At 43.4% G+C, this 60,019-nt stretch overlaps 1 protein-coding gene and 1 long non-coding RNA gene across 5 annotated transcripts; one reads left to right on the top strand and one right to left on the bottom strand.

The window, feature by feature from the left end:
• Nucleotides 1–2,829: 2,829 nt before the first annotated feature.
• LOC126085970 (uncharacterized) lies at nt 2,830–18,416 on the bottom strand. Its single transcript, XR_007519374.1, has 3 exons — nt 18,003–18,416; nt 14,714–14,775; nt 2,830–3,170 (listed from the first exon to the last, which is right to left on the bottom strand). It is a non-coding gene; the product is annotated as an uncharacterized LOC126085970 (long non-coding RNA).
• On the top strand, nt 9,027–53,610 carry CIDEA (cell death inducing DFFA like effector a). 4 transcript variants are annotated; one of them, XM_049901883.1, is made up of 5 exons: nt 9,027–9,186; nt 36,041–36,185; nt 36,986–37,132; nt 49,141–49,322; nt 51,521–53,610. In XM_049901883.1, exons 2-5 carry the CDS (start codon nt 36,054–36,056, stop codon nt 51,666–51,668), a joined length of 609 nt encoding a protein of 202 aa, XP_049757840.1. In that variant the 5' UTR covers nt 9,027–9,186; nt 36,041–36,053; the 3' UTR covers nt 51,669–53,610. The 4 variants fall into 4 exon arrangements, with proteins under 4 accessions (XP_049757840.1, XP_049757841.1, XP_049757842.1 ...); XM_049901884.1 differs by lacking the exon at nt 9,027–9,186 and adding an exon at nt 17,553–17,633; XM_049901885.1 differs by lacking the exon at nt 9,027–9,186 and adding an exon at nt 17,782–17,802.
• Nucleotides 53,611–60,019: the final 6,409 nt, after the last annotated feature.

The raw sequence follows: 60,019 nt of genomic DNA, 5'->3' as shown, positions 1-60,019 counted from the left end.
TGAATGAATGGAACTGGGGAACCCAGGATGGAGAGGGGGAGAGTACTGACACTTCGCAGAGATTGCAACCAATGTCATGAAACAATTTGTGTATAAATTTTGAATGAGAAGCTGATTTTCTCTGTAAACTTTCACCTAAAGCACAATAAAAAAAAAAAAAGTTTAAAAAAAGAATATAAGTCATCCTAGGAATGAAGTAGTCCAAACTTAGTTGATAGCTAGGAGTAATGAGTAAAGGAAAAAACTTTTTTTTTTTTTTTTTTGTAGATTACAATATTCAAGATACTTGGCTGGTTTTTTAATCAATGAAGATATAAGGAAAAAGTAGGGAAACAGCGATTATTGTTTTTCTTGACTCCATTATGGCCCACTGAACTAGCAAGCTTAAACAAAACAAGTGTAAAGGATCTAAACGTGGTTTCTGATGCCCTAGGTGGTGGAGAGAAGGAAAGAAGGAAGACTAATCCTTGGGCTGTGACAGAAAGGAGTCACCCTGAGGGCCACGGGTGAAGGCGATGTGCAGTCGCATTTCTGTCGTATGAATATGGGTGAATTACATGTTTCTGAGCAGAGGCCAAGTTTATAGTCGGTACTATAAACTATGGGTACATGTGGAGCTCATCTTTGCACTCTCCAATTGACTTGTAAGGCATGTTCAGGGACACAAAGCTGTACATGTGTTGAGGCATGTGTATGGGCATGAAGAAGTAACATAATTGCTAATACGGGCCCAGAAAAGACCTAAGCTATTGAACTAGTACATCCGCTACAATTTGATCTTCTCCAGAGTTTTATAGAATATTATCTTAGTCATCTAGTGCTGCTATAACGGAAAGACCACAAGTGGATGGCTTTAACAAAGAGAAACTTATTCTTCACAGTAAAATAGCCTAAAAGTCAAAATTCAGGATGTCAACTCCAGGGGAAAGCTTTCTCTGTTGGCCTTCTCATCAATCTTCCCCCAGACTAGAAGCTTCCTCGCACAGGGACCCCAGTTCCAAAGGATGCACTCTGCTCCTGGCACTGCTTTCTTGGTGGTATGAGTTCCCCCTGTCTCTCTGCTTGCTCCTTTCTTTTATACCTCAAGAGATTGCCTCAAGACACAATCCAATCTTGTAGAATGAGTCTTGCCTCACTAACATCATAGAGGCAGGATTTAGAAGATGTAGGAAAATCACACAATACAGCCCAGGGAAATTGATACACACATTTTGGGGGGACATAACTCAATCCATGACAAATATGCAAGCTTGCAATCACCCGAGTATTTATGAACCTCAGTGCTTCCCCACTGATATTACCAATTTGGCTGTTGACGACTACGGCTGGGGAATCTTTAGGCAAAGCATAGAACATGAGAAGAGGGGAGGAAGGAAAAACCAGCTGGCAATAGATAAATACTTCTCTTCCTACAGGCTTCCAGCCACCTTCTGGTCAGGGCAATGAGGAGCCATTTGGAGCCAAAAGGGAGCAGGAGTCATTGTGTTGTGTAAGAAAATCCCAGGGCACTGGAGTCACCACTCGAGACAGTCCATAGCATCTTGTCCCTGGGCACATACAAAGGATGACCCTTGCTGTCCCTTGGCTTGGAATAACCTCCACTGTATTTCTACATTGCCTCCAAATTGCAGTCTTTGAGAAAAGCGTCAGGGTGGCAGGGCTACTGAATGGCATGGCAGGTCACGCTTTGTTCATTGACATGGTGTATCCTGGCCCCTGAGCAATTTCAGGCCTTCAGGAAGGTCAGTCTGGAGTATTCTGGTTTTTACTTTTTTACATAATTTGCATAAATAAATTACGTCGTTTTATGTGTTCAGATCCATTTCCACTATTCAAAACAAGGTGTAAACTTTTCTATCATCCCAGAAATGTCCCTCGTGCCCTTTGCTGTCAGCCCTCCTCCAGTCAATCACTTTCTGACTTGTTGCTATGTATTATTTTTTTTTAATTGAGGCTATAATTACATATAGTAAAATGCATAGTGCTTAGGTATACATACAGTTTGTGAGTTTTGACAAATACCTATACATACCCATGCCACCAACACCCTAATCAAGATCTAGATCTTTACAGAAGAGGCAAGTGGGTAGAGAAAGGTTCATTAGTGGTTGCCGGGGGCAGGGGAGGGGGAAATGGGGAGTTATTACTTAAGGGGTACCAAGTTTCTGTTTGGGGTGACGAAAAACTTTTGGAAATAGTGGGATGGTTGTACGGCATGGTGAATGTCACGAATTTTACATTTAAAAATGACTAAAATGGCAAATTTTTTGTTACATGTATTTTACCAGGATAAAATTTTTTTTTTTAATCTAGATCTTTTCCATAACTCTAGAAGTTCCCTTGTATCCCTTTCCAGTCTATACCACCCTTACTTCAGGGTAGCTACTATTCTGATCTCCCTAGTAGATCATTTTGTCTGCTCTTGAGCTTCACATAAATGGAATCATGCAAGGTGTGCTCTTCGATGTCTGGCTTCTTTCACTGAGCTGTATTATCAATTTGCATTTGATGACTCTGGCTGGGGAATCTTTATGCAAAGCATAGAACAGGAGAAGAGGGACTGTTGGAGTTGGGGGGAGGAAAAATCAGCTGGCCATCTGGGTATCTTGGCTGCATACCTTTTCTAGGTTTGTTGGTCCCCTGGGGCATTTTGTATCTACTGTCACCTGGTGGCTGGCAATAGATAAATATCTCGTCTCTTCCTACAGGCTTCATTCAGGGTAATATTTTTAAGATCCATCCATGTTGCTGTGTACAGCAATAGTTTTTTCCTTTTTTTTTGTACAAATACACCAAAATTTGTTTATCCGTTCTGTTAATGGAGTTAGAGTTATTTCCAGTTTTTGGTTATTATTAGTAAAGACGCTATAAACATTCTTTTTGTGAACAAATGTTTCATTTCTCTCGGGTAAAATACCCAGGAGTAGAATTGCTAAAGGGTAAATGTAGAAGCCCTGGTGGCGCAGTGGTTAAGCACTCGGCTGCTAACCAAAAGGTCTGTGGCTTGAACTCACCAGCCACTCTGCAGGAGAAAGATGTGGCAGTCTGCTTCCATGGAAGTTACAACCTTGGAAACCCTGTGGGGCAGGTCTAGTCTTTCCTATAGGGTTACTACAGTCCGACTTGTTGGCAGCAGGTTTGGTTTTTTTGGGATAAATGTATGCTTCACTCTAAAAAAAAAAAAAAAAAAACTGCCAGAGTCATCCAAAGTGGTTATAACATTTCACACTCATACTAATTATTTTTAATGAAAGTATCTTTTACATATGGTAAAGTTCATTAAATATACACTTCTGCACATTTTGACAAGCTCATCAAGTTGTGTAACCATCCCTCCACCACCACGATCAGGACATACAAGTCCATCAACCCCCAGATTCCCCAGTCCCTCGGTAGTCACCCTCCTCCTCCCCACCACCAGTTCCTGGTTACCACTGATGTTTTCTGTTCTCATATTTTTGCCTTTTCTGGAATGTCCTGTAAATGGAATTATATAGTATATAGTCTTTTGAATGAGGCTTCTTTTGCTTAGCATGATGAATTTGCGGTTCATAAAATTAATGTTTTACGTAGTTCATTCCTTCTTGTTGCTGCAGAGTATTCCAGTTGAGGCACATTTGAGATGTTTCCAGTTTAGGGCTGTTATGAATACAGCTGCTGTAAACACTCATGTACAAGTTTTTGTGTGAACACAGTCTTATTGCACTTGGGTAAATACCCAGAAGCAGGATGGCTGGGTTGTATGATTGTGTGTGTAATTTTATAAGAAACTGCCAAACTCGTCCAATTTGCATTCCCAGCAACACTGCATGAGAGTTCCAGTTGCTCTGCATCCTTGGTAGCACTTATTGTCATTAGTTTTTGTTTTTTTTAATTTTACATATCCTAATAGGTTTTAAGGAAACCCTTGTGGAGTAGTGGTTAAGTGCTACGGCTGCTAACCAAAGGGTCGGCAGTTCGAATCCGCCAGGCGCTTCTTGGAAACTCTATGGGGTAGTTCTACTCTGTCCTATAGGGTCGCCATGAGTCAGAATCAACTCGATGGCACTGGGTTTGGTTTTGGGGTTAATAGGTTTTAATGGTGCACTGGTAGTGCAATGGTTAAGAGCTCAGCTGCTAACCAAAAGGTCGGCAGTTCAAATCCACTAGCCACTCCTTGGAAACGCTATGGGGCAGCTCTACTCTGTCCTACAGGGTCACTGTGAGTCAGAAGCAACTTGACAACAATGGATTTGGTTTGGTTTTTTAAGAAGGTTTTAATTGGTACTTCTCTAATAATAAGGTTGCCCATCTTTTTAACATGCTTATTTGCATCCAGTTATCTCCTTTATTGAAGTATCTCTTCAAATCTTTTGTCCATTTTTAATTGAGTTGTTTTCTTATCATTGAGTTTTGAGAGTTCTTTATATACTCTGCATACAAGTCTGTTTATCAGATATTCAATTTACAAATATTTTCTCCAAATCTACAGCTTGTCTTTTCATTCTAACAATGACTTTCAAAGAGCAAATGTTCTTAATTTTGGTTAAGTTCAACTTACCAATTTTTTCTTTTATGGGTTGTGATTTTGATGTAACTAAGAGATCTTTGCCTAATCCAAGATCAAAAATATTTTTCTCTTATTTTTTGTTCTAGAATATTTAGTTTTAGATTTTATATATTGAGTACATTACTTTCATCAATGTTTAGTAGTTTTCAGAGCCCAAATTTTGCACATATTTTGTTAATTTCTACCCAAGTATTTCATGTTTTTTAGTACTACTGTAAATGATACTGTGTTTTTTGTTTCAATTTTGAATTATTCCCACCACCCATCCAACAGTTTTTTTGTACTGTGGTGGCTTGCGTGTTGCTATGATGCTAGAAGCTAGAAGCTATACCACTGGCATTTCAAACAACAGCAGTGTCACCCACAGTGGACAGGTTACAACAGAGCTTCCAGACTAGGAAGAAGGCTTGACAATCTACTTTGGAAAATTGGCCAATGAAAACCCTACAGATCACAACAGAACAGTGTCCGATATAGCGCTGGAAGATAGCATCGATAGGCAACTGCCAGAAGTTCAAGCCAGATTCAGAAGAAGACGTGGAACAAGGAATATAATTGCTGATGTGGTACGGATCCTGGCCAAAAGCAGAGAGCACCAGAAAGATGTTTACCTGTGTTTTATCAACTACGTGAAGGCATTCAATTGTTTGGATCATAACAAATGGTGGATAACATTAATAAGAATAGGAATTCCAGAACACTTAATTGTGCCCATGAGAACGTGTATATGGATCAAGAGGCAGTCGTTCAAACAGATAAAGGGGATACTCCATGGTTTAAAATTCGACGGGGCTGTATCATTTTACCTTACTTATTCAATCTGTATTAAAAAAAAAAAAAAAAAAAACAGTGTCGTCGAGTCGATTCTGACTCATAGTGACCCTATATGACAGAGTAGAATAATTCCAGGAGCTGAACTATGTGAAGAAGAATGCACCAGGATCGGGGGAAGATGCATTAACAACCTGCAATATGCAGATGGCCACAGCTTTGCCTGATGAAAATGAAGATGACTTGAAGCACTTAATGATGAAGGACAAAGGTTCAGTATGGATTACACCTGCACGTGAAAGAAAAGGAAAATCCTCACAACTGGACCAATAAACAACATTATGATACATGAAGAAAAACTTGAAATTGTCAACAAATTCATTCTACTTGGATCTACAAACAATGTCTGTGGAAGGAGCAAACACCCAAACAATGTATTGCATGAGGCACATCTACTGCAAAAGACCTCTTTAAAGTTTTAAAAAGCAAAGATGTTACTTTGATGACTAAGGTGCTCCCCACCCAAGTCATGGTCTTTTCAATCACCACATAAGCGTGTGGAAGCTGGACAATGAAAAAGGAAGACAGAAGAAGAATTGATGCTTTGAGTTGTGATGTGGTCAAAAGGTATTGAATATAATGTGGGCTGTCAGAAGAACGAACAAGTCAGTCTTAGAAAAAATACAACCAGAATGTTCCTTAGGTGAAAGGATGGTGAGATTTCGGCTCCCTGACTTTGGATACATTGTTAGGAAAGACCAACAACTAGAAAAGGACATCATAGTTGTTCAGTGAAAATGAGGGAAGCCCTTGATGAGATGGATTGACACAACAGCAACAACAATGGGCTCAAACACCAACGATCGTTAAGATGGCACGGGACCAGGCAACATTTCCTTTTGTTATACACAAGGTAACCATGAGACGGATCCGACTCAGTAACAGCTAACAGCAACAGTATGTAGAAATACCATTGATTTTTGTATATTGGCCTTGCATTTTGGGACCTGGCCGTACTCACTTAATTCTTTCTAGTAGTTTTTTTTGTAGATTCTTTAAGTATTGTCATCGCAAATAGTGAAGTTTGATTTCTCCTCTTCCAATCTATACACCTCTTTTTTTTCTTTTTTTTGTTGTTTGTTTTTTGCACTGCCTGGCACCTCCAGTTTAATAGGAGTGGTGAGAGTGAACATCCTTGCTTCGTTTCCAGTCTTGCGAGGAAAGCATTCACTCTTTCACTGTAAGTATAATGTCAGCTTAGGTTTTTTTATTGCGATATAATTCAGGTACTATCGAAGTTACCGTTTTAGTTTATAATTCAGTGGTTTTAGTATATTTACAAGGCTGTGCAGCCATCGTTTGGGTTGTTTCCACTTTGTAGCTATTATAAATAATTCTGCTGTGAATGTTTGAGTACAGGTTTTTGTATGCATGTATGTTTTTACTTCTTCAAGAGTGAAATGAGTAAACTGAAGATTGAATGTCACTTGGGAGTCGAATTGCTGAATCACATGTTCTATGTTTAACTTTTTAAAGAACTGCCACACTGTTTTCCCCAGTGGCTGCACGATTTTATAGTCCCACCAGCAATGGATGAGGGTTCCACTTTCTCCACATACTTGCCAACACTTGTTATTTTCCTTTATTTTTATTTTATGAGAGCCACTCTAGTGGGTGTGAAGTAGTGTATCATTGTGGTTTTTATTTATATTTCCCTAATGACAAATGATGTTGAGCATCTTATGCATATTGGTCATTTGTGTATTTTCTTTGGAGAAATGTCTATTCAAGCCTTTTGCCCGTCGCCTAATTGGGTTGTTTGTCTTTTTGTTGTTGAGTTGTAAGAGTTCTTTATATATTCTGGATAGGAAACCTTATCAGATATATAGTTCCCAAATATTTTCCCTCATTCTGTAGGTTGTCTCTTCACTTTGTTGATAAACTCCTTTGAAGAACAAAGTGATTAATTTTGATGAGGTCCAATTTATCTAGTTTTGTCTTTTGTTGCTTATGCTTTGGTGTCATATATAACAATCTATTGTCAAAAACAAGATCATGGAGTTTTACCCCTACGTTTTCTTCTAAGAGTTTTGTTGTTTTAGTTCTTATATTAGGTCATTGATCCATTCTGAGTTAGTTTTCATACGTGGTATGAGGTAGGCATCCAACTTTATTCTTTTGCATGTGGAGATCCAGTTGTCCCAGCATCTGTTGTTTAAGATACTATTCTTTCCCCCATTGAATGGACTTGGCACCCTTGTTGAAAATTGACATAGATGTGTGGGTTTATTTTTGGACTCTCAATTCTATCCCATTGGCCTATATGTCTATCACTACACCAGTAACCTGGTGGTACAGTGGTTAAGCATTTGGCTGCTAACCAAAAGGTCAGCAGTTTGAGTCCACCAGCCACTCCTTGGAAACCCTATGGGGCGGTTCTACTCTGTCCTATAGGGCTGCAATGAGTCAGAATCAACTCAGTGGTAAAGGGTTTGGTTTCTTGGTTTCTTTATACCAGTACAGACTGTTTTGATTACTGTCACTTTCCAGGGCCCCTTGCAATTGCATACAAATTTGAGGTTTGGCTTTCCCATTTTTGCAAAAAATGCTGTTAGAATTTTGATAGGGGTTGAGCTGAATCTGTAGTTTACTTTAGGTAGTATTGACATCTTAACAGTATTAGGTCTTCCAGCCCATGAACATGGGATGTCTTTCCCTTTATTTAGGTCTTCTTTAATTTCTCTCAGCAATGTTTTATAGTTTTCAGTGTACAAGTCTTTCACCTCCCTGTTTTAATTTATTCCTAGGTATTTTTAAAATTCTCTTATAAATGTAATTGTTTTCTTAATTTCCTTTCCAGATTGCCCATTGCTGGTGTATATAAACACAAATGCTTTTTGTGTGTTGATCTTATACCCTGTAACTTTGCTGAATTCATTTATTAGCTCTAATGGCTTCCTTGTGGATTCTTTGGGATTTTCTATGTATAGGATTATGTCATCTGCAAAAAGGGATAGTTTTTCTTCCTCCTCGATTTAGATGACTTCATTTTTCTTGCTTAATTGCTTTAGTTAGAACTTCCAATACTATGTTGAGTAGCAGTGGTATACATCTTTTAAGTGTATATAATGGTGTTTTAAGTTCACACACAAGGAGAAGTGGGTAAACTTCTTTTTTCTTTTCTCTTTTTGGGAATATTAATCGACCTATCCATCAGATTCTTTATACCAAACAAGAGTCAGAAACTGCAAATTAAATAGGAAAGATGTGGAGGGCTCAGGAAGACAATAATTATTACCATGTAGTTTTAAAGCAAAAAATACATTGCTTTTAGCATGTTAAGAGTGAATATCATCTGTAGACAACTTTTATTAGTGAGTTTCTGAGTTGTTGTTTTTCTCTCTCTCTTTCCTTTACAAATTGGCTGTAATTATAAGCTGGAAAGGTTGGAAATGCCTGTCTCTGGCCAGTCCTGGATGTCACATAACAATAGAGAGGTTTCAGACAATGTTAGAAAATTTCGTTTTTATGAAAGCTTCTCCTTTTCTGAATTCCTGGCTGTAGAATCCCAGTACATCATTTAATGAATGTGCTTATGAATTCACAGAGTGAACAAGCTTGAAACACATGCTCCATTTATTGCTCTAATATGATCCCTCCTGAAATGCCAAAAGGATGCCCTTTCAAACAAGTTCTTTTTGTTCTGGCCCCAGTCTACAGTCAGAGCTCGGTCTGTCCCACCTAAAAAGGATGGTCAGCTCCAAGAGCCACTACCCGTCACAGAAACCCACTGCAGTTGCACACCCTGAGCACTCACCTCCAGGCCAAGGAGGCTGACGTCCCCAGGGGCCTTGTCCCTTCAGAAGGTGAGTTCTCATCAGGCCTCAGGCCTCAGGGGTGGGCCAGCCCAGGGTTACTAACCCCTACTCAGCCTAGGACTGTGAGCCGTGCCAAGGGACAGGGCTGAGCAACCATTTGTGGGTTTCAATTGGAGACACCCAACCTGACAGGGTAAAACACAGGGACGTTCCCAAAGAGTAAAAGTGGAGGCCCCAGGGAGCGCAGAGGAAAGCTTTCCAGCGGGAAGGCAGAAGAGGCAAAGGTGCAGAGATACAGGAAGGAAGGTGCATCTCTACTTCCAGAAAGAGCCAGAGTGTGAACCAAGTCCATAATAGAGCCAGCTGTGACCCATCACCTCTCCCGTAGCCTCCTCTTCGTCAATTTTGTATCAGACTCAGAGCTATAAACCGACTGAGAAGATAAAACACATAAAAGTAGTGTTGATGTTTGCCAGAATCGATTTTCTGAACTGAAATAAACGGATCAAAAGTAATGATACAGATTACCAGATGGCTATCCAAAGAGGAAATAACTTATACTCCACCAGCAGTAAGAGAATAAGTTCCCATTTCATTGCACCCTCACCAGTACCGAGTGGTTTCTTGTTAGAAGTCTTTACTGAAGTACAGGAGAAAGGTGCTATCAAGCTTGTTTTAATTTGTATTTATATTCCTTTGGTCACTTGTAAGCTTGGACATTTTCCCACAAGCCACTTGTTTTCCCATTTTTGAAAACTATTTCTTTACGTACTTTGAAGAGGTAAGCTTCGAACTAAGCTTTTCTTATTGTTGTTAAAAGTACACACAACAAAACATACACCAATTCAACTATTTCTACATACACAATTCAATGGCATTGATTATATTCTTAAAGTTGTGCAAACTTTCTAGCCTGCATTGTCCAAATTGCCCCTCCCTCATGAACTCACTGACCCCTAAGCTTTCTGTCTAACCTTTCAGTTGCTGTTGTCAATTTGATCCTACAGAGATAGCTCTTCAAAAGGCAGACATTTAACTAACCTATTGTTTGGTTTTAAGAAGACTTCAGGGGATATTTCTGGTTTAAGGTTTGAAGGTTATCTGGGGGGGAGGGGTGGTTCATTCAGCCTCAGTGGCTCCAAAAAGTCTGGATTCCATGAGAATTTGGAGTTCCGTTTCATATCTTTCCCTCTTTTGATCAGAATTCTTCTATAGAATCTTTGATCGAAGCATTCGGTAATGGTAGATTGGTACCTTCCAGTTCTGGTCTCATGCATGGCGAGTGAGGCATTTGTTCATGGAATCAGTTAGGCATGCATTCCATTTCCTCCTCCTGTTCCTGGCTCTCCCTCTTCCTTTGCTGCTCCAGGTTAATAGAGACCAATTATTGTACCTTGGATGGCCCCTGGCAAGCTTTCAAGACCTTGAAATAAATTTAGAAGGAGGATATTAAAAAAAAAAAAAAAAGCCACATTGGAGTCAATTCAGTTCATTGCAGCTCCATGTATGTCAGAGTAGAACTGTGCTCCAAAGAATTTTTAATGGCTGATTTTTCAGAAATAGATTGCCAGGCCTTTCTTCCTAGTTTGTCTTAGCCTGGAAGCTCCACTGAAACCTGTTCAGCATCGTAGCAACACACAATCTACTACTGACAGGCAGGTGGTAGCTGCACATGAAATGCAGTGGCTGGGAATGGTCTCTTGCATGGAAGGCGAGAATTCTACCACTGAACCACTACTGCCCCAGATGTATTACACATGTAGTTAAAATCTTATTAAAACATTTTTTGAAGATCAGGACACTTTTTAGGGAAAGTTCCTTGTGTTGACACGGGCACAGCTCACTGCCTAGGATAGGGTTCTGCTTCACCCTCTGCCCAGAAGGAGGGCCATGGCGGCCTTCACCCTGCAATAAGCATGGAGTAAGGCTGCTTTGAGCACTTTCTTTAGAGAGAAAATTCTAGATTGAAGTCAGCAGAAAAGAACATCACCTTTGTTCCTATATTTGAAAAGAAAACAAACATCCAACCCAGCAACAGCAACAGCCAGTAAACACAGCTGCCGGGCAGCTGCCCAGAGGTTTCCCAAGTGGAAGGACAGAGGTGCCTTTATGACCTGATCCTCTCACCCAAACAGGGTTTCTCAGCCTGGGGCTCACGGAAGCCCCTGAAGTGTTTGCACAACATCGGCAGGTTACAGGAGTCTTTCTGGAGAGAGGGTCTATAGCTTTCCTCAGATTTTTTAGGGACCTTGAACCTCAAAAGGTTAAGAACCTGTTAAAGATTAATGAGGCATTGGGGCCTCATAAATATCTTTAAAAAAAAAATAGGCATGATAAATATCATAGGCATGATATTTTTCGTTCCAGAATTAAAACGCTCTTTTTCTTTTAATGTAGTTGGAGAAATAATCGTCTAGACTGAGGACTCCTTGTGCAACAACATTTTATGATTAACAACGTCCTCCTCTGAATGTATCACAGCTACGTCTCAGACAGACTGGGTGACTGTCAGGCTCTCATGCCCTTTCAGGTGCTCATCAAACAGCGGAACTGCACAGTGTTAAATGGCAATGCCCCATCTGCTGCCCTACCCCTTCTGACTATAAACACTTTCATTAGAATCTCCCAATTTCTCTCTCCTAATTGCAATACCTGGTCTCACTAATTGCAATACCTGGTCTCACTAATCAACTAAAAAAAAAGACATCTTACTTGACCACTAGAAATGTTCCTCAATTTTGTGGAAATTCACCTCAAATTTTGGTTATTGCCCAAAAGCTGACTTTTGTTGTTCTTATTAGGTGGCATTGAGTTAGTTCCAACTCATAGCAACCCTATATACAACAGAAGAAAACATTGCCAGTCCTGCACCATCCTCACAATTGTTGTTATGCTTCAGCCCATCGTTGGAGCCAGTGTCGATCCATCTCATTGAGGGTCTTCCTCTTTTTTGCTGAACCTCCACTTTACCAAGCATGATGTCCTTCTCCAGGGACTGGTCCCTCTGATAACATGTCCAAAGTATGTGAGATGAAGTCTTTCCATCCTCACTTCTAAAGGAGCATTCTGGCTGTACTTCTTCTGAGACAAGATTTGTTCATTCTTCTGGCAATCCATGGTATATTCAATATTCTTCGCCAACACCATAATTCAAAAGCGTCAGTTCTTCTTTGGTCTTCCTCATCCATTGCCCAGCTTTCAAATGCATATGAGGTGATTGAAAACGCCATGGCTTGGGTTATGCACACCTTAGACAAAGTGACATCTTTACTTTTTAATACTTTAAAGAGATCTTGCACAATGCAATGTGTCATTTGATTTCTTGACTGCTGTTTCCATGGGCGTTGATAAGGAACCAAGCAAAATGAAATCTTGCATGTAAGCTGGCCTTACACAGGCATAATTGTCTACATGTGTGACTTTGTTTCAAAGACACTAGAACCCAAAGCTGGCACTTGTGGAAATGCAGATGACCAGGCCATGCCTCTTGTCTGTGCCCCAACAATGCCTTTACCAGGTACTCCTGGGAGATGAAGCTTCTCATCAGAGTGGCATCCCTTTGATTTGCCTCTATTCACGTGTGTACACTTCAATTTTGAATGTCCCCCATTTAATTAATAGTGTGAGTCTGCTGACACACACCTCCATATCTATATACACGCTATTCCTGCTGCCTGGGATACTCTTGACTTTTTTCTAGAAAATTTCTTCATAGTGTCAAGACTCAGCTCCCCTCGGTAATCCTCCCAGGCCCTCTAGAGGGGAAAACAGGTGCTTTTGCCCCCCTTCTCCCATAGCGTCCTGCATTGTAATTACTCTCCTTTTTTTTTTTTTTTGATCCTGTACTCACATCTGAAGACAAGCTCCTAAGGCGAGGCACCGCAGCTTACTCACCTTTGCAGCCCTGTTCCATCACAGAGCTGAGCCTAGCAGGCATAGGAAAGCCAGGTGAAGTGCAGGGAACCATTGTCAACCAAAAGGGTTAGCTGGGAAGGGTTTAATGAAGGGGCTGTTCATAGGGGTGTGGCCAGAGATAGCGGGATCACAAGGTGTGATGAGGCACCCAGGCCCTAGCAGCAGCAGGAGGTCTGAGAGGTGGGGTGGGGTTATCCTCACTCAAGCCTGTTGACAGCTGGGGCAGGAGCTGGAGCCAGAACTATAGAAAGTAGGGGGTGGGGGAGTGCCCCATTTCCTCTTTCTTCTTGCCTTCTGATCTCCAATCTTCACTTTCCTGCCAAATATATCTACAAAGCTAAACATACACCTACTCATGAGCCAGCAATCCCATTCCTAGGCATTAACCAAGAGAAAGCAGCACATACGTGCACCAGAAGACAGGTACAAAAATGTTCTTCCAGCCTCGCCTATTCCTAACAGCCAAATATCCATCAACAGCAGAATGGATGCATAAATGTCATGTGCCGCACAATGGAACGCAGCTAGGTAATAAAAGTGAGCAATCACTAATACATGCAGCTCCATGGGTGAATGCCACTGACACGGAGAGGGGAAATGAAGCCAGGCCCACAGGAGCACCACCTGCACAACTCCATTTATGTGGGGCTTTTGGTTACCTCGGTGTGAGGCATCAGAAGAGTGGCTTTCTCTGGCAGGCAGTGGAGGGGCCAGAGGGAGCCTATGGGTGGAAGGGGGAATTGCAAATATCTTGATCTGGGCAGCCTATGAACGAAAAATTCTGTGAATTTTACACTTAATACCTGTGCACTTCACCATGTGCATATTATTCTGCAATGCAATTGTTTTTAATTTAAAAAATCATATAGGCACACACATGTATTATATATATACATATACATTATGTGTATGTGTATATATATATATATCTGGCAGCGCCTCCCAGTAGTGGACTAATTGGATGCCAAATGGCAAGGAGCCTCTGATGCAGTTGTGGGGCTGGCCTCCTGGAGCACATGGCTTGGCAGAGAACAGATCCAGGAGGAAAGTAACTAACATGATGCTTTATAAATTTTTGCTGAATTGGTAATACCCTGGTATGAATGAATATATGGAATTTTTTCCTAACCACAGGCATTGTTGGAAAAAAAAAAAAAAAAACCAAACCCAGTGCCATCGAGTTGATTCCGACTCGTAGTGACCCTGTAGGACAGAGTAGAACTGCCCCATAGAGTTTCCAAGGAGCACCTGGCAGATTTAAACTGCCAACCCTTTGGTTAGCAGCCGTAACACTTAAGCACTATGCCACCAGGGTTTCCCATTGTTGGAAAGCAGTATGGAAATAGGAGCACACTGGGAACATTGGCTACGGCAGATAGTGGAGAAAGTGGAAGGAAACTCTGGCAGTTCTGCCGAAGATACCCTGGTTATGGGGTCAACAGTATTCACACTGGTGCCTTTCCAGGGCTCGGTTTCCTTATCAATACTATAATACAACCTATTGTTTAATAGTGACTGACAGCTTAAAGTGTATTTCAAATGCATGATCTCACTTTACCCTCATTGCATCTCATCAGGAATACATATCATCAGGATTGTTAGAGAAAAATCGAAACTCATTAAAAGAGAGAAAAGAAAGGAAACGAAAAAACCTACCCACCATCACAGAATTTGAAAGTAGCAAGGTCAGGGCTCAGACTTGGAGTCCTTTGGTTCATCCACCTGTTGCAAAAATGACAGCAATTGGATTAGACGGTTGCTGAAAATGAGTCAGAATCAACTTGACAGCAACTGGCAAAGTTCCATTGTGCTGTAAGCACCCTGTTCTCCATACAGGAGAAGGAATTTCTGTATTGGGGCTCACTCCTGGCTGGGCATTGACCTCGAGATGCCCCTCACCTTCATCATGTCCTCCTCACCTCACCCACATGGAGCACTGCGTGCAAGCGCTGGGCCCCATCATCTCTATCCTCACCTGATTTCACTCTCACACACCCTATGAAGAGGCAGTCTTCTTGTGCCCTTTTCAGGTGAGGCGCGAGGCTAGGGAGACATCAAATAACTCGTGTGAGGTCACCCAGCTAGAATGAGGTGAGGCACTCAAGGCTGTACTGTGATTGTAAGGCTCTGCCAATCACGGGCCAGGCCTCTGGGAGGAAGGGTGTGTTACCAGCTGTGGAGAGGAGGCAGCTGCTCCATCGGCAGCCATCCACACTCTGAGTGTTCAGGGCACCAGGCAGAAGACACGACACAGACATATAGGAACCATGTCACCAAAAGTCTATTGATGAAGTACAAAAACACTGGACTTCTAACCTTGGTTGTACTGGAACATAGTAGTTGCTGAATGAAGATTTATTGTATGACATTGAATGAGAATAAGGTTCATTTGTGTGAGAGAGAGAAGAAGGAACCTCTGGCACCTCTCCCAGCACAAGCCAGAGGCCTCTCCACCCAGATTGGGCGTGCCCGAGTTCTAGTCCATTTTCCTCTTGGCCACATGCTGTGCTTTGCAGCCAAGCCCTTTGGAGCACAGTGGGCCCCCCACCCCCACCCCCAGCAATGACACTCGCTCCCACTGTGCTGGTTCCCACTGACCGGCTCCCAAGCTCTAGCCCATTCTTCCAACAACCCACTCTCCCAACGGCCCACTCCACGTCATTTCGTTGCCTTGGTCCACAAGCCATCAGTTTCAGCATAATCTCAACTCCCACCGTGGACTTGCTCCCTCCTGGGTTTCTCGTCTCAGCTAGGGGCACCACTGTCTCTCCAGGCACCTTCTCTCACTTCTTATCCATCACCAAGTCCCCTGAAACGTCCCCTCACTCACCTCCGCTCAATCCCACTGCCAGGGCCCCAGTTCATGGCTGCCATCTCTTCTTGGGGTCACGTACAGTCTCCCCCCAGCCCAGTGCAGCCTCCCTACCACCCAGTGGTGTTGCACTATAGGTCTGCAGGGGGTGCAGACCACACAGGGCAGCCCTGTCAGAGGGGGTGACACCAAATGACTGTCTATAAAAATATCCCTGTAGTTATAACAAAAACATTTTTCATAAGCCCAGCTTAAACATATCAATATACCTATGAGGCTAAAACATCTATGCTGATTTACTTTGAACCTTCTAACATGCTCTGGTCAGAGCTGTCATTATCACCAATTACAATGGTGCTTCAAGTCACGTGGTTTTGTCTGCACACGCTACAAGTATGTGCTGTTGTTTCCATTGCTACAGCTGTTTTTATAGTCCTTGATTTTGTCGAGCTTTCCAGTGTTTTAGCTACAATATTGTGGTAATTAGTATTTGTGAACCTAAATCAATAACTTCTTTGAGAATGAAGTAGTAATTAAAGGAAATTAAGGAGTGATACATGGAAATTGCGATTTACAAGTAACATTAGTACAAAAAACATTACTAAGGATTCTGTATGGTCTTGTACAGGAGGAGGTCCATGGGAGGCATTGACATCATGAGTTATCACACTGGGTGACGCCAACCCTCGCGACACCACTGCCGCCACTCCCAGAGTCTGTATCTGAATAAGCGCCCCCCGCCCCCCGTCTTTGCCGGCCCCACACTGGCACTAGGAGCTTCCACTGGGCTCAGGGTCTGTGTGACTCCCTGTGGCCTGGCTGCTCACGTTCCCACTGCCTGCCTCCTCCAGAACCCCATGTCCCTGTCCCAGACTGCCCCGTGTGCCATCATCACCCTTCCTGCCTTTGCTCTCCTAAAAGCAACCCTGCTTCACACACTCACCCTGCAGGGCTCAGTCCCACTGCAGCTTCCTCCTGGACCTGCTGACACTCCAGGGACAGAGCTCACACCTTGTTCATTCACTTTGTGATCTGCATTCATCTAGTGAGCCAACATAGCACCCACGGTGCTCCAGGTCTTAGAAGTAAGTACCTGAATTGCACCTGTTGATTGGTTCTTGGAGTCTGAGAATCCCCTGTGATTCTGACCTTCACTGCTCCAGAACAGGTCTAGTGTGCTCCTGGCCCAGGCATTTGTGTAGAGCTGTATACATAAGATCTCAATAACTCTGGATTATTAGAGAGCTTGAATATAGATGGATAGTAGGACATAATTTTTATTTTCTTAGCATTGACAATGTTACTATGGTTATGTATGAGAATGTCCTTATTTTTTCAGAGATGCAAAGTTGAAGTACTTATTGTGGGGGGGGCATATCATTAATTTACTTTTAAATGGTTCAAATAAAAATACCGATAAATAACCAAAGCAAATATGTCAAAAATGTTAGCAGGTGCTGGGTGTAAGGACACTCATTGTACTCTTCTTTCTGTGTCTCTATGTTTGAAATTTTTCACAGTAAAAAGGTTTTTTAAAAGGTGTGTTGAATTGATTGGACCCATTTTTTCATCTATCAGATTGGAGGTGTCAGTGGGAGGGGCAGCTAATGGCCCCCTAAGGCTCCTCCCCAGCCCCAGTAGCTCTGGGCCCAGGAACACTCCCTCTTTGCAGCATAGTTCCCAGCAGGGTGAGTCTGGAAGGAAACCGCTTTTGGCTTCCAACACGTCTGCAAGTCAGATGAGGCCCTTTACGCCAGAGACTGTGAAGGTGAGGGAGGAAGTGTTTGTTTGTTCTGTGAGCTAAATTCAGGAAGAGGGCAGGCAAAAAAGGGCCAAATTTTAAATGATCCAGTAAATGTTCTACAACCAAGTTCAGCAAGGAGAAGCAAAGCAGAAAAAAGATCCCGGCACAGCAGTGCAGGTTATCAGTGATTTAGGTAACAAACCACTTGGCTGTGGGCAAGAGAGCATGCACTAGCGAATCTTTCTAACCCAGAGAGTTTATACTTTTTTAAAGACTTCAGCTATGTGACTGTCCCACCCCTTCATTAGCTCAGGAGCCCTCTGCTTCAGTTCTGTGATTGAGCGCCCTCCTGAATTCCTTGCCTCCCCCTGCTCCTGAGAGGTTAACACGTACCTAGCCGCATCTTCACTGACGCGCCTGCAAGCAGGTTGGAGATAGAAGTCCCCCTCAGCCATGGGTCGGTTTTTCTCCTCACTTTCTTTCTCGGAGAAGGCGCCTAAAAGACCGTTAATGCAATCCCAGTGGCTCCTTCTCACCTCCAGTTCTGAAATCCCTGCCGCCGGCTCGCACACGCCCATGGTAGGGCCAGGAGGCAGGTGAGCCGAAAGGAAGCGGCCCTTCTGCGAACCTGCTGGGCCGCTGAGTCACCTCCTCCGCTCTGCGAGGAACCCCGCGGGCTCCCTGCGACGAACAGGGCCTCCCGGAGCGCCGGCCACGGTGGGTCCCTGGGGCGCACGCCCTGGGCCTCACTCTCCGCACCTGGGGCACGCGTTTCAAGAGAAGACGCCCGCCTTCCCACAGCCCCAGTGATGCGGGACTGAGGAGCTCCCCGATCGCCCGGAGCCCAGCCTGACGTGTGCAAGTGGCCCGCGGAGCACGCTGGGTGGGGGGTCCTCAGTACGTTCTCTGCAGGAACGACCCGGAGGGCGCGGATCCGGAGGGCCCAGGTCCGGGGCAGCCTGCCAGGCCACCCGCCGCGGGCCGCCTTCACCCTCCCTGGTCACACGGCGGCCGGGGCGGGGCGGGACTGGGCCGGCGGTGCTTCTTAAGAAGCGGCGCCAGAGGCTGGGGTGACTTGCCCGGCCTGCGAAGTGGCATCGAGCGATGGAGACCGCCCGGGACTGCGCCGGAGTCCTGCTCAGGCAAGTGCCGCGCCCGCCGGCTCGGGGCCACAGCCGGGCCCCTCGCGCCGAGTCCCGGCTCCCACTCACCCAGCGCTCCTCACGCGCCGCGGTTCCCGCTGTCCCCCGCGGCCCCAGGTTCTCCGCCTCCGCCCCACCTGCCCAGTCCAAGCCCGCCGCATGTCCCCCGCCTCTTTGACCTGGCCGCAGGTGCCAGAAGCGGGACTGCCCAGGTGTGCGGGAGTCCGGGTAAGAGGTGACAGTGCGGGAGTGGCGGCATCTCTGGCCGAAGCCCTGGGGCGACACCTCCCGGTTCTCCAGCCGGCGCCTGGGGCTGGGCCGCTTCGCCCGCGTCGATAGGGGACGTTGAGGGGAGCGCTCCCCCGTGCCCAGGGCAAGCTGGGGCTCCGCGCCGCCTGGCTTTTGTTCCTGCGCGGGGTCGTCTCCGCAGCCTCACCGCCCCAAGCCATTCCTCGGTGGTAAAGTCCTAAAGCTCGGCTGTGGCAGCAGCTTTAAAGTGTGGGTTTAAGAGGGATACGGTGTTTCTCTGAAGGTCTTCAAGAAGTGCCTCCGAAGGAAGGGAGAGGCCGTTGAGTCCTTGGAAATGCAGGGGTCCGGGGAGACCGGTCCGTTTACGTAGTGCGGAGCGGAGGCGCGCCCTAGACAGCAGGGATAGAGAACAGAGTTACAGAACTGGCCCCATGTGTACACTTCTATGGTTGGGTTTTTCCAGGGAAGCTGTGTGTGAATGTTCAAGGCGAAGAAAACAGCTGCCAGAAAATAACGGTGACCTTTCTGAGTGGCTTGCTTTTTAAAAACAAATGAAAACAAAAACCTGAAGTCAGGGGGAAGGTGGGAAACAGAGTTTTTCAATGTATCTGCACTAACATTTCTAAGCACAAAGTTAAGGTCTTGCTCTCTGCCTCCTTGCTCTTCCACCCACCCACCGCACAGCCCACTCCCAGTAGGAGACAGCTGTTGACAGTTGGCGTGAACCATTCCATGCCTTTTTCCTATGCATGTAGGACACCCTGCTGTCCGTGTTCCCATGAGCACTGAGTGTTAAAGAGGGGTGAGAGCTGCACTAATCCCTGGCCTTGCCTCTGGTCAGGAGGAAGAGGCAGAACCGGCAGAGTCAAGGTTGAGACTGTCCTTGCAGCTGAGCACTTAGGACTATGTCTCAAGCTCCACAGGGTATCCGTGTGAGCCTCTGCTGGGCCAGGTGTGTTGGGAGTTGACCCCTTGATGAAGCCTTGGCAATTCAAAGCATAATGAAATGTCTTATCTCCTAAAACACATTTCTTTTGAGCTCTAAGCTCTAGGAGCACGTGAATATTTGTTATAGCCAAACTTGTTGCAATTCTTTGTGGTCTGCCTGCTTCCAAACAAGACGAGAAGACAACCTGTAATACTTCTTGTAAGGAAAACACTTTTTCTGTCTGCTGTCTTGAAAACCACGGCCAGGTTAAAGGCCCCATGAAGCCAAAGGTAAGGTGGGAACACCTTCGCGAATTGTGGTCTTGTGGGGCTCCTGCCTCCTCCCGGTGTCTCTTAGTTTAAACCACCAGGTGCAGTGGGTTTCAACCATGTCTTTTCTTAGTAGTAGGATTGCATTTTGCCAAGAAAATAACTTAATCGACACAAAACCAAAAAACCAAACCCACCGCCATGGAGTCAATTCCAACTGATAGCGACCCTATAGGACAGAGTAGAACTGCCCCATAGAGTTTCCAAGGAGTGCCTGGTGGATTGGAACTGCTGACCTCCTAGTTAGCAGCATTAGAACTTAACCACTACTCCACCAGGGTTTCAATATATAAATCTTTAAAATAAACAAATGAGATTCTTGTAAGCACCTTAAACCAGTCACACATTTGTTAATAGTTTGCAATCATAGGTGCCTAGTCATAATCCCAACAGCCTCTTAGCAAAGCGCTGGAAATCAAGGGTGGACTGCAGTGCTATGTTTGTCATAAACAAAGTCTTCTTTGTTTTGTATCCTGTCAGGGATAACGTTCATGCCAAGCCCTGAGTTTGTTACAAATCTGACATAGATTACTTTGTGCAAAATGGCTGCTTGTGTGGTACATCTTTTCTCGCCTTGAACAAGGAACTCTAGGTTTTGTGTAACTGCTATTTCAGTACAAATATTATCATGGTCTTATTAGTGATATAAGTAAGGAATTAAGTTTTCTACAAGGAAACCTCCCAGATTACAGACGTTTACTCATTCATGAGTCTACACTCAGACTTTAACGATGTTCCAAAGTGCCTCAAGACTTCCACATTCACATCTTGAGCAGTTTTACTACACAAGTATCCTGACAGGCTGATAAAGACACAAAGGTGAGTGTGGGACACAGCCCTTGTCAGAAGGAGCCCATTCTTCCCCTGGGCAGAGTCTGGGAGGGGGAACTAGAAAGGAGGAACTCACAGAGGCCAGCCGCTTTTGCCCTTTGGATTAGGCCCACTCCTGACCCTACCCCCTACACGTCAGGGACACCTCTCCAAGTGAGTGGACACTGCCCAAGCCCTGTCTGACCACTGGGCGTCACCGCATTTGACCTCACCACTTCCCTTCTGAACTTGCTCTTTCCCTTTTGGCTCCTTAACAGTATTCTGTGGGCTTATATCCTACCCTGCCTGCTCTTTGTTACTCTCCTGTAGGCTCCTCCTTCCCCACCTAACAACGAAATGTGGGGCTCCCTCCGCCATCACTCCACTCCCAGTTCCCTGGGCACTCTCTAAGTCACCACCATTTCTAACCATCCATGACATCAGAACATTTACCTCCTACCTTGGAAACCCTGGTGGCACAGTGGTTAAGAACTACGGCTGCTAACCAAAAGGTCGGCAGTTCAAATCCACCAGGCACTCCTTGGAAACTGTGGAGCAGTTCTACTCTGTCCTATAAGGTCGCTATGAATGGGAATAGACTCAACGGCAGTGGGTTTGGTTTTTGGTTTTGAGACCTTATTCCTGGCCCGCCTCTCGGCCAACATCAATTTGTGTAAAGTGGCATCAGTGGCACATGAAGAGTGCTTTTTATCATGGCAGGGCAGGTTAGCTTTACTGGCGTGAAGTTCACAGCCACTGTAGTCTGTGGCTTCCTACCGTATTTCACACATTTCTATAAGCTGGTGACTCCCTGCTTCCCCCAGCCAAAAATACAAAGACGTGACTGTTTGCACTCATTTCTGAGAGGTCTGCCACCTCACAATTTTCAAGAGTATTCTGAGAAATCTGACTTCTGTTATCGTCTTGATTTCCCTGAAACAGCCTATTTCCCTAAACAACCTGTTCCCTTGTTGGCTTTTTCTTTTTCCTTTTAGTGAGTTATTTCCCCCCTGCAGCCACTTTCTCAGGAACTGAGGGAGTGACTGCTCTCACATGTGGTGTGTCTCAAAAAAGACTCCTAAGAATTCACAGGGGCCCTGTTTTAACTTTGATATATTAAAATATTGAGGTGAGAATAGCAACATTTTGGCATTGTGTTAATGGCCATTGACATAAAATATTCTGCCTATTCAGCGGGCCAGGAATGAGCTAGCTATGTAACCCCATTGCTCTTCTAGCTGGCTATTTAGCTGGAGCAGAATAAGTCCCTATTTAGCATTTTTAAAATAGCTTTATGTACATAAAATTTTATTTAATCCATTTTTATGTAATATATAGGATAGTCTTGATTTCATATAATTTGGCACCTCAAATCACTCATCCTGTTCATTGAAAAAAATGATCAAATTTCATTTCTATAGCTTCAAAAGAATTTTTATGAGTAGTCCATAAATCTGTTGTCCAACTCTGCCCCAGTTCTTGGTTAGGAAAACACAGTCACTGGATCTGTAAGGAGTAAGAAGAACAATAGCTGGTGTGTCCTTTCTTATCAAGGACGGCAATCTTGAGGGCAGTGGAGGACCAGAAATGATTGCCATCTTGTCTTGTCAGAAGTGAGAAGACAGTATGTACTCTGAATTTGTCACTTGTGCCGGGTCACCAAGGTGTGAGGAAATAATGTACCACAACTAACTAGGTCAAAGGTATTCCTACCCAACAGACATGCCATTGACCATTGGGGCCGGACTGAAGGCTCGATGGCATTAGCTTTGTTCTCCCCTTTCTCCAATTCTGTCGAAGCGTATCTTCTACCCAGTGAGAAGGTCAGGGGGCTTTGTGCTGAGGAGAGGTAAAATATACTGACAGCCCCTGGCCTCAGTGAGCACAGGTTCTAGAAGGCCTTGGACAATGGCAATGACTTCCTGTTTTCAGGGAGAAGAGAGGCTCTTGCTTCTTAGGGCCCAGAGTCCCCTCTACTCTGGGGGTTTCATCTGGTAGATCTGGCACCAGGATGTAGAAATCGGAGCTGGATTCAGACTCTTGCTCTGTCACTTGCTAACTCTGACCTTACTCATTTCTTAACTGCCCTGAGCGTCAATTTTACTCATCTGTAATATTTACCTTATAGATAAATAATAAACATACTGTGGGTAATCTCTGCTGCCCTATCCACCCAGGTCACCAGGGACAAGAACACGAGTGAATTCTCTGTAATGCTGGCTCAGTCGTATGTGAACGTCTTGTTCATCTTGTGTAACTGAGAAACCTGGTGTAACTCCTTTTAATCAAGGCAAAAGTTCAGCACTGCATGCCAGTCCTGGCACTGCATCAGTCCACTGTCACTTAGGCTCCAGGCTCTGATTCCTTCCATGGGTCTCTAGTGAAGGCTCCCAGTCATTGTGGTGAGTGGCCAGGGCGAGGGACCACGGGCCTAGCACAATCTCCTCAACAGCCACTGCACCAGAACCAAATCGTGTAGTGCCTTTGTTGACCTAAAAGGCAAAAGGAATTGAAAGTGTGAACTCAAAACATTGCTGTACATTTACCTCTTCCTCACAATGCTTAATTTATTGCTTGAGATTTGAAGTTCAGAAGGCATAATAATAAGCCAACCTTCTCCCCTACCCTCCTTCCCCCTCAAAAAAAAAAAAACCCTGGCCCCACCTCTTTCTCTTATTACCTGGGTGACCTTGAGAAACCACCCTCGGCCTCAGTTTTCTTATCTGCAAGATGGGGTAGTGTTTCCTTGCAGGGTTGTGATAATTAGTTAATATACTTGAAGAGCTAGCATGCAGCTGGCCACAGTAAGAACTAAGGTAGTGCTGGCTGAATGCACTTGGGACCCTGCTTCTAGACAGCGCTGCTATAGGCGGGCTCCTGGGAAAGAAGAGAAGCTAATTTTCATTGAGCACTTGCAATGTCAGGCACTGTCTTTTTTTCTTTAAAAGAAAAAGTCCTCTAAGATTTTTACTGAACTGGGTGACTTTTCAAGGTTCCAGCACCTAGGTCAGTCCAGCTCTAAAGCTCATTTTCTTTCTACTATAACACATTGTCTACCTCAGACCACGTGGTGGTGTTGCTGCTGCTGTTAATCACTGTCAGATGGGCTCCGACTCATGGCAACCTTAAATATAACAGAATGAAATGAAGGAATATTAAATACCAAGCTATAGGAAAAACAAACCAACTTTTTGATTAAAATGTAAAGTGGTTTATGGGTAATCTATCGTGGTCTGTTGAATTAGTATTAAAGTGGTATTAACCCAAAACCCAGTGCCGTATTAAGCCAGCTAAATTGAGTATAGACATCTTCAGTCAGCACATTTAGTAGGTATCTAATATAATATAAGGAGTCCTGGTTAGCACAGTGGCTGAGCATTCAGCTGCTAACTGAAAGGTCAGTGGTTCAAACCCACCAGCTGCTCAATGGGAGAACGATGTGACAGTCTGGTTCTGTAAAGATTTACAGCATTTGAAACACTATGGGCAGCTCTACTTTGTCCTATGTAGTTGCTATGAGTCAGAATTGATGACAATGGGTGATTTTGTCGTGGTTGTTTTTGGACTATGATATAAAGCAATGGGGGCCAAAGGCAGAGGAAATGAAGCCAGATGATAGCACCTACTCTCAGAAAGCTAACACTCAGCTTGACTTAATTTAGATTTAAGAATTTCTCCTTTTTATACTTTTTCTGAAATGATGAAATAAAAGAGCTGAACAGATTTCAAAAGGCAACTCGAGAAGACAAAGTAAAGTATTATAGTGAAATGAGCAAAGATCTGGAATTAGAAAACCAAAAGGGAAGAACACGCTTAGCATTTCTCAAGCTGAAAGAACTGAAGAAAAATTTCAGGCCTCGAGTTGCAATATTGAAGGATTTTATGGGGGAAAATATTAAACAACGCAGGAAGCATCAAAAGAAAATGGAGGGAATACACAGAATCACTGCACCAAAAAGAATTGGTCAGTGTTCAACCATTTCAGGAGGTAGCATATGATCAAGAACTGATGGTACTGAAGGAAGAGGTCCAAGCTGCACTGAAGACAATGGCAAAAAACAAGGTTCCCAGAATTGGCAGAATACCAGTTAAGATGTTTCATCAAATGGATGCAGCACTGGAAGTGCTCACTCATATGTGCCAAGATATTTGGAAGACAGCTACCTAGCCAACCAACTGGAAGAGGTCCATAGTTGTGCCCATTCCAAAGAAAGGGGATTCAGCAGAATGCAGAATTTATCAAACAATACCATTACTATCACACACGAGTAAAATTTTGCTGAAGATCACTCAAAAGTTGTTGCAGCAGTACATTGACAAGGAACTGCCAGAAATTCAAGCCAGACTTCAGGAGAGGACATCATTGCTGTTGTCAGATGGATCCTGGCTGAAACCAGAAAATACCAGAAAGATGTTTACCTGTGTTTTATTGACTACACAAAGGAATTCAATTGTGTGGATCATAACAAATTATGGATACCACTTTGAAGGATCAGAATTAAGGAACACTTAATTGTACTCATGTGGAACCTGTTACACAGACCAAGGGGCAATACCTCAAACAGAACAAGAGAACACTGCATGGTTTAAAATCAGGAAAGGTGTGTAGGGTTGAATCCTTTCACCATACTTATTCAATCGGCATGCTGAGCAAATAATCTGCGAAGCTGGCCTACATGAAGAAGAACGGAGCATCAGGATTGGAGGAAAACTCATTAACAACCTGCATTATGCAGATGACACAACCTTGCTTGCTAAAAGTGAAGAGGACTTGAAGCACCTACTTATGAAGACCAAAGACCACAGCATTCAGTATAGATCACACCTCAACATAAAGAAAACAAAAATCCTCACAACTAGACCAATAAACAACATCATGAGGAATAGAGAAAATATTGAAGTAGGATTTCATTCTACTTGGATCCACAATCAACATCCATGGAAGCAGCAGTCAAGGAATCAAAAGACGCATTACATTGGACAATCTGCTGCAAAAGACCTCTTTAAAGTATTAAAGAGCAATGATGTCACCTTGAGGGCTAAGGTGTGCCTCACCAAAGCCATGGTGTTTTCAGTCCCCTCATATGCATGCAAAAGCTGGACAATGAATAAGGAAGACCAAAGAAGAATTGATGCCTTTGAATTATGGTGTTGGCAAAGAATATTGAATATACCAGGGACTGCAAGAAAAATGAACAAATCTGTCTTGGAAGAAGTACAGCTAGAATGCTCCTTAGAAGTGAGACTTCATCTCAAATGCTTTGGACATGTTATCAGGAAGGACCAGTCCCTGGAGAAGGACATCATACTTGGTAAAGTGATGGGTCAGCGAAAAAGAGGAAGACCCTTAACGAGATGAATTGGCACAGTGGCTGCAACAATGAGCTCAAACATAGCAATGATTGTGAGGATGGTGCAGGACCGGACAGTGTTTCACTCTGTCGTACATAAGCTTGCTATAAGTCAAAGCCAATTCAATAGTACCTAACAACAACAGCATACTTTTTTTCAATACCAGGCAACATTAAATCCTAAAATGTCTGATTTCTAAACTATGTGGAAATAAGAATGTTTTACCTTGGCAGATGCTAGACCATTTACTCGGGGTTTAGGTGAAAGGGGTCAGTCAGCGTCTAGGCAATGCCCGCCCAGTCAGACCTGATTTTCTTGCTGCCACCATTTCTGGTTTCCTGACTTCAATTTAGAGACTAAAGCATCTCGTTTATTGCTGATATAAATTAGATTAGAATCTGCTGGAAAGCTATTTTCACTTGGAAATGTTCAATCAGCCTTGCAATAACTCGATATTAGAGTAAAACCTAGTGCTTAAAACCTGGTATTATAATTATCTCTTTGATCTTTAATAGTGGACCATGAGCCAATTAATGATTGTTTGCCTAACTAGCTGTGAGTCCTCCCAAGCTGGTTTCTTCTATCAATATTTCTGTAATTTGGGTATCTAGACTTATTGGGGAAACCCTGGTAGCATAGTGGTTAAGAGCTACCCCTGTTAACCACAAGGTCAGCAGTTCGAATCTATCAAGCGCTCCTTGGAAATCCTATGGGGCAGCTCTACTCTGTCCTATAGGGCCACTATGAGTCGGAATTGACTCGATGGCAACGGGTTTGGTTTGGTTTAGACTTATTGGTGTTCTAGCCGCTTCCTTCTTGTGGGTTTTTGTTCATGTTATTCAACTACCTCACTGAAATTCTGCCCCACTGGAGAACCGTGGTCTGTCTGAGTATTCTATTAATCCCATTTCCATAATATCTTCTCTCCTTCCTTGTACTTTGATCACACACCACCAGCAAATTCTGCACTGTTTCCACCTGTCCCTTTTCTTTTTAAAGTTCTTTAGCCTTACTCTTGCACTCAGGTTAAAGTAGTTCCCCACCGATTCATGAGAATCACTTGAATATGTTCATCTATTAAAAGCTGAACTATTTAAAGCGTAGTTTGTAATGACCAGAACATTTTTTTTTAAATTCCTGCTCACAATTTAGCTTGTTGGCTTGGCACCGGGAAAAGGCATGCGCCCTCACTTCTGTGGTGACCCATCCTGAAACTGGCTCATCACGCTGGGTGCATGAACTCGGCCTGACAGTTTTTGGAAGCTGGTTGCTTGCTATACTACCCAGTTTTCCATACAGCAAATTACTTGGCAAGTCAGTCAATTTTCATTTGTGTCCAATTGAAGAGCTTCTAGTTAGACATGATACTATTTTAAACACATGTGCCTAGCACTAAGCTAGGCATTATGGGAAATATAAGAATGAAGTCTTTGTCCATAATGAAATTTCAATCTAGTTGGGAAAATAAACCATATATATACATATACATATATCAGAGTCTTTGTACAGTTAACCCATTCTACTGCTAACGGAAAGGGCTGGAAGTTTGAGTCCACCCAGAGGCATCTCAGAAGAAAGCCTTGGCTATCTAATTCCAAAAAATCAGCCATTGAAGACCCAAGAGAGCACAGTTCTATTGTGACACACCTGGGGTTACTATGATTCAGAACTAACTCAATGGCACTTGGTTTGTGTGAGTGCATATGCAGTGTGATGGATCACTTTTATATGGCCTTTCTAGCCATGGTCCTGTAACTCCCACCAAGTGATTGGGTGGGACTATGCAAATAAGGTGCTTATGGCCCACCAAAGGGATTTGACACCTTGTTAATAATGCAAACAATGTGCATGGCAACTTTGTGGTGGTGGGCTCATGTGAATAGGATTCGTGGAACCCTAACAAAGGGATTGGCCAGTTTTGCTATCCTGGTAGGCTTAAAATGAGCCGTCCCAGAGGCGGAGAAAGAAGAATAGGAGTGGAGTCCATCCTTTGAACCTGGGATCCCTGTGCTGAGAGCCTCCTACACCCAGAAGACAGAGAAAGAGAGAGAGGGTTGTAACACCAGAGATGGTGAGAAGCAGCTGCAGAGAAACGGCAGCAGCAGAAGCAGCAAAAACAAGAGACTGGAAGGAGATGGCACAGTGAGCCTCTTGGCCCATGGATCAAGAAAGCTAGAGTGCCTTTGGACAGGAGCTTGCTAGCAGGGTAGGGTGCCTCCCGGCAGTTGGTGAAGCTAGGCTTACCAACCCAGGGAGCTACAGAGCTGAGCCCCTTAGGGCAGGAGACTTGCTGGAGAAGTGGGGTGCCTCTGAGCACTTATGGTAGAGCAAAAGAGCTTTGTAACACTTGCCCGAGCAGGGCAGAGGCCAGGCTAGCCCAAAGGGCCCAAAGGGCTTAGGGGCGGAAGGCTGAGAGGCCAAGGGCCAAGAAGAGGCCTACCTACGGGCACAACCAAGAAGCACTCCTGACAGGAGAACTGTATCCTGAGTTTTTGCAGATCCTGAATTGTAACCTATTACTTTCCTAATAAACCCCATAATCATGAGTATTGTCTGTGAGTTCTATGTGGCCACTGCAATGAGTTATCAAAGCCAGCAAAGAAGTAGAGAGTGCCATGGCAGGGATGGCTGGTGTCAGAATTGGTAAATAAATAAATAAATAAAAGGTTGGAGAGAGGTATGTCTGACCTCCGCTTCATAGGAATCAGCTTTGAGCTGATGCTGATGGTGGTTCCCTCTCCCCCTCAGGAAGTTAGAGGACCTCTGATGCCATCATGCCATTTTTAATATGTATTTTTTTATATACATATAGTAATAAAGTATAGTAATAAATAATAAAGTGTAGGTAGTAGACATTTTTTTTTTTTTTTTAGTAGACATTAGCCATGAGTACAGTTATTCCTTAGAATTTTATTAGGGATGACTTCGTTGCAAATAGCTTTTCTCAACAACATAAACAGCAACTATACACATGGGCCACGCCACGTGGAATAAACAGGAATCAAATCAACTACAGCTGTGGAAAGAGATGATGGAAAAACTCAATATCATCAGTCAGAACAGGGCCAGAGACCGACTGTGGAACAGACCATCAACTGCTTATATGCAAGTTCAAGTAGACATTGATGAAAATTAGAACAAGTCCACGAGAGGCAAAGTACAACCTTGAGTATATCCCACCTGAATTTAGAGACCATCTCAAGAAGAGATTTGACACATTGAACACTAGTGACCAAAGACCAGATGAGTTGTGGAATGACATCAAGGACATCATATGTGAAGAGAGCAAAAGGTCATTAAAAAGCCAGGAAAGAAAGAAAAGACAAAAATGGATGTCAGAAGAGACTATGAAAGTTGCTCTTGAACATAGAGCAGCTAATGCGAAAGGAAGAAATGAGGAAGTAAAAGAGCTGAACAGAAGATTTCCAAGGGCAGCTCAAGAACACAAAGAAAAGTATTATAATGAAATGTGCAAAGACTTGGAAATGGAAAACCAAAAGGGAAGAACACACTCAGCATATATCAAGCTGAAAGAACTAAAGAAAAAAAAAAATTCAAGCCTCAAGTCGCAATATTGAAGGATTCTCCAGGAAAAATATTAAACAGTGCAGGAAGCATGAAAAGAAGATGGAAGGAATACACAGAGTCACTGTACCAAAAAGAATTGGTCAACTTTCACCCATTTCAGGAGATAGCATATGATCGAGAACTGATGGTACTGAAGGAAGAAGACCAAGCTGCACTGATGGTATTGGCAAGAAACAAGGCTCCAGGAATTGATAGAATACCAAGTGAGATGTTTCAACAAACAGATGCAGCGCTGGAAGTGCTTACTCATCTATGCCAAGGTATTTGGAAGAGAGCTACCTGGCCAACCAAATGGAAGAGATCCATATTTGCACACATTGCAAAGAAAAGTGAACCAATAGAATGCAGAAATTATCAAACAATATCCTTAATATCACTGTCTTAGTCATCTAGTGCTGCTATAACAGAAACACCACAAGCAGATGGCTTTAACAAAGACAAATTTATTTTCTCACAGTCTAGTAGGTTAGAAGTCCAAACTCAGGGCATCAGCTCCAGGGGAAGCCTTCCTCTCTCTGTCAGCTCTGGAGCAAGGTCCTTGTCCTCAGTCTTCCCCTGGTCGAGGAGTTTCTCAGGCGCAGCTCTTGGTGCTGCTTTCTTGGTGGTATGAGGTCCCTAACTCTCTGCTTGCTTCACTTTCCTTTTATCTCTCGAAAGATAAAAGCTGGTGCGGGGCACACCCCAGGGAAACTCCCATTACATTGGATCAGGGAGGTGACCTGAACAGGACTGTTACATCCCACCCTAATCCTTTTAACCACAGGCAGAGATTATGATTCATAACACACAGGAAAATCACAAAATGGAGGAAAACCATACGTGGCCTAGCCAAGTTAATACATTTTTGGGGAGACATAATTCAATCCATGACAATCACATACAAGTAAAATTTTGTTGAAGATCATTCAAAAGCAGTTGCAGCAGTACATTGACAGGGAACTGCCAGAATTTCAAGCCGGATTGAGAAAAGGACATGGAACAAAGGATATCATTCCTGATGTCAGAGGAGTGGATCATGGCTGAAAACAGAGAATACCAGAAAGATGTTTGCCTGTGTTTTATTGACTATGCAAAGGCATTTGACTGCGTGGATCAACAAATTATAGATAACACTGCAAACAATGAGAATTTCAGAAAACTTAATTGTGCTCATGAAGAACCTGTACTTAGACCAAGAGGCAGTCATTTGAACGGAATAAGGAGATACTTCATGGTTCAAAGTCAAGAAAGGTGTGCATCAGGGTCGTATCCTTTCACCATACTTATTCAATCTGTATGCTAAGCAGATAATCCGAGAAGCTGGACTATATGAAGAACGGGGCATCAGGATTGGAGGAAGACTAACAACCTGCTTTATGCAGATGATACAACTTTGCTTGCTGAAAGTGAAGAGTACTTGAAGCACTTACTGATGAAGATCAAATAACACCGCCTTCAGTATGGGTTACACTTCAACATAAAGTAAACAACAATTCTTACAACCAGACCAATAAGGAATGTCATGATAAAAGGAGAAAAGATTGAAGTTGTCAAGGATTTCATTTTACTGGGATCCACAATCAACACCCAACGGGTGCAGCAGTCAAGAAACCAAAAGATGCATTGCTGTGGGCAAACCTGCTGCAAAAAATCTCTTTAAAATGTTGAAAAGCAAAGATGTCACTTTAAGGACTAAGGTGCTCTTGACTAAGCCATGGTGTTTTTAATCGCCTCATATGCATGTGAAAGCTGGACAATGAACAAGGAGGACAAGAATTTATGCCTTTGAATTGTGGTGCTGGAGAAGAATATTGAATATACCATGGACTTCCAGAAGAACTAACAAATCTGTCTTGGAAGAAGTACAGCCAGAATGCTCATTGGAAGCAAGGATGGCAAGACTTCGTCTCATGTGTTTTGGACTTGTTATCAGGAGAGACCCTGGAGAAGGACATCATGCTTGGTAAAGTGGAAGGTCAGCGAAAAAAAAAGGAAGACCTTCAATGAGATGGATTGACACAGTGGCTGCAACAATGGGCCCAAGCATAGCGATGATTGTGAGGATGGCGCAGGACCAGGCAGTGTTTCTTTCTGTTGTACAGAGGATCTCTATGAGTCAGAACTGACTTGACAGCCCCTAACAACAAAAGTAGTTATTCCCTAGAATTTTAGCCTTCATAGTTAATCTCGACAAACTGTTATGTCAGAAAACAGAGATCTCTTCATTTTTTACCTTCTACACGTTATCCTAAAAATAAAGCCCTTTGTTTCATTCTCCTAAATGTTACTGTACAAATATTTATCCAAATATCAGCAAATATCTGAGCAGCTAACATTGATGGGCACTGTCCTAGATGTTGGAGACACTGCAGTGTGCAAGTAATAGCACTTCACAGGGTTGTTAGGATTAAAAGACGCTACCAGTAACACTCTTGTCGCAGTGCCCTGGCACAAAACAAGAACTAAGCATTGCTATTTTCTATTTATATAATTTTGAATAATTTCTTTGTGAATACATTTCTAAATATAAAAAATTTCACAATCCTGTGTAAAAACACATTACGCGTTGCTAGACTAGTCTCCAAAGAGATCAAACACCTTTATACTGCCGCCAGCAAGGTACATCTGCTTTCTCACATTGAAATGTAAAAAAATAACTTCTTGCTTGTTGATTTAAAAAAAGCATGTGGTAGTGTGTCAAAGGTGGTCTCACTTTTCTTTAATTGCAATCAAAATCTTTATATACTGACTAATAGGCAATTCTTTTCTTATTCTTTAATTACTTAGCATGTGGCATCTGGATAACTTTCTAAGGTAAACAAGTGCTGGAACTGAGTCCAGCTGCATGTCAGCTCACTGGGCCATGTCCCTCAGTCCATAAATTGTGTCTCAGGGTTCTTTGAGGATGAAGTGAGTAATGTGAGTAGATTAATGTTTATGAAGTTAAATGTGTGTTTATTAAATAATGAGGAAGTATTAAGCTTCTGATCATCTACTTTTCATTTACCCTCCATTTTAGTACTTTTTTTTGTAGTTCCTAAGTAGCCAAAACATAATATTGAAGTGCTGGGGTTTTTTTCCTCTGAAAATTAGGTCATGTTTTGGTTTTGCTATGATTTTTTTTCATGTTAGTGCTTTTCTATAGTAGATTTTTAAAGTAATTCTTTGGTAAATACAGGACTATTAAGTTCCTTTCCATCTTGTTATTCCAACAATAGTTGAAACAGTGGTTCTGTTGTTCCCATTTTTTCCTAATCAAAAGAATTTGTTGCTATAGTAACCAAGATCTGGCTTTTGAACTCATTACTGGCTCAGCCTTATTGTACAATTATGTAACCCTCTGTGTGTGGGGTCCAGTTTTCTTACTCTGCTTTACCTATTTCATGGCTTCCATAAATCATTTTCTTCGAATTTTTAGATATAAAACTGATGTTTGAAATGATACAAGACCCATACCTCACACCATGCACAAAAATGAACTGAAAATGGATCAAAGACCTAAATATAAAATCTAAAACAATAAAGATCATGGAAGAAAAAATAGGGACAATATTAGGAGCCCTAATACATGGCATAAAAACAGTATACAAAACATTACTAACAATGCAGAAGAGAAACTAGATAACTGGGAGCTCCTAAAAATCAAACACATATGCTCATCCAAAGACTTAACCAAAAGAGTAAAAAGATTACCTACAGACTGGAAAAATTTTTAGCTGTGACATTTCCAATCAGTGCCTGATCTCTAAAATCTACATGACACTGCAAAAACTCAACTACAAAAAGACGAATAACCCAATTAAAAAATGGGCAAAAGATATAAACAGACACTTCACTAAAGAAGACATTCAGGTAGCTAACAGGTACATGAGGAAGTGCTCATGATCATTAGCCATTAGAGAAATGCAAATCAAAACTACAACGAGATTCCATCTCACTCCAACAAGGCTGGCATTAATCCAAAAAACACAAAATAATAAATGCTGGAGAGGTTGTGGAGAGACTGGAACACTTATACGCTGCCGGTGGGAATATAAAATGGTACAACCACTTTGGAAATCGATTTGGCGCTTCCTTAAAACAAGAAATAGAAGTACCATACGATCCAGCAATCCCACTCCTTGGAATATACGCACTTCCATGTTTATTGCAGCACTGTTTACAATAGCAAAAAGATGGAAGCAACCAAGGTGCCCATTAATGGGTGAATGGATAAATAAATTGTGGTATATTCACACAATGGAATACTACGCATCGATAAAGAACAGTGATGAATCTGTGAAACATTTCATAACATGGAGGAACCTGGAAGGCATTATGCCGAGTGAAATTAGTCAGTTGCAAAAGGACAAATACTGTATAAGACCACTATTATAAGAACTCAAGAAATAGTTTATACAGATAAGAAAATATTCTTTGATAGTTACGATTATATAGTATATAATTAGATAGCAGATAAGAAGTAATTAGATAGTAGATAAGAACCACTTTAGGTGAAGAGAAAAACAACACACAATACAGGCGAGGTCAGCACAACTGGGCTAAACCAAGAGCAAAGAAGTATCCTGAATAAACTGAATGCTTTGAAGACCAGCATAGCAGGGGCGGGGGTTTGGGGTCCGTGGTTTCAGGGACATCTAAGTCAACTGGCGTAATAAAATCTATTAAGAAAACATTCTGCATCCCACTGTGAAGAGTGGCGTCTGGGGTCTTAAGCGCTAGCAAGCTGCCATCTAAGATGCATCAATTGGTCTCAACCCACCTGGACCAAAGGAGAATGAAGAACACCAAGGACGCAAGATAATTACAAGTCCAAGAGACAGAAAAGGCCACATAAACCAGAGACTACATCAGCCTGAGACCAAAACAACTAGATGGTGCCGGGCTACAATCAATGACTGTCCTGACAGGGAACACAACAGAGAACCCCTGAGGGAGCAGGAGAGCAGTGGGATGCAGACCCCAAATTCCTGTAAAAAGACTAGACTTAATGGTCAAACTGAGACTAGAAAGGCCCCAGAGGTCATGGTCCCCAGACTTTCTGTTAGCCCAGGACAGGAACCATTCCCAAAGCCACCTCTTCAGATGGGGATTGGACTGGACAATGGGATAGAAAAAGATGTGGGTGAAGAATGAGCTTCTTGGATCAAGTAGACACTTGACACTATGTTGGCATCTCCTCTCTGGAGTGGAGATGAGGGAGAAGAGGGGGTTAGAAGCTGGCGGAATGGACACGGAAAGTATAGAGTAGAGGGAAGAAACAGGCTGTCTCATTAGGGAGAGAGCAATTAGGAGTATATAGCAAGGTGTATATAAATTTTTGTATAAGAAACTGACTTGATTTGTAAACTTTCACTTAGAGCACAATAAAAAAATTTTTTAAAAAAACTGATGTTTGCAGAATATAATTCTTATTTCTTTTTTGAGTTTTATGCCTTTACCGTTCCTTCTTAAATAGTTACTGCAAGGACTTTGAATTCTGGAGTAAAATAGGAGTAATGGTGGTTGTGCACTTTAACTTGATGTATTACTTGTTTGTTCCTTGCATAGAAACCAAAACCAAATCCATTGCCATCGAGTCAATTCAGACTCATAGCAACCCTATACGACAGAGTAGAACAGCCCCATAGGGTTTCTAAGAAGCAGCTGGATTCAAACCGCTGACCTTTTCTTTAACAGCTGAGCCCTAAGCCACTGTGTCACCAGGGCTCCTTGCATATAAACCAAAAACCAAACCTGTTGCCATTGAGTCAGTTCTGACTCATAGCGACCCTATAGGATAGAGTGGAACTGCCCCACCAGGTTTCCAAGGAGCAGCAGGTGGATTCAAACTGCCAACCTTTTGGTTAGCAGCCAAACACTTAACCGCTGAGTCACCAGAGCTCCTCTTTGCATATAGGGCCATATATATAAAATGTCCAATAGCCCGCAACCACAGAATTCCTTTCTTTTGGATGCAAATATTAAAATTGCATTATTCCTGCATACTTCAAACTTCTCTTTAAATACTCTTTCTAAAAACACTAAGATGGTTTTTACTCTTCTCCATTTCAGGCCCCTGACATTTATGGGATCACAGACAAAGAGGGTTCTGCTTACTCCCCTCACACATTCGGCTCGTCCTTTCCGTGTCTCAAACCATGACAGGAGCAGCCGGCGAGGGGTGATGGCCAGCAGCCTAAAGGAACTCATCAGCAAGGTGCGTGTTCCACCAGTCCTCAGAAGGTCCCAAAACTCAGAGGGCTGTTGCCACGAGTGCTGAGCCAATGCAAAGACAGAAATGTTTAGGAAAAAAAGCATGTCCAACTTGTTAGACTATCTTCTTGCCTCTGAGAGTCAGGGCAGCCATTTCTCAGTGGTCCAAGGAGACATCGTTGCCTCTCTATACTGTAAAAGACAGGCACAAGGGCAAAACCCTTAAACATAGCCACCAATGGATCATGTTGCTTGATTTCTTTGATAATAGAGAATACAGGGAAAGAGCAAACTTTGGAAATCTGTTTTTGGTTATAAAGCCCAGGGAAGAATAATCCTTAATCCAAAACTGTGTCCCAGATCACCAGATAAAGACGTATCACAGCCTCTCAGAGAAGCATAACTTAGGTAAAGATAGCTACGGAAACAAGAAGCGAGCCTGCAAATGCGGTCTCTGCAGCAAGAGAGCATTCAGGTACACCTCAGGAGACAAGGCTCTTCAGGAATCACACCTACAGGGTGACTCTTAGTATTTGTGAAGTTAGCAATTTTTGAAATCATAAATGTTACTCAGTGTAATCACTTATGTCATTAAAATTCCTTAAGAAGGTAGGTCCTTCAAAAATCTTAACTTCTAGTTTCCTAAGCATGAGACTGAACCATAGGTACCAACTAAGGTATATCTTTAGCATTTACATTTTATCAAAATCAGCCAACACTTTTGAAAACTCTAACCTAATAAATGTCATCAAATGGACACATGGAAATGTCTTGCTTCATCTTGTTTCTCTGATGCACATCTAGACCCTGGATGCCCTCATTATCACTGCTGGGCTGGTCACTTTGGTGCTGGAGGAAGATGGCACCGTGGTGGATACAGAAGAGTTCTTTCAGACCTTAGCAGACAACACACATTTCATGATCTTGGAAAAAGAACAGAAGTGGACCCCGGTAAGCAAAAACACAGTTATCCAAACAAACATCTGACCTGCCAAAGTGTACTCGCTACTGTGGTGCTGACTTGCCCACTCTCTAAATATAAACTTTGCATCAGTCTAATAATTGGACTACTGGTTCTTGTATTTCTAGGAAGCTTAGAACCTCTGTAAACTTGGCCTATATGATTTAAAGCAAGCAATTTTGAGGGACAAGCTCTGGCCAGTGAGTAAGCCAGATCCTTTTAAAGTATGAAAATGCGGCCTGGTGACTAATCACTGTACCTGTTTCCTTAGGAGGCCAGAGAAGCTAACATAACCAATGAAGTCAGGTAGGGTGTGTGTGTGTGTGTGTGTAAATACAGTGGTTTAGAAAAGCAAAGACATAGGATGAAGTCTTCTATATTTGGGAAAACTATAGATTATACACCTTGAAAAACTCTCCCACAAAAAAAAAACACCTAAAAGTGTAAAGCAAAATATTAAAACATCTAGCTAGAATTTCTGGAAATGAAAAATATAGCAATTGAAATAAAGTAAATGGAGACTCAGGTTAGACAGAATTGAAGAAATAATAACAGGCCTACAGGATATGTCTGTGGAAAGTGCCCACGACATAACAGGCAAGACAGAGATGGAAAACACAACAGAAGTCAGAGCCATGACTGAGAAGATCTTGGCATCCTCAGGATAGAGAAGGGTTTTTGATTTACTTTATTTTTAAGAAACAAGACACAATGCACAAACCATTAAATAAAAATTATAAATTCAACTCCATTAAGAATTTTGCTCAGCTCACACTTCCTGATCTCAGAACCTACTATACAACCACAGTAGTCAAAACAGCCTGGTACTGGTACAATGACAGACACATAGACCCATGGAACAGAATTGAGAACCCAGAAGTAAATTCATTCACCTATGGACAGCTGACCTTCCAAAAAGGGCCAAAGCCCATCAAATGGAGAAAAGACTATCTCTTTGACAAATGGGGCTGGCAAAACTGGATATCTATCTGTAGAAAAATGAAAAATAAGACCTATACCTCACCCCATATACAAAAGGCAGCTCAAAATGGATCAAAGATCTAAACATAAAACCTAAAACTATGAAGATCACAGAAGAAAAAACAGGGACAACTCTAGGAATACATGGCATAAATAACATACCAAACATAATTAAAAATGCACAAACAGCAGAAGATAAACTACATAAATGGGACCTCCTAAAAATTAAACACCTATGCTCAACAAAAGGCTTCTCCAAAAGAGTGAAAAGAGAAACACAGACTGGCAAAAAAATTTTGGCTATGACATATCCAACAAGGCGCTAATCTCTAAAATTTATAGAAAACATCAACACCTCAACAATAAAAACAAACAATCGAATTAAAAAATGGGCAAAAGATATGAATGGGCACTTCAACAAAGAAGACATTCAGGTGACAAACAAACACGTGAAGAAATGCTCACAGTCGTTAGCCGTCAGAGAGATGCCAATCAAAACTACAGTTGAGATACCATCTCATCCTGACAATAATGGCACTAACCAAAAAACAAAACAACAAATGCTAGCAAGGTTATGGGAAGATTGGAACTCTTATACTCCATTGGTGAGAATGTAAAATGGTACAACCACTATGGAAAATTGTGTGGTGCTTCCTTAAAAATCTAGAAATAAAAATACTGTATGATTCAGCAATCCCACACCTAGGTATATACCCCAGGGAAATAAGAGCCGTGACATAAATAGACACGTGCACTTCAATGTTCATTGCAGCACTATTCACAATAGCAAAAAGTTGGAAACAACCTAAGTGCACATCAACAGGAAAATGGATAAAGAAACTGTGGTATATACACACAACGGGATACTACCCAATGAAAAAGAACAACGATGAATCCTAGAAACATCTCACAACGTGGATGAACTTGGAGGACAAATAAGTCAATTGAAAAAAGTCAAATACTGTGTGAGACCACTACTATAAAGAATCAGTAAAAGAGTTATACACACACAAATTCTTTGATGGTTACCAGGGGTGGGAGGGTGAAGGAGGAAAAATCACCAACTAGAAAGAAGAACCATGTTAATGCTGGTGAAAGGAAATACATTACACAACAGAGACTATGGCCCTAAGACACTCTTCTAACATGGAACTGAAGCCATTCCTGGAGACCACCTTTCAGCCAAACAGTAGACAGACAGGCCTACAAAATAAATGATAACACCCTAGTGGAGCAAGCTCCTTAGAACAGTTAATTATATGAGACCAAAAGGGCAAAATCTGACCAAAATCAGAGAAGAGAAAGCAGTAAGGGGTAGGAAAGCCGGACAAAAGGTAATGGGGAACACAAGGCGGAAACGGGGAGAGTGCTGACACATTGAGGGAACTGTGACCAATGTCTTAGAACATTCTGTGTACAAATTGTTGAATGGGAAAACTATCTTGTTGTGTAAACCTCCACCTAAAGCACAATAAAATATTTTTTTTAAAAAGAAGAATTTTGTTCATGAAAAGACACCATCAAGGAAGTAAAACAATAAGCCACAAGATGGGAGAAGATGTTTACACCATAATCTGGCAAAGGATTAGTATTCAGAAAATTTAAATGTTCCACACAAGTTGGTTATGGAAACAACAGACAATCCAACACACACACACACACACACAAATGAGCAAAAGAAAGAGACGATAAAACAAGAGGAAGATGGACAACTTATTGGTGATTAGGGAAGCCCACAATACTCAGATGAATGGATAAACAAAATCTGGTACATACACACAATGGAATACTACTCAGTCGGTAAGAGAAATGAAGTCTTGATACATGTTACAGGATGGATAGAGCTTGAAGACACTTTGCTGAGTGAAATAAGTCAATCACAAAAGGACAAATATTGCATGACCTCACTTATATAAAAAGACAAGAAAAGGCACCTATATAGAGACTGAAGTTTATTCGTGGTTACCAGGGGTGGGAGGGAGGGGGAACACTAAGTTTCAGTTTACCGTGATGGGGAAAAGTGAAACTGATTAAGGGTAGGGTTGCATGGTTGATTTTTGTAAGTGCTGTGAATAAGCTGACTACCTGTAAAAAGTTGAATTGGCAAAAGTTTTGTGATAGACGTATTTACAACAACAAAAAAGAGTAGCAGCTGCTGAGGCTACCTATGTACAGCCTCAGGGGACTTGGTTCCTTGGTTTGGAGGTTTATGGTCATGATTTCATTGGACATCCCAGTTAATTGGCCTAATAACATGTTTACTGCTTCTGTTCTACCGCCTACTTCCTTGTGTAGTGCCTGGGGTCTTAAAAGCTTGCAAGCAGCCATCCAAGGCAAAACAACTGGTCTCTGTTTACTTGGAGCAACAGAGGAAGAAGGAGAGTCAGGAATAGGATAGGAAATGGAATGTGTGGTTAATTGCCTCCATAAACAACTGCTTGCTTTGCCATGAGACCAGAAGAACTGGGATGGTACCCAGCTACCGTTACTGAAAAAAAAATTTTTTTTTTATTGTATTCTAGAGGAAGGTTTACAGAACAAACTAGTTTCTCATTAAACACTTAGTACCCATATTGTTTTATGACATTGGTTAACACTCTCCCTTCTCAACCTTGGGTTCCCTATTACCAGCTTTCTTGTCCCCTCCTACCTTCTAATCCTTGCCCGTGGGCTAGTATGGCCCTTTGGTCTCATTTTGTTTTATGGTCCTGTCTAATCCTTGGCTGAAGGGTGAACCTCAGGAGTGACTTCATTACTGAGCTAAAAAGATGTCTGGGGGCCATACTCTCAGGTGTTTCTCCAGTCTCTGTCAAGCCAGTAAGTCTGGTCTTTTTTCGTGAGTTAGAATTTTGTTCTATATTTTTCTCCAGCTCTGACTGGGACTCTCTATTGTGATCCCTGTCAGAGCAGTCAGTGGTGGTAGCTGGGCACTATTTAGCTGCACTGAACTCAGACTGGTGGAGGCCATGGTAGTTGTGGTCTGTTAGTCCTTTGGACTATCTTTCCCTTGTGTCTTTAGTTTTCTTCATTCTCCCTTGCCCCCGATGGATGAAACCAGTGCAGTATCTTAGATGGCCACTCCAAGTTTTTAAGACCCCAGATGCTACTCACCAAAGTAGAATGTAGAACATTTTCTTTATAAACTGTGTTATGCCAATTGAGCTACATGTTCCCTGAGACCATCGTCCCCACAGCCCCATCCCAGTAATTCAGTCCCTCAGGGGGTTTGGACGTATCTATGAAGCTTCCATGACCTTGCCTAGGACAAGTTGTGCTGGCTTCCCCAGTATGTCACCGCTTATCTATTGTCTATTTAGTGTTTGTCCATCCCCACCCCTCACCTCCCTTGTAGCCATCAAAGATTATTTCTTTTTGTGTGTAAACCTCTTCATGAGTTTTTATAGCAGTGGTCTCACACAATATTTGTCCTTTTGTGATTGACTTATTTCACTCAGCATAATGCTCTCCATATTCATCCATGTTATGAGATGCTTCATAAATTCATCATTGTTCTTTATCATTGCGTAATACTCCATTGTGTGTATGTATGCACCATAGTTTGTTTATCCATTCATCTGTTTATGGGCATCTAGGTTGTTTCCATCTTTTTGCTGTTGTGAACAATGGTGCAGTGAACATGGGTGTGCATATGTCTGTTCATGCGATGACTCTCATTTCTCTAGGATGTATTCCTAAGAGTGGGATTGCGGATCACATGGTATTAAGGAAGCACCGTATCATTTTCCAAAGTGGTTGTACCATTTTGCATTCCCACCAGCAGTACATAAGAGTTTCACTCTCCCCGCAATCTCTCCAACATTTGTTATTTTCTTTTTTTTTTGATTCGTGCCGGTGATGCTGAGGTGAGATTGTATCTCGTTGTTGTCTTGATTGGCATTTCTCTAATGGCTTGTGGTCTCGAGCGTTTCCTCACGTGTCTGTCTGTTGGCTGCATAAGTGTCTTCCTTGGTGAAGTGTCTGTTCATTTCCTTTGCCCATTTTTTAATTGGGTTTTTTGTCTTTTTGTTGTAGAGACATTGGATTTTCCTGTGGATTTTAGAGATTAGACCTTTGCCGGATTTGTAATAGCCAAATTTTTTTTCCCAGTCTGTAGGTTCTCTTTTCACTCTTTCAGTGAAGTCTCTTGATGAGAATAAGTGTTTAATTTTTAGAAATCCCAGTCATCTAGCTTATCTTCTGGAATTCGTGTGCTGTTAGTTATGGTTTGTATCCTGTTATTGCCATGTATTAGGTCCTCTCGTGTTGATCCTATTTTTTCTTTATGATCTTTATAGTTTTTGGTTTTATATTTAGGTCTTTGATCCATTTTGAGTTAGTTTTTGTTCATGGTGTGAGGTATGGGTTCTGTTTCTTTTTTTTTTTTTTTGCAGATGGACATCCTGTTTTGCCAGCACCATTTGTTAAAACATTACTGAAAATTTTGAGCAAATATTCCATAGAAGTATCCTGATCAAAAGGAGTAAAATTTAGAACAGAATTTCAAATTTTCATGGAATTCAGGTTTTCTGGAGCCATGGAGGGTGGATGAATCCCTGAAATTATTGCCCTGAGATAATCCTTAAGTCTTAAACCAAAAATATCCCCTGAAGTCCTCTTAAAAGCAAACAATAGTTTAGCTTAACTAGTAAAGAATGTCTGCCTTGAGCATTACACTCTTTTAGGAGTTATCTATATGGGATCAAATTGAAAACAGCAACTTGAAAGATTAGATAGGAACCTTTGAGGGCATTGTGTTTATGTTAATGGGGGAGGAACGACTCAGAAAAGGAGGGTGAGAATGGTGGCATAACTTGAAGAATGTAATCAATGTCACAGAATTGTACATGTAAAAACTGTTAATTGGTGTTATTTCACTCTGTATATCCTCAACAACAACAACAAAAGAAAATTAAAAAAAAGAAAAACCACAATACAGTATCATTCTACACAATCAGATTTTTTCCATTTTTAAGGTATGGAACAACAAACTGTCTTCTACTCCCACCAAGAGCCCTTTAAAACAATATGCCTCTATCACGGAGTTGACGCACATCCTTGTTTATGTGTGTTATATCAAGAGAATCTATAAAATATAGATATCGATAAATCAGTGGTTCTCTACTGGGTTCAATTTTGCTCTCTGGGGAACTCTAGGCAATGTCTGAAGACACTGCTGGTTGTTACAACAGAGGGCATGGTGTGCTACTGACAGCTAGTGGGTAGAGCCCAGAAATGCTGCTAAACATCCTACAATGCACAGGACAGCCCCCACAAGAGAGTTATCTGGCCCCAAACATCAGGATTCTGAGGCTGAGAAACCCTGTTATATAGATATTTATCATATTAGAAATTAAAAATATTAATTAATTAAAATAACAACTCAACATAAAAAAACATAAATAACACATTTTTATGAAAAGTAATATTTTCCTAAACAAAAAAAAAATTTCTGTGAAAAGCATGACATTTTTGAAAATCTCTTTAATGCCTGGCTTAATGGAAGACAGCTAGGTTCTCTTATCTGTTTCAACATTCAGTCTGTTTGCAGTATGTTGTCTTGAAGTGTATGAAGAAAACCCAGCTCACGCAGATAAGTAATTGGCAAATAGGGGAATATTCTAATATAACCTTTTCAGATAATTGTGGATATCCTTCTGTGATACTACATCAAAATTCAACAACTGGTAGTTCCATAAAGGCTAGCTGCAATGTGGAACCAGAAGCTGTGGCTGTGGGTTTCCTCTTCCGTTACACTGAAGTCCATCTCAGTCCATCTTGCATGTAGAGTGGGTCTCTTACCCTGAGAGAGACATCATGCACTGGTTATTCTGGAAAAATCGATTCACCAAGTTATACAGCTTTCCCTAACGTATGGTGGAAAACTTCACTGCGGGTTCCTGAGAGAGTGAGAGCCAAAAAAGGCACATTATGGCTTAGTTTTTATTATGAAAATTATTTTGACATCTCAACTTCCTGAAAGGGTCTTGGGAGCCCCCAAGTGTCTCCAGGGTACACTTTGAGAATGTCTGCATTAACCATTTACATATCATTCAAAAATATGCAAAATTAGTAACACAACATTTGAGATATATGTGTGCTAAAAACAAACAGATGATACACACCTTACATGCTGTCACCTCTTGAGGGGAGGTGGGAGGTGGGAGAGGGGAAGTGGGAGTGTAATTTGGGAGAGGTACATGGGCCTCTAAGGACTGAAAATATTTTGTCTGTAGAGTGGTGAGTACACCCATCATCTTATTATTCCTCATTTTTACATATGTTGTGTGTATATTCCTCTACATATCAAATATTTTATAATTTTTCTAACTAGAATTAAAAACCTACCAAAACCAAACCAAACCCAGTGCCGTCGAGTCGATTCCGACTCATAGCGACCCTATAGGACAGAGTAGAACTGCCCCATAAAGTTTCTGGGAAGCACCTGGCAGATTCGAACTGCCGACCCTTTGATTCGCAGCCATAGCACTTAACTCCTACGCCACCAGGGTTTCCTAAAAAACTACAGATCAGTTATAAAAACCACAAAATTTTAAATAAAATTCTATTTTTGTAGCAGGTGAGCAGACCATGGCTGTAGATGGGGGACCAGTGGAGTGAATTAGATGAGTCTTTTATAAGACAGTCTTTGTTTAAGGAAGGTGTGGTTGGCTAAATGGAGCCCTGGTAGCACAGCGCATAAGAGCTAGACTGCTAACCAAAAGGTTGGCAGTTCAAATCTACCAGGTGCTCCTTGGAAACCCTATGGGGCAGTTCTACTCTGTCCTGTAGGGTCGCTATGAGTCAGAATCAACTCAATGGCAATGGGCTTGGTTTGGTTTGGTTGGCTAAATATGGCCCCCACAGACATCCTAATCCCCAGAACCTGTGAATATGTAACCTAACATGGTTGGCAGATATGATTAAGTTAAGGACCTTGAGATGGGGAGATTATCCTAGATTATCCCGGTGGGCCAATGTAATCAGAAGGGTCCTCACAAAAGAGACGCAGCAGGCAGGGTGAGAGATGGAAGCTGAGAGCAGTGACGTAAGGAAGGGCTGTGAGCCAGGGAGACCAATTTTGGACTTCTCACCTCCAGAACTGTAAGAGAATAGTGTTGTTTTAAGCCATTGAATTTGTGGTAATTCAGAGGGAAGGATGTTATTTGTTTGTTTGTTTTTATAAACGAGACCCTGTGAACATAGGCCTGGGTTAGGAGTCAGTTGAGATGCAGACTCATCCCCAGAGTGGAGTGGGCCACCAAGATACTTAGCTGAAGTGGTGATGTGATTGAGAAGGATAATGCTGTGGTGTGACTGTTAGGGACTTCTCAGTCTGATATCAGCCTGGTTGGGATATGAGTTAGGTTTCTAGACTTGGCCAGAAGAGCCTCTTAACGCTACACACTTAATAACTGGACCAAAAAGAAAAAAACCAGACCCACTGCTATCAAGCCAATCCTGATCCCGACTCATAGCGACCCTGTAGGACAGGGTAGAACTGCCCATAGAGTTTCAAAGGAGCTCCTGGTGAATTCAAACTGCCAACCTTTTGTTTTGCAGCCATAGCTCTTTGACCACTGCGGCACCAGGGTGTCCCTACTAACTGGACAGCAGATAAAAACCTGTGAAGGGAGTCTTCTGTTTTATACTTTTCAACCTTCTTCCTTTTAGGACAGAAATGGCAGGCACTTTTATCAGTGAGGCCCATTCTGTTTGAGTTGGGCAAAAATTTCAACCAAGAAGTAACCACCAGATGTCTCCCTTCTTCAGTAGAAACTCCTTTTAAAGCCTGCAAGAAAGTAGCTCTTTAGGGACTTAGGGAAGAGGGTAGGGCAGGAATCATTTCCTTCTTCCTTAACCTTTTTTTTTTTTTTTAACCTTTAGTAAATACAGAAATCCACATGCTCAGATGCTAGGTCACGTGTGCACTGATTTTGTGAAGGCATCTTCACCTTGATGGAACACTGAGACTTAAGGAAGACACTTAGAGGAAGTAAGAAAAAAATTCAAAAGTCAGAAATGTGAGGCAATGAAAAACAGTTGGACAAGACAGGCTTATAGGTGAAAACCCCTTTGGATTCTTGGTATCTTAATTTTTTTTATTTTATCTTTATTTTTTTATTGTGGTAAAATATATATAACACAAAATTTGCCATTTTAATCATTTCTAAGTGTGTACTGTTCAGTAGCATCCACAATGTTGTATAACTACCACTACTACCTATTTCTAGAATTTTGTCATCATCCCCAACAGAAACTCTGAATCCATTAAGCAATGACGCCCTATTTCCTGTTCCCCTCAGTCCCTGGAAATTTCCATTCTACTTCCTATATCTATGAATATCCCCATTCTAGATACCTTATGTAAGTGTAATCATCTAATATTTGTCCTTTTGTGTCTGACTTATTTCATTCAGCATAATGTTTTCAAGGTTCATCCATGTTGTAGCATATATCAAAATTTCCTTTCTTTTTATGGCTGAATAATATGACATTTTATGGATATACCACATTTTATTTACCCATTCGTCTGTTAATGGAAATGAGTTGTTTCCGCTTTTACTTATTGTGAGTAATGCTGCAATGACCACTGGGGTCCAAGTGTCTGTTTAAGTTCCTGTTTTCAAGTCTTTTGGGTATATACCTAGGAATGGAATTGCTGGGTCATATGGTAATTCTACATTTAATATTTTGAGGAACAACCAAACTCTTTTCCATAGGGGTTGGTCATCTTAACTTTTAAAAATAATGTTGCCTAAATGATGGCTAGTTCTGCACCCTAAAAAGGCAGCAGGGCCTCATATGCATTAGACATTGGGTCTCTTTGGCCCAGTGGACCAAAAGGGTACATTAGACATCTAAACCTCTAGTTGTTTATGGTCTGTGTGGTAGGAATATGGGAATAAAGAAGAGTGGCTACAATAAGAAGGACTTTTGTTCTTTTCAGAGAACTTATGTTTTAACTTCAATATATTATTGTCATTAATGAATTTAACATTCACAGTGTCAACTTCTTCCAACCTCAGAGGTTCTTGGGATCCAGTAAATCAATTAATCATCTAAATTTGAGTCCTGAATACTGCAAGATTAGTGTGAGGAGCAAACTCCTTAGGAAGAGCAGCTCCTACACTCTGGGACACCTTTGTTCTCTTCTTATTTTTTTAAAGTTTTTGTGGGAAACATTGTGTTACGGTGTCATTTATAAATCTAGAGATTTTCAGAGGTCTCTGACTTACCCCTCCCAGTCTTAACGGGCGCCTGAGGCTTTGGGTAGACTAAGAGTGGACACTGTAAGCAAATGGCATTCAGTGCTCCCAAGAAGTCAGCTTCCATCCAGGGCAGTTACTAGAAAATAGAACGCTTGGGTTTGGGGAAGCACTGGGCAAGTTCTAATTCTATCCCTTACTTAGGCCATGCGGTTCTGGTACCTTCTGCCTAGTTCCTCTTGTATAATGCAAACAGCTTCTTTGAAGGTGTTACAGTATTGTAGTCATGAGATGAGGCCACCCATGTCCATCAAGCAACATTGTAGCTTTAAGTTACAGGGGAGAGTGAGTCTCAACAACAACACAACATTCACCACACAGTGTCACCCTGAAATCCAGGCCCAAAGCCAGATCAGACTCATCCTGAGTCACTAAACTGAAAGTGTGAAGTGACAGATACTTGGTTGCTTAATTTGAACATGCCAAACCACACCAAACTCATTGCCATCGAGTTTATTCCGGCTCATGGCAACCTCGTGAGTTACAAAGTGAACTGCTCCATAGGGTTTTCTTGGCTATAATCCATATGGAAGCAGATCACCGGGTGTAAAAATGGCATGGGGGCAGTGTCTGACCTTTAACTTCACAAGTGGGAAGGAGAACCAAGATGAATAGCCCCAGGCTGATTCCTATGAGGCAGAGGTCAGACATGTCTCTTCTCTCCACCACCTTTACCGACTCTGACACCAGTCATCCCATGGCACTCTTCACTTCTCTGCTGAGTTCCATAATTCATTGCAATGGCCACACAGAACTCACACACCACACTCGCAGTTATGGGGTCTATCAGGGAAGTAACAGTTACAATTCAGGCTCAGGAACAGTCAGGATACAGTTCTCCCATCAGGACAGCCTCTTCTCAGCCATGCCACAACTCTCTCTGGCCCCTTGGCCGCTGCCCTGTTTGGTCAAGCATTACAAAGCTCTTTTAGCTCTGCCAATAAGTGCCCAGAGACACCCCACTCAGCCAGTAAGCCTCGGCCTGAAGGCACTCAGTTCTAGCTCTGTGGGTCAGCAAACCTAGCTCCACAAAGCGCCCAGAGACACCCCACTCTGCCAGCAAGCCTCCTGCCCAAAGGCTCTCAGCCTTCTCGCTCCATGGGCAGGGAAGCTGACCACACCACCCTGATGGTCTCCTGTCAGTATCCTGGTTCTGCTGCTTCTGCTGCTGCCATTTCTATGCTGCTGCTTCTTGCTGTCTTGCCATCTTCAGTGTCACAGCTCTCTGTCTGTCTTCTGGGTCTAGGAGGGTCTCAGCACAGGAATTACAGGTCTAAAAGACACACTCCACTCCCGATTCTTCTTCCTTGGTCATGGTGAGATCCTCTTTCTGCTCTGGAATTAGCTCTGTTTTAAGCATAGTGGGATGGCAAAACTGACCATAATTACCTAATCTGCACAGTCCCATCCAAGTGGTTACAAGACCACAGCAAGAAAGGCCACACAAAAGCGATCCATCACGCTGCACCAGGACTCTCTCTTGAAGCGCTGCTAGGTTAACTCAAACCACCAACCTTTCGGTTAGTAGCCAGGAGCAAACCGTTTGTACCACCCTGGAACCTTCTGAACATCAAAGTGGGATAAGCATACTGTCCTGCTGAAAACACCACTCAAATGATTAGCAGCCTAGTTGCTAACAGATTTTAAACTGACTTTTACAAGAGCCTGAATAACATAAAACCAGAATTACAAGATGTAAATGTCATGGTTAGGAATGCTCCTAACATCTGTTTATGCTTTCATTGCAATAGGGCAATCAGTATGCTCCAGCTTACCAACAGCCAAAGAAATCAGGTATAGCAAGAGTCACCTTCGACTTATACAAGCTGAGCCCCAGAGACTTCATCGGCTGCCTCAATGTGAAGGCCACCATGTATGAGATGTATTCGGTGTCCTACGACATCCGGTGTACCAGTGCCAAGGCCCTGCTGAGGTAAGGACTTCACACAGTCAAGCATAGGGGCCTCATCCCTGCTCAAGGTGACAGAGCAGGGTGGCTGCTCCCAGCTTACTCCCTGGGCACAGAGCCTGAGATTCTGGTCTAGCTTTTTATTGTTTAAATACACCCTATTTTGTGTTTAACTTTATGCTACTGACTTATTTTAAAAAACAGAAAGTCTCGTCTTGAGCCAAAATATAATATTTTTTTTCTCCAAAGACCATTAAATACTAAAAGGAAACAAAAACCACATAATAAATGTAAAGAAGAACCAAATTCCTTTTAAAAACTAGAGCTGCACAGTGTAAAACATTAACTCTGAGCAACAGCAGCTAAAACCAGACCTTGGAGAGCCTGGTGTAGCCACCCACTCCCCCACCAGCTCTTTGACCCGTGTTTTCCGTAGTAAATTTGCCCCTCCTGGTAGTGTGGCCTGCCATGCTCCCTCCTCACATTGTGCCATGGCGCCCTCAGCTCCCGAGGCTGGTGCCAGGCTGTCTGCAGGGCATCACCCAGCAGCCTTTAGAAAACAGACTCCCAGTTTACACCCAGGTCCCTCTGAGCAATTCAGGGCCTTCGAGAGGCTCCGTGGGGCCCCTGCTGCATGAGCAGGCTGGAGAGCTCCTGCCACAGAGCCCTGGCCTGAGAGGGACACCTGCCTTACTCCTGAGCACCAGCTGTGTGACCGTTAGCAGGTTACTCAGCATCTCTGAGCTTTGGTTTCATCATCTTTAAAATGAGGGTACTTCCAAATTTTTTATGGTTGCATAGGCTCTAAATACATCTACTTCCAGTTCTTAAATAAATTCACCCTTGATTCTCTAAAGAAACTAATTTTATGTAGCCCGAAAGGATGGAAGGAGAGAGGCTGACAACACAGGATGGTCTTTGAAGCTACTATAAAAAGTTTGCAACTGCTGTGTTCCAGTGCTCTCTGTAAATGCCCTCTGGGCAGGGTTTGCCTGAAGTATTTCTTCTCTTTGATGGCACTGTTCCTTCCTCTGCTGTCTCCATAGGACTGCCCTCCTCTTCCTCCGCTGTCCCTGTAGGGCTGCCTTCCTCTTCCCTGTGCTCATAGCAGGGAAAATGCCTTGGGGTGGAACCTGCTCTGCTCTGTGGGTCTCACATGGCTGGGCATTTGGCTTCTGTGAAGCCTCCGTCTTCCACGTACACCATTTGTGGCTGATGCTCAGACAACGGTTACTGGCCTGGTGTTAAAATCTTGATTATTTTTGCTAGAATGGGAGAAAACAGCTTTATTGTTTGATTTTTAAAGCGAGGCATGAGTAACAACTTAGATGACTATAATGAAGAAGGTAAACCTCACCCCAAAACCCCGCCTTGGCAAAATCTTTCTTGAAAGGTGAAGTCAGTCTACGAGCAGCCACAGAATTGGCTGAAATGTCAAAACAAAAGCACTGCCTGTGACGGAGTCTGTGGCAAAGGACAGGCCACCAGAGTGGGTGCAGCCCCCAGGACAGCACGGCCAAGAGCCTCACACCAGGGCGGTTGACCCTCCCAGGTCTAGTGGCCCAGAATGGGCTTCAGTCGCAGCTCGCTTGATTGCGGTCCCACTACTAACTTAGAAGTGATGGAACTTTAAAAAACAAACAAAATACTTTAGCTTCAGACTAGGTAGAGATTAAGAATTTATATTAAAGCTATTTGTTTAGTCTGAAATAGTACTACTGTCGGACTCAGCCCTAGGATGTAGATGCAATGGTGGGGTCAAGTTTTTCTCTCACTGTAACCTCTGCAAACAAGTGTGAATACCCTCGTTGCCCTTTCTTCTCCTTTCACACTGACTATTGATTTCGGTAACAAGTTTCGCAAAACCAACAAGACCGCTGGAACAACTGAGCAGGCAAAGTACTAGCCACAGCATGTCCCTTCGTGCAGTGGGGTCTACCTTCCCCGGAGCTCCCTGGATGAATAACCAGGCCAGGTTTGGAAGTGGCTGGTAGATGCCATGCTACTCAAAGGATGACCCCAGAGCGGCAGCATCACATCACTTGGGAGCCTTAGTGAATTGGCACCTGTGCCGTATCAGGATCCCAGGTGACTGTGTGCCATTAGAGCGTTAGAGCAGTGCTTCTCCAACACTGAAGCACGGAGTGTTTGCGCATCCTGAGCTCGGAGCAAGTGGTGGGAGCAGAGCTCTCCTGACGCGTCTCCTTGTCCCTTCCCCCCAGGAGTGTGCTGCGGTTCCTGTCCTACGCCGCCCAGGTGACTGGGCAGTTTCTCATCTACACGGGCTCCTACATGCTGCGGGTGCTGGGTGACTCTGAAGAGCCGCCTGCCCCCAGGTCACGCTCCAAGGGAAAGGCCATGTGTGGGTAATGATGTGCGTGGGGAGCCACCAGCCTTTTTATCCAGTTGTCCACTTCCAGTAACTAATTCTGAAGATGCTTATGTTCTTAGCCACATGCCACTTGCAGGCTGCCAGCCACTTCTATTCTGGACTAGTGGCCAGATGAAAGAAAAGAGGTGTCATGTCACTTGAAATGGGGGCTCTATAGCAGGGTGCCCAGGAAGGAGGAGGGCGGTGGGGAGGGGGCTCATGGGCCTTAGGAAGCCACCAAGCAGCAGGTGTGTCCTGGAGTGGCCAAGGAGCAGCAGCACATACTGTAGACCGACTGCCATAAATCAGTCACAAGAGTTACTTTTAACATGTGCAGGACTTCCTCCTATCTCTTTCATCTCCCCAAAAAACAAACAGTGCTTTCATGCAATTGCGAAACTCGAAACCCTTTTAAGTCTTTAGTAGTACTTGGTGCTGCAAAAGTAAAGAACTGTCAAAAGCTATTTTGTGGGGGGCTGTTTTTGTTTGTCTTGTTTTGTTTTTAATGTAGGTCATTCATGTGCCCAAAGGGACTAGAAAGCTTAAGGACTTGAATCTTTGGAGGTCTTCAAGCAGCACTTCCACTTCGTTTGCTTTCTTTCTTCCTTCTTCCCTCCCTTCCCTCCCTCCCGCCCTCTCTCCGTCCCTCTCTCCCTTTCTTTCCTGTGTGTGTGTGTGTGTGTGTGTGAATACTGTATTTCTTACTTTAATATTTGATAGAATTCACGAGTGAAATCTTCTGCTCCTGGAGTTGCCTTCGTGAAGAGTTTTTTGGCTTCTGTTTTTGTTATTCTGACAAAATTTTATTTTAACCATATATTTTTTTAAGCAATAGCTCTGTATCCCCCAGCCCTTGGTAACCACTATTTTACTTCTGTCTCTATGCTTTTGCCTATCCTAGCTATTTCATGTAAGTGAGATCATGTAGCATTTGTCCTTTTGTGTTTGACTTACTTCACTCAGCATAATGTTTTCAAGACTCATCCATGTGGCAGCATGTATCAAGACTCCGTTTCTCTTTATATCTGAATAATATCCCATTGTATGTTGCACCATATTTTATCCATTCATTGCTGATAAACACTTGGGTTGTTTCCACATTTTGGCTACTGTGAGCAAGGCTACAATGAACATTGGAGTACATGTGTCTGAGTCGATGCTTTCAGTTCTTCGTGGTATATACATAGAAGTAGAATTGTTAGGTCATAGGATAATTCTATGTTTAACTTTTTGAGGAACCACCAAACTGGTTTTCACAGTGGCTGTACGATCTTACATTCCCACCAGCAGTGGATGAGGGTTCCAATTTCCCCACATGATGGCCAACATTTGTCATTTTCCATTTTTTTTATAGTGGGTGTGAAGTGGTATCTCATTGTGGTTTTGACTTCAAGACACACTTTCAGCCCTTTTCTAAACAAACGAAAACCCTGCTGGAAGGGAGGCATGGTAGTAGGGGACAGCATCTTCAGTTACTAATGTCGCCTGTGGTATCAGTCAGGGCCCTTGGTCAGGGGAGTAAGGGTCGACTCAGCTGGTTGAGGGTAAAAGGAGCCATACTGGCTCATGTCACTGAGAAGGCCAGCAGTTGCTCTAGCTCCAGGCCTGGCTGGTCACAGACACTCAGTGAAGTTGTGGGGCCATCTCTCCACATTTTTCAGCCTGCTTTTCTCTGAAGTGGCTTTGTTTTCAGGATGGCTGTCCTCACAGGAAGCTCTGGGGATGACCTTCCGGGTGCAGTTATGGTGCTTGGTGGTAGGCTCTGGCTAGGCAGGCTGCACACTCAGCCCTGGAGACAGGGCAGAATAAGCCCCCACCAGGTGGACTCGAGTTGGGGCACAGGACCCCAAAGGGAAAAGGGGACTATCACCAGAGTAAAGGGGAATAGATGCTGGGAGGCAAGTCAAGTGTGAGCAGCTTCTGATTTTCCTACTAAGAAATGTTGCCTTTCTCCTTTCGCCGCTGACACGCAGACACTCCGAAGTACCCAAAGCACTAGAAGAACAGAATCCTGGCCCCAGGTCTCTGGCTCCTGGTTACCTCAGACCTTCCCGCTGGCCCCTCACAGACAGAGCTGCATCCCCCTGCCTCCTTGCTGTGACCCAGCTCCTCCAACTGTCGCTGTCTCTGAGCTTGGGGCTGGTAGGATCGGTTGGACAACTGGGCCAGGAAGACCCTCGCCCCCCCACCCTCGACCACGACCCCCAGGAGAGGTAAAAATACCTAGAGACAGCCTTTCCATTAACACAGTGAAAAATTCAGTATTTTTGCGTCATTGCTTCCCTATTTCAGAATACAGTGCAGATGGAGGGCGTTTGCCAAGGCTTGCCGAGCTCCTTCCTAAAGTCCCCCATCACCGCCCCGACCCCCGCCCACTGGGAATCGCGTCACTCACCCAGGCTGCGGCGGTCGCAGGAAGTGACTATAAGTTTCCAAAAAAGGACTTTTCCCTGGAGCGCCGGAGCCCGCTGACTCAGCGCCCGGCCCTGCTGGGGACCGGGACGTCTGCGGTCCCCGCGCCCGGGGGGCGTTCGATTCCACAGGACGCCCGGGGGCTTCTGGAAGCCGCGGCGCCTTCCCCAGTCAGCACGTCAGTGATCCCGGGACCCGTCCGGGGCCTGCAGCGAAGGCAGCCTCCCCCACCTCGGGGTGCGTCCCAAGGAGACCGCAGCACCAGAGCCCCCGTTTACCCGGGGTCTCTACACGGAAAGGGAGCCCGTGTCTCTGGCTCTGATTAGCGGCTTGCACGCCAAACAGGACGCTTTCTGGGTCTAGTCTCGTTTTCTGTGCTTCCCTCCCCCCCCCCCCGCCCCGGTAGCCCCACCAGCTCAGGGAAAGGATTGTCACCCTTTGTTACCGGGGCGCAGCTCTCGTGCCGGGCTGGGGGTGGCTGTGCCTCCAAGAAACTTCAGCAGGTCTACACGTCGCCGGCATCCCTACCCGGGGCTCCGGTGCCTCTCCTGGCAACCTCTCTGTGGCTAAGCCCTATAGCACCCATTTACCGACTTCATAGTTCAGAAAAAAAGAAAATCGCTCTTATGAGCTGCAGGTTCCAGACTCTTTCATTTCTGGGTGGACCTTGGTGCTTATTAGCACCCCCTTTCCAAGGCGACCTATACAACGAGCTCCATCCACGCCCGGCTTCCCCCCAGGTCCGGGAACAGCCCACCAGGGGCGAGGGGCAAGGGGCGCTCTCTGCTGGAACAGAGAACAAATTTCTGAATGGTTGAATTGAGGATGTGAAAATGAAATATTTTAAAAGCCATTACCTCACAGCCATTACCTCTTATAATCAGTCTGCTGTGCACACACTTTGCTTCCCCAAGTCTCTTTCCCCATCTGTAAAATTAAAGCCAAAACTAGGTGGTCCTGGAATTCCATTCTCAGACTTATTTTCTTGTAAAGGGGTTAAAAAAAAAACCTAAGCTGAGGGCCTTTTGTCAACCTCTCATCCTTCAGCTCTCCACAGCCCTCTCTTCTATGTCCAGCCCTGTGAAATGTCTTTCCAACATGGCGACCCTAACACTGGGATTCCATTTCCTCACACAAAAGTTCTCCTTTCTTCTCATATGACACAGCATCTCTGTGCTGCTTCTATTCAGAGAAGTCAGGTGAGCATATCCACCCTGTAGAGAGCCAAGGCCATCCCTTGCGGGCCCACAGTGGGATCACAGCGGGGATGAGGGGGATGGTTGCTTTCCTCCAGGGACCTAGAGCTGCAAGAACCATAGTCTTTCCTCAGGGACCAGCCACAGACTTGCAACTGCCTTCACCTGCAGACTTGTAACTGCAAGAGGCACCATTCCCATGCGGTGCCTCCTGTGTTCTGCTTCCGCCACTCACCACTCGCTGTTACACATAGATCGTATGTAGAGAAAACCAGTGCAGCTTCCCCTCCCCTTTCTGGGTGTCACTTTCTTTTGTCACAACTTAAGAAATCACAGAGTGAGGTGCGATCTTCCCAAGACCCTCTCATCATAACAGCAGCCCCTCAAAGCCCCTATGTTGTTGGTAAGTGCCACAGAGTCGGTTCCAACTCATAACAACCCTATGGGACAGAGTAGAAAAGCTCCATAGGGTTTCTGAGGAGCAGCTGGTGGATTTGAACTGCTGACCTTTTGGCTAGCAGCTGAGCTCTTAACCACTGTGCTACCAGGGCTCCAAAGGCCCTATAACCAAAAAAAAACCCAAACCCATTGTCGTCGAATTCATTCCAACTCATAGTGACACTATAGGACGGAGTAGAACTGTCCCATTGAGTTTCGAAGGAGCACCTGGTAGACTCAAACTTCTGACCTTTGGGTCAGAAATGGGCAAAAAGTGTAACTTTTAAAATTTGATTCACTTTCTTTCTTTTTTTTTTTGAATACTTTAGATGAAGTTTTACATAACAAACTAGCTTCTCATTAAACGGTTAGTGCACATTTACTCCACACATATTGTTTTGTGACATTGGTTACCAACCCCACAACATGTCAACACTCTCCCTTCTTGTCCTTGGGTTCCCTATTACCATCTTACCTGTTCCCTCCTTCCTTCTAGTTCTTGCCCTCGAGCTGGTGCGCCCCATTTTGTTTTATGGGCCTGTCTAATCTTTGACCGAAGGATGAACCTCAAGAGTGACTTCATTACTGAACTAAAAGGGTGTCTGGGGGCCAGGGGTTTCACCAGTCTGTCAGGCCAGTAAGTCTGGTCTTTTTTTGTTTGTTATAATTTTGTTCTACATTCTTCTCCAGCTCTGTCTGGGACCCTCTATTATGATCCCTGTCAGAGCAGTCAGTGTTGGTACCCTGGCACCATCTAGTTGTGCTGGACTCAGTCTGATGAAGGCTGTGGTGGATGTGGTCCATTAGTCCTTTGGACTAATCTTTCCTTGGTGTCTTTAGTTTTCTTCATTCTCCCTTGCTCCCAATGGGGTGAGACCACTAGAGTGTCTTAGAGGGCCACTCACAAGCTTTTAAGACCCCAGACGCTACTCACCAAAGTAGAATGTGGAATATTTTCTTTATAAATTATGTTATGCCAATTGAGCTAGGTGTTCCCAACACCATGGTCCCCACAGCCCTTAGCCCAGTAATTTGATCCTTCAGGGAGTTTGGACATGTCTATGGAGCTTCCATGGCCTTGCCTTGTACAAGGTGTTCTGGGTTCTCCAGGACTGTGCAGTGTCTTACCCTTCACCAAAGTTACCACTTATCTATTGTCTATTTAGTGTTTTTCCATTCCCACCTCTCCTCTCCCTGGTAACCATCAAAGATTGTTTCTTTTTGTGTGTAAACATTTTCATGAGTTTTTATAGTAGTGGTCTCATACAATATCTGTCCTTTTGTGATTGACTTATTTCACTCATCATAATGCCCTCCAGATTCATCCATGTTGTGAGATGCTTCACAGATTCATCATTGTTCTTCATCATTGCACAGTATTCCACTGCATGTATGTCCCATAGTTTGTTTATCCATTCATCTGTGGATGGGCATCTAGGTTGATTCACTTTTCAAACTCAAGCCACATTCCACTGGGTGGCAGGGTCTCTCCACCTCACACCCCAGACATGTGGGGGGGAGGAAGGGGGAAACATACTCTGGCCTCCCCAAGTTACCCCATCTGCTGTGATCTTTGGAGGTCAGTCTGTGAAGGTCACTGCTACATCTTTCTTGTCCCAGCTGTGAGGCTGTTTAAAATCCCACTGGTCACGACCAGGTCCTCCCTCCTCTGAACACAGAGGGAAACAGAGGTGCACACACATCTCTAGTCTGCTTGGGTGTCTGTGACCCCACCACTGACTCCAGGGTCCAGGACCTGACTCTTCCTAACTAGTGCTCTACTTTTCTCCCTCACCCTGCCAACCTTTTCTACTCTTATCACCCTTCAGCAACACAAAGGACCAGGGAGCCCAACAGGAAACTCAAAACCTAGGAGGACTGGGGATGGGGGAAGCAAGAAGACCTCACTCCTATCACAGATGCTGTGACCTCAGTTCTCCTAATCGGGCACAATTCGTGGGAATGGGGTGTGGGAAGATATGTGAGATGTGATTACTGTCAAGCCACATACCAACGCCTGCCTCTTTATATAGTTATACCTCAAATATACAAACAAAAGAAAAACCTAAAAGGGTATTGCTTGGACATGCTCATTTACCTAATTCGCAAGGATTCACTCCAAATGACATTTTACTTAAAAAAACAAAACAAAACTCACATTCACCCATCCAGGGTGAAGCATCCCCTGTGAGGGCATGTGGAGGGAGGTGCTGTGGGGCCGGAGGACCGCTCCACCAGAGGCCACTTGTTATCTAAGGGTGAGCGTGAGTCATGGCGGCATGTGACAGAAGCCTCCATGTTCTCATCACCTCGGTTTGAACATTTTCTGGTACGGGGCCCCTCACAGAAGCAGCTGATTATACGTTGTCAGTTTTGTTAGTTATTTTAAAAGCCAAATTTTGGGTCCCTAAAACTTCCACCCATAGGTTCCAATTCTGCCTCTTGAGTAAAGCCTATCTGGCCTCCACACGGGGTGCAGTTAATATTTGAGCCCAGCATCTCCCCACATGGGCCTCTGCACGTGCCCTCGTGGCCTCAGGGCAGTTCAGGCACCAGCAGAGAAGCTACCCAGCCCTTATCAGGGCGGGCACTGTGGTCTCCAACTCCTGGGCCATCTCCAGACCTGAAGGAGCACTCCCTGGAATCAGAATTCCTTTCATTAGCATCTTCTCCTGCAGCCTCTACCATGTGAATGGGAAAAGTGAGACAACAACAAGAGCTTCCAGAGACATTTCCTGATTTGTGCGGCACAAAGGGAGCAGATTTCCACAGCTGCGGGAGTCCAGAGAAGAGCCAGACCCCAGAGCAGGGTACTGGAGGACTCTGGGACGCTCTGGGTTCAGAGCTGGCTGTGGGAGAGGGCTGTGTTCTAAAGGGACAGGGGCTGTGCACGTGGGGAGGACTGCAGACAGGTGAGGCCCGGCTGTGTGGCTGGCTGTCAGGTACAGACTCTGCATTTAGACCCAACTACTTGAGCTCTCTCTTTTTTTTTTTTACTTGAGCTCTCAGCATCTGGGGGGCCACAATCACTCTTCGAAAAATAATAAAGCACCTTCTAAATCCGTGGGGAGGGCAGAGAGAAGGATACACCCACGGGGGTGGGGTTGGAAAAACACTAAATAGACCATAGATAAACGGTAACTTTGGTGAAGGGTAAGAGTGTACACAATACTGGGGAAGCCAGCACAACTTGACCAAGGCGGGGTCTTGGAAGCTCCACAGACACATCCAAACTCCCTGAAGGACCAAATTACTGGGCTAAGGGCTGTGGGGACCACGGTGTTGGGAACATCTAGCTCAACTGGTATAACAGTTTATAAAGAAAATGTTCTACATTCTCCTTTGGTGAGTAGCGTCTGGGGTCTTAAACGCTTGTGAATGACTGACCATCTAATATACTCCACTGATCTCAACTCATTGGGAGCAAGGGAGAATGAGGAAAACTAAAGACACCAAGGAAAGATCAGTCCAAAGGACTAATGGACAACAAGTACCACACCCTCCACAAGACTGAGTTCAGTGCAAGTGGATGGTGCCTGGCTGCCACTGCCAGTGCTCTGGCGCAGATCACAGTAGAGGGTCCTGGACAGAGCTGGAGAAAAATGTAGAACAAAATTCTAACTCACAAAAAAAGACCAGACTTACTTGCCTGACAGAGACTGAGAAACCCTGGGAGTATGGCCCCTGACACCCTATTAGCTCAGTAATGAGGTCACTCCTGCGGTTCACCCTTCAGCCAAAGATTACACAGGCCCATAAAACAAAATGAGACTAAAGGGGCACACTAGCCCAGGGGCAGGGACTAGCAGGAAGGAGGGGCAGGAAAGACGGTAATAGGGAACCCAAGGTCTAGAAAGGAGAGTGTTGAAATGTTGTGGGGTTGATAACCAATAAGAAGCTAGTTTGTTCTGTAAACCTTCATCTAAAGTACAATTAAAAAAGAAAAAGAATGTGAGCCCATTTTTGAAAGTCCTAAAAGCTATTCAAATGCAAATGACTCAGCCTAGAAGATGTGCTCCCCCCCCCCATCAGCAGGTCACCTGTAAAAATAATAATAAGAAACCAATACCCAGCTCATTTCCTAAATTTGGATCTGTGGGTTGAAAAATAATTATTATTTCAGCAACAAAACATGACTGGCTTATTATTGGTGGTGATAAAGTTTGATTCATTCAAGTTGAAAACATTAAAAACATGTATTTCCTCAGAATGGCAATCATGTTATATTAAAGCTCATAGTTAAAAAAAAAAAAAAAAAAGTATAATTGTCTATAAGGAAAAAAATTCACACTATGGACCAATTG

This window comes from Elephas maximus, chromosome 11 (genome assembly GCF_024166365.1).
Source record: "Elephas maximus indicus isolate mEleMax1 chromosome 11, mEleMax1 primary haplotype, whole genome shotgun sequence".
NCBI lineage: Eukaryota > Metazoa > Chordata > Mammalia > Proboscidea > Elephantidae > Elephas > Elephas maximus.
Note: the sequence above shows the minus strand (reverse complement) of the source record. Positions and strands in the feature narration are given on the sequence as shown.

Coding starts and splice junctions, on each gene's coding strand:
- CIDEA (XM_049901882.1), top strand. CDS start 18,714: ATGGAGACCGCCCGGGACTGCGCCGGAGTCCTGCTCAG. Junction 36,186..36,985: donor TAAAGGAACTCATCAGCAAG/GTGCGTGTTCCA, acceptor ATGCACATCTAG/ACCCTGGATGCCCTCATTAT. Junction 49,323..51,520: donor AGTGCCAAGGCCCTGCTGAG/GTAAGGACTTCA, acceptor CCTTCCCCCCAG/GAGTGTGCTGCGGTTCCTGT.